The following is a 72,089-nucleotide window of genomic DNA, read 5'->3' as shown; positions in this document are numbered from 1 at the left end:
AAGCAGAGCATCGTGATCTGAGTGTAGGGAGAGCCGTGAATACCCAGTGCTGTTAACGGGAATGGGGTCCCAGGTATTGTACCAGTGCCTGTTCATTGAGCAGGTCTGCTGCTACACCTGTAATATCAGCACAGCACCCAACTGTGCATGTTTAAAAAGAGATGAATCCACCCATGTGTCAGTATTATTCTTATTATTATCATCATCGTTATTATTATTAATATTAGAGCAGTAACTAATAATGGACAATAACTAGTGGCTGTAAATTGTGTAGAACAAAAACATGGTATTGTATTGATCTTGTCCAACATTAATGCTAAGTGAGCAGAGTTTCTTTTTCATTTTGTCATTCTTCTGATCATGCATGCGGTGATTGTACGTGGAACCCTTACAGAGCTGGGTGGGGAAGGAGAGTGAAGCTCATTCTCCCACTGAAAGAGCTAAACCATGTGTTCACCAGCGCTCTCCTCTTCCACTAATAGAGTGTGGTGCACCCCTGTAAGCACACAGTGTAGAGGGCTAAGGAAACTCTGGACATTGTGTCAACGTCTTGAACACCATCGGGTGTTGGTTTTGTTTATGTATGACATGCAGTTATTTTATAATGAAGGCAATAAGGTGACTGCTAGTAGCAATTGCAATGTATCTGAGTGAATAGTTGGCAGGTAGCAGAAATAGCTCTAACAATGTTTGGTATTGCTGTACTCAGTTCAATTGGTCAGAACCATGAATTAATATTTTTTATTTTTTAATACGTTTCCCCGGTTTCAGGATGCAACAGCTGTGTGTTAATGCTAACCTAAATCTTTAATTTAAAAAGCACCTACAGTGAAAAGGATGTTGTAATGTTTCGCATGTTCGTTACTCATATGGAAGTATGGTTTTGGGTGCTGTTTGTTTCAGCATTGTATAAATGAGCCGTCACGTACCTATGCAGACAGGACCAGATCTCTTAGGGATTTTCTACACAAATTCCACTTTGTCTTGTTGCTTTTCATTTTTTAATCAGGCCTGCGTTCTACCCCAGGCCGGGGTTTAGATCAGTTAATCTCAATCTAAAATCAAATACAATTTAAAGGGGAGCATTTCATTACAGTTTGTCAGTTTGAGTTGTTGTCCTAGGGTTGGTTTTTAAAATGAAATGATCAGTCATCATAATTAACTGCGTAGTTTGGAGGTATGTTTAATAGAGCGAAGTAGAAAGAAGTGATTGCGGTTACCATGGCATCAGAAGCCTGTAAGTACCTCCCACTGTTTGTTTTCAAACACACTTTCCCCTACGGTATGTTAAACATCCTGAAAACCTGACCCTTTTGGTTTACATGTTTCATATCCTTAAATTTTCTATTTGAAAATGATCAATTTAAGCTCTTCCTAGCTCTGTGTGAAACTGTCACGATGAGTCCATGTCACTGCTGAGCCTCCAGCAGACAGAAGCCTTTTGTATTCCCCTTCCCCTTTTTGATACTCAGTTTCATTATTAGAGGTTCTAATAATATATTTCAATAATTCTGTGCATTATTACACTTTGAGGTGCACAAGAATGTGCATTGTGACATAACAATGCTAATCCTGTCCTCACATTACAGGTTTCATTTTAATGTCTTTATTTCATTTCACTACCGGCGATAGCATGATTTTTTTTTTTTTTTTCACATTAAATGTTTTGTCAAACCTACCGTGTGTGTGTGCATAGAAATTATGTGTAATATAGTTCTATATAAAAACAGATGGATAAGTAGAGTATTGGTATTTGAGTCTCGGAGAAGCACCCCTAGATTAACAGTGCCTCCCCTTTACGAAAGAGAGAGGCCCGTGGCTAAACAGGGTGTAGAAGCACAAACAGAAGGAAGTGTCTCCTGTGTGTGGATGTTGGCGATGGTGCTGCAGCATGCCTTCTAATGATCCTGGGGTAACTGAGTGAACAAGGGGGGTGCAGCACACCGCCCCGAGTCCTGACTCGGATTCTTGTGTGTTTGTTCTGGTTCGGCTGTCAAATCAAGTTGCCTCGTTTCTGTAATTCCAGTCGACAGCTTCAGGCTTCTTCACTTCAGGCTCTTTTTACAGCTTGTTTCATGAGATAAGCTTTTCTTTCATACGCCCAGCAGAGCTCCGATACCTTCTGTGTTTTTACCAGGGTTCGGGGAAGAAAGTTTTACACAACAGGAGCCTGTGGCTGGAAAAGGCTGGATTGTAAAGCTTGTAGTACTGGCTGGTTCTCTGTGATTTAGAAATCCACACTGCTGGTGCTGTGTGCTTTCTGAATGTACTAACAGGGGGTTAGGCCAGTAGAACCGTTACTTTCTCACAGCGAGGAAGCTTATTCACGGCGTATTGATGCAAGCGCAGTGTTCAGAGTATAATCCAGACGTGAGGATCAATGCATACTGTGTGCATTGATTATATACGCAAGACATTTGACAGGTAAACTTTCTAACTTGCCATATGTAACCAGTTGAGTTCTGGAAGTCCTCATATAAAAAGGGACAACAGGTTCTCTCTTTTTTTTTATTATTATTATTATTATTACAATACTGAAATTGAAATGTGTGTAAACTAAATGTTTTTAAAAGAGCTATATAAAGATTTTATTAATCCTTGGATTTTTGTTTTCTGGTGGCAAAAAAAAACAACAAAAAGAACCGAACAGCTTGACTTTGCAGGGCTCCGTGAAATCCGTGAAGGGTTGTGTTTGTTGTACTTCTAGATTTTTTTCTTTTTTTTTCTTTCTTCCACTCAAGATGTTTTAGTTATTCATGTAATAAAGCTGTGTTGTACCCAAGGTGTGGTTGCTGCTTCATTTTATTTCACACACACTCTCTCACGTGTCTTTGGTGTTCTGGGGTGTATTTTTTAGTGATCTGAAAGGTGTCTGGAGCAGGTAAAATGTCCCGCAATGCATTGAAAAGTCAAATTCGCTGGGACAGTTTAGAAGTCGTATGGTAATCTTAATCTTAGGCAGCTACACTTGTCAGAGCTGGTGGGGTGGTAGAAGCAACGTAAGCTGGACCGGTAAAGGACAGGTTTATTAAAAACACCTCTACTGCAACGTTTTAAAGTCTGCAGTACCTTCCATAATGGAGTTGCCCCTTCCGGAAGCTCTCAGCATGGGCTGTGATGCTATTGATCAAGGCTTGCTGGTTTTGCATTAGAAAGCAACGTTAACGCATGATAATAACGCTGTGGACTGCATCATTTTTTTTTTATTTATTTGTTACAGTAATTGTGTGCCCACTTTATCCAGTCTTTTTGTTAAATCTAGTGATCCACTTCTTTTATCTGTTGTTCTTGCCAGCTAATCGACAAACCGACGTGGTGTTAAACGAGTAACGGAGATATATATTTCTTAATCTTACAAGAATGGAATAGATTGACAATAATGAATTTCCCTTCACTTCACATGGAGTCGACGCTGCTGTTGTTTGTTTCTCTTGCAAGCCTGTCTGTTGAGCTGCAGCGCGGCCCTCGTTTCCGTTTCCAGTTCAAAGCTGATCGCAGGTTGTGTGTTTGAAGGACGCAGCTGCTTCCGAGACGACAGTAGAGTCGGGTTTCTATCAAACGAGGGAGCGCTGCCCCGGGACACTTAGAAATGGCAGGCAGCAGGCTGGAGAAATTCGGGACTGTATTTACAAGGTAGGTAGCATTGCAACGCGTGGGAAAGTTGTTGTTTTTTTTTATTTAAAGGCGTGCTGGAATTTTTTTTTTTTTAAACCTTCAAGTTTAGGATTTGTAGCAGAGGGGGGGTTAAAGGGTAACACCTAGTAAAACCTTCAAGAATGAATTGATGTCAAAATATATCTGAATGAACTTCGATTTGTGGTGTTCAGTCCTGGTTAGGAGGAGTTTTGACTGTGAAGGGGTTTGGTAACATCACTATTTTGAGAAGATATGACAATGCTCAGAATGTTATATATACGTATGTTTGACACACAGACGCATTCCTTTTCAAACAAACACACCAGGGTGCGATTTGCAAAATTATATATGTAATATAGCACAACTGTCCTGCTTGGAACAGAAAGTGACGGACCTTATGCAGATGATTTAAATAAAAAAGGTTTATCCCAACAACCCCGCTCTCTTTATCAACCTTACAGTGGTGTTGGTAAAGGCAGCTCTGTGCCAAGCAGGGTTGCATGCTATTCATTCAGCCCGTCTCATTGCTGTTAACGTGGCACGGGGCTTGCAGGAGTCCTTGTGCAACATGCCTTTATTACTGTGCCTTGTATCGGACAACCGTAAACTGTGGAGTGCAGCAAGGATAGAAATAAGACTCCTGTTGCACAGCAGTTTTACCCACTCCTGGTTTTACTATCAGCTGAGTAAGACGCGGCAGAGCTTGTTACCCGCAATGCACTGTAGCTAATCAAGCTGCTGTTAAACCCTAGAATGGATGAGACTGCTATTCAATAGGAGTCTTGTTTTTTGGATTGAGACCCACTGTACTAGCCCAGGCTCTCCAGTAGAATGGAACAATGCAGAGAAAAAAAGTAATGAACCAGGCACAGGATGGCAAGCTAATCATTTGGATGTGTGTGTTTTTTTTTTTTTTTTTGCTTTTTTTTAGTTCTTGTATTTCTTCTTTGTCGCTGTGTTACAGGGTGCGTGATTTGATGCGGGCTGGGGTTGTTAAGGATGCAGACAGGCCCATCTGGTATGACGTCTACGCCGCATTCCCACCAAAGAAAGAGCCCGTCTATCAGAAGCCGATCACAAGATTCGGGAAGGTAGTGGACAAGGTGCCTGAAATCCTGTACAAGGAGGACACAGTCAGAGCGTAAGAACCAGCACTGCTTCAGAACACAGTGTAGCCTTCACCATGTAATAAACACTGCTTCAGAGCACAGTGTAATAAACACTGCTTCAGAGCACAGTGTAGCCTGCACGAGTAATAAACACTGCTTCAGAGCACAGTGTAGCCTGCACCTTGTCATAAACACTGCTTCAGAGCGCAGTGTAGCCTGCACGAGTAATAAAGCTCACCATCGCTGACCTGATTTAATGTGAAATGTAGCGTGCCGTTCTTGTGATGCGTTGACCAGATTTAATGTGAAATGTAGCGTGCTGTTCTTGTGATGCATTGCACACTGATATCTCTCTCAGAATCATTATGACAGTGCTTCTCCTTTTGTGTAAATGCAGATGGTTTGGTCTGCAGCTGGTTGTGGTATGAGCACAAAGGCAGTGCCCCTCTTCAAACGATCAGGAGACTCTACAGGTTGTTGGGGTCTGTAATTCCCCCATACACCACAGGATGTCACTGTCGGGCTGTGGCTTTACAGCGCTGCAGTGGGAGAAAATAAAAATAAAACCTATGTGTGGAATGCACAAGAGAAAATGAATGAGTAAATAAATAAAACAACAAAGTTAGTTTATCGTTTTTTTCTGTCTTTTTCAGGAAATTTTATGAAGTTTATGGAAATGGCCCGAGAGCTTTCGATCTCACAAAAGTTAATTTTGTTTCCACAAGCCAAAGGTAAGACACGGGTAGGAAATTGCCTACAGTATTAAGACTTTAATTTTGTAGCAACTTTAAGACCACGGTAGCACACAGTATTGGCGATTTCTTTCCCCCACATTCCATTTTTTCTGCTCGGATCCTGGTGGGAGCTCCCTCCTCTCAAGGCTATTCTTGGCTCTCTGTGTGGTTCAGGACTCATTTCCCGGGAGAGCCCGGATCAGGCTGTGTTCGATCTGCTTGTGGGCAGGTTTAGCGAGAGCTGAAGGGAGGGTACAGCCTCCAGAGCAGTGGATTAGCTCCCATGCAGTACAGGAGAGGGCTTTTCATTACAGCACTATCCCTGTCTTTGCCTCTGTGGCTGCCACGCTACACTACGTTATTGATCAGTGTCCAGGGTCCGCAGCAGGACCTGTCTTGGATTCTGATCTCGCTGGCTTTCAGGAGCTTTAACCAGACCATGCAATACAACACAATGAAACGCAGTGCAATACAAAGCCAACTCCTCTAATACTGTGTTACAGTCTTTGCAGGGCTCTGCACTATAACGGTGACCAGCAGAGCAGGCAAAGTAATAAAAGACAGATAGAAAGACTTAAATAGAAAACCATGCCAGAGCCCTTTATATCCCTGGATAGAGAGCTGCATGTGGAAGGTACTCTGTCCAAGAGTGAAGCCTCTGGCTACTGGTAGGGTCAAAGCGCCAGCATCATAAGGAGTCAGAAGTTTAAGATATAATGTGGAGTAAGACTGTTGTTGTGAAGCAGTACAGAACACAAGCGCTGTGGTACCTAAAAGCTGCATCAAAGAAAGCATCATTTTTACATATATAATCTTTATCTGAATTTGTAATCTCAGCTCCACTGTATGCTTAAGTGCAGGGATGGGAATAAGACTCCCATTGCATAGCAATCCGATCCATTCTTGTTTTTACAGTGAGTTTTTAATAAGACACCACCTGAGCTTGTTATCTGTGCAGTGCAGCTGTGCAAGCTTGTAGGAAAAAACCTGGAATTGGTGAAACTGCTACAAACAGGGGTCTTATTTCCAACCCTGCAAGGTCGTAGGGAGCTTGATAAGTCAACCGCAAGTCTAGAAATGAATGCAATGTACCCCCACTACCCACGCCAATTCCAGGTTCATAGAGAAGCATCTGGAGCTGGAGAAGGCTGGGGACCTGGATGAGGAGAAGCTGTTTGAAGAGACGGCAAAGGCTCTGCTTGCTGAAGGGGTAATACTGCGAAGACGAGGAGGAGCTGGGGTTAGTATAACAGGTTATTTACACGGTGCAGAAACGCTAGGAATTGTTTCATGGTGCATCAGCCCTCCGTCAGGCCACATACACCAGGTTCTCAATAAGGACAATTAAAAAAAAAAAAACTAGTTGGTTAGCTAGTTAGGAGTGACCCAAGTCTCCACACGGACTGCATCCTCCTCTCCTTGATCTCGAGCGATGCCGAGGCAAAATGCACGTGAAGGCTGTCTGCGAGTCCAGGACTGCTTGTTTCATAAATATTCTTTTCTGCCAGCAGATGGCTCTGCAGTCACCCGGAGTTTCAGTTTCTCCTGAAGCAGAGAGCAGGGACCCTGTGCTGGAAATGAGACTGAAGGACATGCTGCAGGAGTTGCAGCAGGAACACCGAGAGAAGCAGCAGACAGAGACCCCCCGAGATCCTGCCGCGACTCAGTAATCCTCCCCCCAGCATCTCATACAGGGCGGGGAGCATAGTGGGTCTGTGGATGGTAACTGTGGCTGTGTTTCCATTAGGCTCTGTTCCATGCTTCTCCCTAAGAAAGGTACAGACCTCTCCGTTCGATCGATTCCACCTGGCACACTCGGATCAGCAGTTTCATTTCCCTCCGATCCCACACAACCACAGAGAGCTCCTGCCTTTCATTGAAGAGACTGTGTGATTGAGGACAGACAGTAGGACCGTTCTGGGAATCGGGTGGAAAGAGGCACCCCTGTACTGCACGGACTGAGTTCAGGCACATTAGCTAGATATGACCGCACTTGCAGCTTGACTTCCATTGAGACTGATCCCTAGACATTGTTTCGTGCAACTTATTGAATTTTGTTTTTTGCATCTGCCTTCACCCTCTCCACGGGCGTCTGAAAAAGCTGAACTAAATGTCAGTAATGCTGCAGCTAGTCTTCTTTGTTGTAAGTTGCATTGCATCTTGTCAAATAAATACAATCCTAAGCTCCTGCTCCAGTCTGCTTTTTGATCTGTTGCTCCCGAATACAGTACCTCCCCTGCAGGTCTGTGAGGGTGAGATTATTGGGTGTTGTGCTGTGTTTACACGTGTACTAGGACAATCTGTTGCTGTTAAAATCTTATGCATTCTTTTTGGTGTCAAGGTCTGGTAGATGAGCAGCTCTGATCCAGCATGACAAGGCTTAAGAAAATTGAGTTTTAAAAGCTTTTGCTTATCGCTCCTCTAAGACTGTCCTTTGAACCTCGGTAGACATGAAGGCTGATTCACAAGACCTGTCAGCATTCTCGAACAATGGGCTCATCGCGCGTCGGCCTTGTTTAATCATACAGTTTTATGACTCTCTGAAGAGTTGCCTGGTGAAATGTGTATTATTCAGGAATGACATTATCTCTTCAGCGCTGTGTTAGTTCTTACAGTTGCCAATTTCTGGTCCCTTTTGTGGTCAGAGGGAAGAGTGATGGCATCTCCCATTGTGTCAGCGATGGGGACTAAATGAGGACGAGATGCTCACAGACAGGGATGAGGATTGATGAGAACAGGAAGGGCTTTTGTTTTCAGCTGAGAACAGCTGCAGGTTTCCAGAACTGTGCGTGTGCAAAACGCTGCACATGTTGTAAGGGGAGTAATGCATGTGTTATCTTGTGCATTCTTTTTTTAAATATCTATTAAAGCTGCTGAAAATACAAAGAAGACTGCGCAATGTAAACGTAAAGTAAGGCAGCGAAGAGATGCCAAAATCCCTCCCCTTCCCAGGTGCAACCGGCAGTGTCTTTACTGTACTCTGCTGCGGCTCTCAAAGGGTTAAGTGTTTGTCGTGCTCATGCTGATGGGCTGAGGTCCTGTTTGTGGAGAGTATGGAATGGGCAAGTCTGATGTAGTCACGTTACGACACACCAAACAAAACACTTTTATAGAGGGCATGGAAATATAAAAGCATGAGCAATATCCTTCATAAGGACAGCCCGGGGCCACTTGATGTGACTTTGAAAAGACGCTGTTGATTCACTGAGCTCGCTGTAGCACCGGCACTCGACGCAGAGAGAGTGCTGCTATTTGTCATGTTTGAATAGCCTGTTGTGGCTTTAGCTTATTTCCCCCAACAAAAGGCAGATCTGAGCTCATGCCAGCCTCCTGTTCAAGACAGTGACCTTCTTGCAGTTTGCTTCTGGTTATTCATTATTTTTCTTTTAAATACGTTTCCAGCCTTGATGCCTTTTCAGCCCCAGTATTACCTGATGCAATGTCCCTCAATAACGGAGGCTGTGATTTGATAAAGTGGGAAGCACAATTGGCTGGAAAGCAATCTGGTCTGGGATAAAGCAGAATAATTTCTGTGAGCAGGCTGGTTATAAAAGCGCAGACAGACAATAATGATACTCTCTGCAAGCAGAGGAATACAACGGACCGCTCCATCGTGAAATAAAATGCCTCTTGCTTTTTCAAAGAGGCGATGGCGCTTATAAAGACACTGCTGGTGATGATGGTTAGCACATCAGTTCTGCGCTGTTGGAATCGTTTTCTCGTTTTGTGTGTTTGCTAAACGTTTCAAGGTGACAAGGACACAACACCAAAAAATAAAGAAAGAAATAAGCAGTCCTAGTACTTTATGGCAGAGTTTGCTCCAGGTAACTGAAGAGACTTGTCACAGCTACTTGCTTCTGTATAATATATCAAATCAATACAGTACTACACATTTAAAAAGCAATTTCTTTGAACAACTTAATTTACGATCCTCTGCAAGTGTTTTACTCTTTGCACATTTGTGGTGATAATAATAGTAATAAGAGTTGTGTAACTCGAGAGTGGCGGTGCAGTTGTCACGATGCCCCTGCTGGGATGAGGTCTATATTTAGGTTCTGCTGTTAACACCCCTCGTTCCTTTCAACCAAGCAGCCAGTGTGTATTCGCACCCTACCTGAGTAATGCAGTGACTAATCCTGCATCACACCTGTGCTTTCTCGATTTACCGTGAACGTGCTTGATGGCTGTGTCGTGTTTTTTGTTTTTGTGGTTATTTCTAAACCCTCCTAGTAGCCCCAGGGTTCATCCGCAGTGATGACGTCATGACTTTCTGACTTGTGCAGATGAAAATGACGTTCATTTCCGGGCCCTGAGTCTTGCTTTCTCAAATGGCACAGAGAGCCTGTGTCCGCTGCAGTGCGTTGATAAACGCTACCTAAAAAGAACTAACGGCGTCAATTAAAGAGCCAGGTATCGCCCCTCTGATTGTGCTCACTCTGCAGTCATTTTTAGTCACTTCTCACCCAGTTGGAAGCTTGGAAATGCGCAGCGGTGTGTGGTGATTCAGTGCGGCACAGCGGTGGGGTGTAGCTTTCAGAAGCTGTTGGTACAAGTTATATAATTGGGGGTAGTCCAGCCTGTCTCGTTTCAGCCCGGTTTGTATACCGCTGTGGCAGTGAGAAAGGTCCTGGGTTTCTGCTGCGGTACGAAGGAAATTCTCCTTGTCAGCTTTGGCGCGCTGCAGATTCATTTAACCACTTTAATCGAGTCTGATGCATGCTACATTTTGATTGAAAAAAAAAACTGAAGTGTCTTGTTAAGCTGTTGAGATCAATTGAGCAAACCGCCTGCTTCCCTTTGCTGGAATAGAGCAGCCATAAAAGCTGACCGTCTGTGGCTCTGCGTCCTCACAGACACTGCCAGCTGAGACCGTGTGAGCCAAAAACAGCCATTTAATATCACTGTGAGTGGCACGGTATTATCCCTTGAGCAGGGAGGGCCTTCGCCGTCTCTTCAAACAGGGTGCCTGTTAAAAAGAGAACGTTTTACAATGTCAACCTGTCTGAGTCCTTTCTTCTTGTTTTAAGTGTGTTTCTGTGATCATCAGATGGCAGAACAATGCAAAGCCCTTGCAGACTCGTCGCAGTCTTTGCTGCATGGTAGATCTTCTCTCATGGAGTTCTCCCCAAGCTTTTGCCACGGTTATTCTATGCATTTACAATACTGTACCATTGCATTATTTTTATATGGTTTACCGTAAGCCTCTGGGTATTACAATGCTTACCACTGCTTTACCATGCTTGCTCTGTGCTTTATTATACTTTGCTGTGCTTTCACTGTGCAAAGAAGAGTTTTGGTAACATGGTAAGTGAATTCTGAGTAAGTGTACAGTTTTTAAACATAATAGACGAAGCGCAACAAGATGTAAAGCTTGTGGATTATTGTGGAAGCCACAGGCAGAAGAGTTTGTATTAAAAGCCAAGACCAGAGCCAGCTTCAGAATGTTAAAACACTCTGCATGTAACTGGCTGTCTGGCTGTTTAATTTACTCTGTTTAGGGAGGTAAATGAACAGTTTGCATTGATTAGTTTTATTTGTATTGTTATCATTGTCTCAGTATTATTAATATGTCAGTCACTGGGATAGCTCCTCTCCTGAATGAAACACCTGAAATTTATAAAAATGCTTTAGAATTATATTGCCTGTGTAATATCTACGCAGTCGCTGATAAGGAGCTGCGCTGTCAATCATTTTGACTGACTGCTCTTGCATTCTGCAGTATAAGTGTGAACTAACGTGTTTGTTTGTCAGTGTTTTTGACAGGCTTCTTTTTATCTGCAGTCTCTGCGTTTCCATCCGGTTTTATAATGAACTTTATCAGGCTGCCCTGGCCTGGGTACTGTGCACAAGGGTTCGGTTTCAGCAGAGGGACTGACGTCGATGCCGGTCTTTGTTTTGTTATTATATCTTTTTTTTTTCTATTACTTTATTATTATTGTGATTCATTATTTGGTGCTAGATCAGAATAGGGCTGACTAGTATCCAGAGACCCTGAATGCTCAGAGGTTCAGACAGGTGCAGCGTGAAGCAGTTTAAGAGCTTCTTGAGGGTGAAATGGAAAATAAAGACTGGAGAGAGTACAGCGGTGTCTGCTGAGAGCCCCGAGAACGTGTCTTGGTAATGAAATCTAACGGGTCAGGTAAGGGTGTATGGACGAGGTCACGTTTTCTCTCTCATTATTCCTCTTTGTTTGTTAACCCTGGGTATTAATAATAATGATCTCATGCAGCTTGCGAGGCTTTCTGAGGGGAGGGGAGGTGGGGGGGGATTCTAGCTGTCCAAAGTGAACGCACTCGCAATTCGCAGGACCAGCAATCAGGTTCTGAGCGCTGCCAATGATGAGATATCGATTGTCACTGTTGAGTAATGCCCTGGAGCTCTGGGAGTTTCGACTGCATTTGGAGGTGACGCTCCTTGCCCCGGCCACTAGGTGGCAGTGCTATCTAATCTGTCTCCATTAAGTAGCACAGCCAGGTCACGCATGATAGCGTTGTGTACAGTATGTGTGGTAATGGAAATTAGCATCTGTGGCAGATTGATTGACAGACCGTGGAGGGAGGGAGGGGGGCTTTTATGGTATTTTTAAAACACAGAAAAAAAAAGTTTAGTTTCTGTATTATTCTTGGTTGGAGTAAAGAAAAAAATTGAGCTCATTTTCCATTATGAACAAAATAATAATTGTAATAGCAGTAAGAATGCCAGTGACAGTTGATGGAGTGCTTGTTGTCACATGGCGCTCCGGGTGACTGGCATCGAGGTCCCCTGGTTCTCTCCAAGGGCCGTCTGTTTTAAATGCCAGAAAATATAAAGTGTTTACAGTTACAAAAAATACTGAATTTTGTTATGTAAAATATAATTCATACATTCTTTTCACAGTTAACTTTTCAATGTCTGAACTGGTTCCAGTTTTCTGTAATATATTTTTAGATTGGTTTTCAGTTGTAGAATTAAGTGCATATTTGCTGTAACATCAAACACCAACATACAAGTTAAAGAGTTCATTTTAAATGCGATTTTTAGTATTGGTGAGGTGATTAATATTATAAAAAAGCAATTGTGTTTTTGGTTTGTACTTAATAACATTTCAATAACTGGCATAAAATGATAGTGACTTTATTGATTAGCCGATTAGCTAACACATGGGCTTTATTGGGGTCCACCACCCCCCCCCAGGTTTTTCTACATATTCGAAGTCCTCTTCAAACCCCATTCATGCATCAAGTGGAGATCAGTCTGTAGGAGTCTTTTCAGGGTGTTCTACACAGACCAGCTCCACTCCTTGAGTGAGCCACTCCCCCCATTCCAAACAGCCAATCGCCTCTCGAGAACGTGACATCATGTGGGCACCATTCTGTTGTGGAGCTGAAGCAGACACGATCTGATTATGGCCCAGACACTGGCACAGTTTGCCAAGGTATCTGCAATGCCAGCCCACGTTTGGGCGTGTTGGGTGCACTTAGCAAGCAGTGAAGAGTTTGCCTTTTCACTCTCCTTGTACGGAAAGGTTTTAAAACGAGCAGTTTTGTGTCGACTTCCAGTCGGTCGCTGTATAGTGCTGAGCTGATGTGCGGGTGTGGCCTCCGGGTCGTCATGGAGACAGAACTCTACCGTTTCAGGTTCACCCTATACCCTACAGTCCCCATGCTCTATATACATAAAACACATGTCTGTATATCCAGGGTGATTAGAAAGCACATTAATCACATCAACGATATGGTATGTTGAGGTGCTGAACCCTCTTCCTAATCACCCTGTATAGAACGAAGAAGAAAAGTCATTGATAAATTGAAAACTCACTGTTTTAATAGTTCGCTACAACTTTTAAACGTTGTCAGTCTACCTGGCTATTTCTCCTGTGCTACCTGAAGACGGAAGCTGAAACATTTGTCGATAATTAATGCAAATGGTGAGTTTTCAGTTTTTCCCTTCATTGGATCCTGATTCTCCTTGGACATAGAGCTGTTTGCTGTTTCTGAATTCTCTGTTCTCTCTGTCTGTCTAACGTGTGCTAAATAACCTCATTTTTATACTGCTTTTTAAACTTTATTCATTTGATATATTTAACACAGGCAAACAGCGTCTGACTCTGCTATCGTAAATGAAAACAGTTTCAATGTATATAGTGAGTGAGTATTTGGTTTCTAAGACGGTACTGCACTGCATGTTACAGTGCTGTTGTGGCATGCTTCTGTATAGACAGCTTTGTCATAATTGATAGCGGAAACAATTGAAAGAGCCTCCAGTTGTTTGCCTCGCTTGTGTCTGTTGGGGTCAATGTAATTTACACTCCCGGCTGGTTCATTCAAACAGTATTAAAATGCACGAGTCTGGTAATGCAGGCTGGATCCCCTCCGGTTTGTCACCTGCAGCTAACCTCTCATACGATAGTATTCCAAATAATTGCCCCATAATTAATCCTTGCGAAATAGCTTCATAATAAGCGCAAATTGCATGTAACAGGCTTTTGCTTAAGCTTGCTTTTTAAAAAATCTAATCAAGGCTGAAAATGAGCCTTTGACTAGATTGGCACCCACGGTGCTCCCGTGCCCAGATCAGCGTGTGAAACCCTGTCATTTCCCTGCCTTCCCAGATTAACTCCTGATCATGCATCTTTACAGACAAATAATCCATACGACAAGAAAATCAATAGGCATCATTTTTTAAAGCACGAAAGTGTTTTATTTTCCTATTGCTTATGCCAACTCATGTCAGCATTTATAATTAACCTCTTGTTGCATGCTCCTGAAAGCCTGATTGTGGTCCAGTGGTTAAAGAAACGGGCTTGTAACCAGGAGGTTCCCGGTTCAAATCCTAGCTCAGCTACTGACTTACTGTGTGACCTTGAGCAAGTCACTGAACCTCCTTGTGCTGCGTCTTTGGGGTGAGACGTTGTTGTAAGTGACTCTGCAGCTCACACTCCCTAATCTCGTATCTTGTAAAGCGCTTTGTGATGGTGGTCCACTATGAAAGGCGCTATATAAAAATAAAGAAAGAGCGATCCGAGCTCATCTTGCTGTTCTTTACCTGGTGCGTTCCCCTGTTACAAACTGAGAGTATCAAAGTGCTGCTGCTACTGCTGGTCTTGTTAAAACCCAGCCGTGAACCAATCCCAAGAACAAAGTGCCCGTGTCTGACAGGCAGTGCTTGTTTGCTGTTGATAGCACTCTGTGTGGGAAAACAAAGCGGAGAGCATTTTTTGTTGAAACCGCTAAACCTGGAAATTAAATGGCACCCAGCGAACCATTCCTCCTGTGTTTTTATTTCTGTGTGTTTTTGTAGAAAGGATTTCTCAGTAAACATGACCTCTACTGTTTCTGCTGTGCTCTAATGCTATTACCCTCCTGGAATCAGTCAGGCCCAAGCCTGTAATATTGTGCAGAGACAGGGAAACAGGGTTATACTTTTGGTGCCGAGCAGCTTGCTATTTCGGTCCTAGCGTTTAATTATGATTGGTATGTTATTGCTCACCAGAGCATAACAAATTGTCATTATGTTTTTCTGCTGAGTCTAATTTAATTGGCATGTTGTCACAAAAGCAATTATCTGTCATTTATGTTGTTGCCATAACCACGTCTTCGAGAGCACCTGCTGGTTGACAGCAAGGAAAGAAAAATAACGGGGTGAAAAGAACCACCCTTTTGTTTTGTTTTTGTTTCTCCCTCTAATTTTTGTGATTTTCATTCCCTCTTCTGGGCTGTGGTCTTGGTTTTGTTTTTTGTGTTCTCCCTGTTAATTGAAGTCCAGCTGCGGCCAGCACTCCTGCTTTTTAACCCTTTAGATCCCAGACACCCCTTATTGTTTCTTTATAAGGAGCAGTTCGACTCCTACATTGTCTGCTAGCTCCAGCTCTCTCCTCCTCCCACCATCGCAGTGCAGGCACTGGCTGCCTTTCTTGGATGGGCAGCCCAGCAGCTAAACAAAGCCGCTCAGTGCTAATCTCCAGCCGGTCATGCTGTGTGTTAATAAGAGGTGTGTCTTATGAGTGATGTCATCTTATAAGTGATGTCATCGTGTGCAGTCCTGCCTGCTCAAGCTGTGTGAAATGATTGAGCTTCTGTTTCTAATAAGAGACGCACACACAGTGTATTATTTATTAGAAACATGTACTCGGGAACCGCTGTTCAGTATATACAAGTGTTTTAAACGTTCTGTTATGTGAGCTATACACAAGATAACATATACTGGAATCATGACAAAATCTCAACAGTGATTGGTTGATTTCTCATTTGTGGTTTCTCGTGGTTCAGTACACTAGTTAGGCTTGCGTTTATAAAGCAGGAAATGTGGTTGTTGTCAGCATCCTTTAAATTAATCTACAGACCAGCTGGGTAACAAACTGGTAAAGGTGTGTGTGTGTGTGTGTGTGTGTGTGTGCGTTCAGTTTCCTGTTCTGGTCACCAGTTCACAAGCGGTCTGTGGAATTTTGGCAGGGTACAATTGAACTTTAATCCCCACAAAGATCACAAGAGGGTTAGTGTTAGTTTTCTCTCTCTAGAGCAGCCTGCCTGTGCTTCTGGTACCACGGATCATTGAGCTGTACTGCCCTTGAATACGGTGGGTTGGCGACAACTAATGACCATTTTGTTTGGACTCTGACAATTCATTCTTATTAACCGCAGCTTCATAGTTTTGAGAGGATTTATTATCACTGCTATTGCTGGAGAAGCACCGTATTAGCAAAGTGCATTTAAACATACAAGACTATTGAATAAGGCTGCCAGCCAAGTCAAAATGTATTTCACATAGCAAATAATAACTAACAAGACTGGAAATGTAGTAAATTTGTATTGGCTTATTATAATTACGCTAAGATTAAACTTAGTGTATTTACAGTGAGCTTCTGTTATTTATGTTGTAAAATAAACAAGAAACCCTCCTTTCCAAACTCCAGCCTCTTCTTTGTTGTCCAAGTCAGTCGCTGCCCTCTGGGTTCGAAGTGATGGGGCTGTTTTGTCTGGAGCTGTAGGATGGAAGCCATGCTTGCGACGCACTGAAAGAATGTGTTGTTTTTTTTGCTTGTGTAATTAAAAGGGCTTCCTCAGTTCAGCTGACCCGGTCCAGCCTGTCCTTTTGGGTTTCTAACGGGCAGCTTTGACGTGACCAGGCTGCAACCTGTCACAATGTGATGCAAGACTCGTGGCTCTGAACACAGCTGCCCCGAGGAGAAATTGCTCAGGTTCCTGCTCCCAGTAGATAAACAGCTGCCGGGTTTCTTCGTCATTTTCAGTCGTTGCTCTTCCACTTAAAAGAAACTAGGCTTTAGACGGGATGGTTCCTCTCGCCTTTTTTTTTTTTTTTTTTTTTTTTTTTTTTTAATCGCAGGGTTTTATTTGCAAAGCTTTTAACTCCTGAGTTATTTGAAGTCTGTTTTTATGAGTAAAATGCAGTGCTGTCTTTTTATTTAACTGGCTGTTGCTGGTTTTCTTAGTAGCAGCCAGAATTTCAGATTGTGTATTCAAATGACACATTGATAGCAATAGCTGCATGGATTGCCCTGGCGAATTTCCAAGATTTAATTCCAGGATAACATTTTCAACGAAATGTTGAAAAGTTTTGGGCACAAAATAAATCTTTTTTCATTGTATTTTTTTTTTTCATTGCTTTATATCGATATGAGGCTCTCATTCATTTGTTTCTTCCTTATAAAAACTATTTTTTTTTTTTTTTAAATCCATCCCCATATGAGGTTGCCATGCATGAAAGAGTTAATAGAATCCGCATTTGTATTTGTATTCACACTAGCTCCGTCCACAAACTTAAACAGGAATATCTCCTATGGATTAATAAATGAGATGCTAGTTACTTAATTACATTTGAATCGCCAGCGCAAACTCTTATTGAAAACCTGCAGCTGTTAAGATCCACATCGGCTACCAGGAAAGCTCGGCTTGTGTGCGTCAGGTTTTATTGGACTATATGCTGAGGAAGAATGGCAAGCCGCCCGGTTGCTGTCATTGCTTCAGTGCCCCCCGTAGGGTTGTGGAGTGTTTCTGATCTCTGGTTTAAAGGTTTTCATTAGCGACGGGTCTTTTTTGAGAACCGCCTGGCCAAATTAAGAGCAGAAATTCGTCTGTGCTGCCCCAGCGCCAGGCCAGGCTAGCGGGCATATTAATCCGACAGCAGCTTCACAGTTTGGGGTACCCCTGACAGCGCCGTGCCCCTGAGCAGCTGTAGTAATTGCCTGCAATAGCAGTCCAATACCTCTCCTGTCCACCTAGGTGTCGTTGCAGGGGATATTTCTCCTGCGATGTTCATTTTGTATGAATGTTGGTCCGGAATCGTTTTGCTGCTGTGCCCGCGGGGGGATCAGTAATGAGGATGTCTAATGCAGTCTGTCTCGCTCGACTGCTGCGGAGATCACCCCTGCTATCCAAACCCACAGAACTGTTTCTTTCCTAGGCTGTTCACTTCTCAACGCCTTGCAGTATTCATCTGATCATTTGTATACAGGAGGCTGTGGGGTCTGGCGTTTAAAGAAACGGGCTTGTAACCAGCGGGTCCCGGGTTCAAATCCCAGCTCAGCCACTGACTCACTGTGTGACCCTGAGCAAGTCACTGAACCTCCTTGTGCTCCGTCTTCCGGGTGAGACGTTGTAAGCGACTCTGCAGGTGATGCATAGTTCACACAACCAAGTCTGTGTAAGTCACCTTGGATAAAGGCATCTGCTAAATAAATATTTTGCATTGCAGTTGCATTGCAGTTAAGACACTTGCTTGCAGGATCCCTGGTTTGCGCCCAGCCTCTGCTCTGTTACACACCTAGGGTTTGTCTTTGAGGTAAAAACCTGTTTATTGGACAAACCCTTTGTATTGCACTTATCTGAGTGTAAAGTAAAGATGTTTGGGATGCTTTTCAATATTGTATTGACCTCGCTGTGACCAGCCTTGCCTTGTCGTGTCGTCTGCCTGCTCCGTGTCGGTTTTGCTGCATTCTGCAGACAGGACAGACTCCTCCAGTGAATATGCTGTTAGTCATCACGACTCTCACAAACCCCAGGAGCTGATTGAATGAATGAGCTTTTTTTTAATTGCACTCCAGATTTACTGCCCTGTGTCTCAGAAGGTTAATTGATGGAGGCTGCATATGTTTAACATGTTTCAACGGTATAGTTTTATTTATTTAATGACTTTATATATTTATTCTTTCCTCAGCCTAAGACTTGTTTTATATCCTTTGATTTATCTCTTGATAAAGATGCCAAGGCTTTCAATGCGCCTGTCATGGCATTTCGGAAGATCGTCTGCTTTGACAAATTGGTTTTTGAAAAGGCAATTCCTTCTAAAGAAAAGGGCAGGGCTTGACAAGACACGATGAGGCTAGTTTTCAAGACGGGGAATAAATAAAATATCTAAAAATAAATAAATAAATAAATAAAATAACCTGTTCTTTTCTTCGGCGGACTGTTTGCTGTTCAGTCTGTGTCAAGGTTGTCAGTGATAATCTTATCTCGCTGTGATGGGTGGAGGGATATGACAATGCAGGCTTGAGCAGCCGGGAGGTCTGATAGGCCACTGATTTATGGAAATGTCCAATAGAAACACAGTCGCCATGGCAATGATTAATGACATCCGGCCTACTCTGACCCTAGCCTCAAGAGATTGAGAACAGAAAGGCGCTGATAACAGCTGGAGAGTAGTTGGGTTGGTTTTCCATACAGCCGGGCCCTGACGCCCACGGTACTGATCCTGCACTGGAAGACACGTGCTGGGTTGCAATACAGACTCTGGGCTTCACTTCAACTTGCCTCTTCAAGAAGTGGCTTTCTGGGACAAGCTTGTCCTGCATTTCTTTTCGAATCGGAGAATCGGGTCATCTTCATTCATGGAATAACTATAGAACTGTGAATGTTCATGGTGTACCCTCTGTGTACACTGTATGATTGAATACATTGACAGAAAGATGTGTCTATAAATCTCCTTCATTACAGTTATTCTATACATGAAATACCTGTGAATCCTTGCAAAAAGGGGTCTAAAGTAACTGGTGACCTGCATTTCACAGACCAGCCCTGCAAATTAACAAGAAAACAAGCAGACCCACGACAGTCACTGTACAACCCGCATGTAAGATTGGGTTTGAGGTCAGTCTTGGCTGGTTCCTGGCCTCAGTGCGCAGCACAAGACTAGTCGGAATAGGCATACGAATGTAGAAACAGAGTTCAACTGTTTTGGATGACTTAAAAAACCGAAGCTTGTCATTATCAACATATGATTGTATGTACGCTCCGTTCCTTAAGGGTTCTTAATTCAAGTTGCAGATTTATATCATTGTAAATTAACTAATGTTGTTGTTTTGTTTTTCTCTCATTGATTCGAAATGTCATCTTAATAATTTTAGCTCAGATCAATCCTTGTCTCAAATTTTTTTCCAGGAAGGGGGATACCCCAAACCCCCCTCTCCTCCTTCGCTGATCCACAGCAAGTAGCCTGGACCAGTATTCCAGTTGATGACTTTGGGACCTATGAGTAATGATAACGTACCGCAAGCACTGTTGCTGTCTTTACAGGGGTCCAGACGTGCATTCCAGTTGTAAACCCATCAGCCTGTTTCGTTTTTGTTCCTTTGCTGCTGCTGCTGTTTGAGCACCTCCTGTAATTAATCTCAGTGTCTCACATTATCTGGAAGCATCGTCAGCTGTATCCGATTCCGTTATTGCTCCCTCCCGTAGTCTAGCCCCCGGGGTAACCTTATACAGACAGACAGGGGGAGCTCTGCAAGGCTAATTAAACGCTCCAGCATCCCAACGCTGTGGGGTACGTTTAGAAGAGACGCGGACTCCACGCGTCCAATGGGAAATTCAAACTGCTCCATAGCATGTCTTGTATCCTTTTGGGGCTTTTGAATTTACATCTGGGGGGGTGAGGGATCATTCAGTCTGCATGCCCCCTTGCATCCGTGTCCCTCTGTCTTTTGAGACTGCTTTAAAAGTGTGCCAGAGCCAAATGGAAGTACATTAAAAGTAGAAATCTCTGTTTTGGGTAAAGAGTATGGTAAGTATTTTATGATGATTTTGATCTCGAGAGGACTTAATGCAAGAGAAAGACTAATGTATATTAAAAAACAAGTGAAGGAAGAAGATAATCTAAGTAATTTGCTTTGATACGCATGTGTTCACTGCAATATAGAAACATCAGAGCTGCAAGCTTTTTATTAAGGTCTGCTTATGATAAATGACACTGGAAAAGCACACCTCTGCAGAAAGCGCTGTCACAGCTGCACCACATTGGGGATAATGCAGGTATTTTTAGAACAGTACCTTCGGGTTTCTCATTCTCTGAAGACAATTAATCATAGACAAATCCAACCCTTTTTTTACTTTCTTCAGAAACTAGATTTTTTTTGCAAGGCATGCATTGTTTTATTAGAGAGAGTAGGTGTTTTCTTAGTTTTGCATTGCTTTAGAATGCTCATCTGATAAATCTAGTTAAAGGATAACACTTGGATAAGAGTGGAGTGTGTTTCTAATGATATCTGCAGGCATTCATTGTACATGTGCGCTGATCACGCCTTCTCTTCCTCGGGCACTCCTGTAGATTTTTTTTTTTTTTTTTTTTTTTTTATTTTGTATTTAATCATACACAGTTCTCTGGGACGCTGTAGTCTCCCAGTAAACACATGGACATGTAGGTCCCTAGGAAGGCTTGACCCAAAAAGCTCTATGCACAGTGATGCCCTCGAGGTAATTGTAGGGGTGTTCCTTGAGTTTATCTGAATGCTTAGACACTGGGCTGGAAACCTCAAGGTTGTAGGTCTTTAGCTCGGACCATATCCAGGTCTGACTCAAATGAAGCATGGCTGGACTGAGTTGAATGTGGTGACAAAGACTTCAAGTATTGAGAGGCTGAAAGACACATCCCCTGACTTGTGTAAACATCTGGTACCGTACCGGGGTCTTCCTCCAACTGACTCTTTATATTTACTCTTATACACTGATCATGTCTGTCTGTCTGCCTCCCTGTCACACTGGACTTGGTAAACACAACAACTCGCTTGAATCTTCTCCAAACCTTTATCATACGCTACCAGTCTCGGACAGACCGTTCGCATTGCATGTGGGTATACTTCGATGTACTGCTGACTTTAGACACGTTTCTAACTTCTCGATGTTATAGGAGATTCGGAGCGCTGTGTATATGGATGCACTGGATTTTATTAATTTTTATATATTCTTTCTTTGTCTCCCTTGGCTTGTGCTGACGTTGCTACAGAGAAGAAGCATGCCATTTTGTTTGAAATCTGGACTCTGTTATTCTATGTGTGTATTTATAACCAGGTTGAACAGCTTGGATATACCTCACGCTCGAGTTGGGCTGGATGTGGAGCACATTATATAAAGCTGCACAGATCTGGAAAACGTTGCTGGCAGCCCTCTTCCAGCCTGCTGTGACTTCCCATGGGAGAAATCAAGCCTTCTAACTGATTGCAGTCCTGATGCTTTCATTCATTGAGGTGTATCTGCATGACGTAGCAATCAGTTTCCTTCATTGCACCGTTTATTTCAAAGTTTGGGGAATCAAAGCCAAGCTCTGTGTGTGTGTGTCTGTGTGTGTGTGTGTGAGTGAGTGTGAGAGAAGTCCTGGCTCCTCATTCTGCACCAGCATTCATGCAAAGCTGCAATTCAGCACATTCCTACTGGCCTGTCTAGATAATAAGGTGACAGCACCAGCCGCAAAAATAAGAAATCGTAAGGTGTTTAAAATATCAATTAAGACGCTGTTCACCGGTTTCAGATTGTCGGGCATTAGCTTGGGATAATTGTGCAATTGAATTTATATGATGCCAGAATATTATGCTCTCTAATCAGGATTGTATTGCTTATTTAATTTAGCAAAAAAAAAAAAAAAAAAAAAAAATTGTATTGAAAGTAATTATTCTTTTTCAGACGGGGAAATGCATTCATTCAGCGTTAATCCAAGCTGTTTTGCTTTCCCTGCGATGCGTATTGGAAGTTAACAGAATCCTTTTGGCATCGGCTTTTGAAACCAGTTTGAATGCAGCAGCGACGAAAGCAATCTTGAGAGCACGCAATTGGAATCGAAAGCATTTTGACTTGGTGGCAGGCGGCTTGAATGTTGAATGTGATGATACAGGAGTCATCGTGTGTCTTTGTTACACATTGATCTATAACAAGACCTGCTAGGCAGCAGCAGTGGTGTACTCTAAGTGAGGATCATTTTCCATTATGATTTATGCAGCAGTGGGCCGTGGCTTAAAGGCAGTCAGTGTGTGCCTGAACTGGAGGTTATTAAAAGTATTTCCCAGACTGATCAATATTTGATGCAGCCTTTAACAAGATCAAATCTAGGATGTGTTTTAAAACCGCTGCGCTAGCCTCGGGTAAAGATCTCTGAAACATCTTGAAAAAACAAAGCAGAAGTGTTGGGTATTATTTATTAATGTGTATCCTTGATATGCGGTTATTACCTGCCTGTTTCTAATCGTCCTCAAGGCATCATTTTTATTTTATTTTTTTTTGCATGGTTTTGCATCTGTGCAGATTTTTTTTATTTATTTTTTTTTTTTTTTTTTTTTTTCCAATCTGATTTCCGCTTTTTAAAATTGTTCTAATATGTTCGCGTGCATCATTTGTCTCCTTGCAAAAACAGAACAAAACACACTAGTGTGGTCTAGTCATCTGAAAAAGGTCAGACAGCTCTCAGTTATACAATCATGACTGTAATTATGATAAAAGCTGACTGGAATTCCATGGTAAAAGCATGGACAATCAGGTAAATATGGACAGTCAGAGGTAAGCCTGGTAAAGCATGGGCAGTCAGAGGTAAGCCTGGTAAAGCATGGTAAAGCATGGGCAATCAGAGGTAAGCCTGGTAAAGCATGGACAGTCAGAGGTAAGCACGGTAAAGCACGGGCAATTAGAGGTAAGCCTGGTAAAGCATGGACAGTCAGAGGTAAGCCTGGTAAAGCATGGGCAATCAGAGGTAAGCCTGGTAAAGCATGGACAGTCAGAGGTAAGCACAGTAAAGCACGGGCAATTAGAGGTAAGCCTGGTAAAGCATGGACAGTCAGAGGTAAGCCTGGTAAAGCATGGACAGTCAGAGGTAAGCCTGGTAAAGCATGGACAGTCAGAGGTAAGCCTGGTAAAGCATGGACAGTCAGAGGTAAGCCTGGTAAAGCACGGACAGTCAGAGGTAAGCCTGGTAAAGCATGGACAGTCAGAGGTAAGCCTGGTAAAGCATGGACAGTCAGAGGTAAGCCTGGTAAAGCACGGACAGTCAGAGGTAAGCCTGGTAAAGCATGGACAGTCAGAGGTAAGCCTGGTAAAGCATGGACAGTCAGAGGTAAGCCTGGTAAAGCATGGACAGTCAGAGGTAAGCCTGGTAAAGCACGGACAGTCAGAGGTAAGCCTGGTAAAGCATGGACAGTCAGAGGTAAGCATGATACAAAGTGCATATTTCCCATGGATACAAAAGCAGAACAACAGCTGCTTGCCATTGAAGATTGTTCCCTTCCAGTGTGTAAAATTCACCCTAAAACAGTTTTCAATCTGTCCAAAACAGTGGTAATGTACTGTGGGGCTTATTATCAATATATATTATCTCAAAGGCTCAGAAGAGCTAGTTTGATCTCATATTACAGTTCCATATCGATCAGACTGTAACACAGGTAAAACATCCATCACTTTGCCTTTTTATTTTTTTATTTATTTATTTAGTTTCTGATCTTTTATCTTCCCATAAGTCCAATAATATAAGTGCTAATGCGAAGAGAGAACTTGCATTTGTCACCTCAGTGGTGAGGAGCTGTCATTGACAGAAAACAGAAGGGTAATTTGTTTTGATACCTGAAGCAGAATCTTTAAAACCCATCTGATCAAGAGAACCCGTTTGTGATGTCATGACAGCGCTGCAGAAACATCGATAGGTTTAGGGGGAGGATAAAAGAAAGGAGACGGGAGGGGGAGCTGAGACAATGTTACTAAGGGTTCGCTCCAGTGCACACCAGCCAAATGTTCGTTTGCAAACATTAATACAAAACCGGCGACGTGTTCCACAGATCTGTACGGCATCCTTCAAGCAGCCCTCTGATAGCAGGGGACCCTGATCTGCAAGAGCCCTGGGATGATATACTACAGAGGCTGTGAAACATGAAGCCTGCTTTCAGAGAGCTAGGGGCGAGGCTGCAGGAAACTGGGCTGGTTTTGGGTGATGAAACTCTGGGTGGTCCTGCCACTCAGTCAAGGTGCCTGCATGACATCCTGCCATTCGCTGCATAACTGATGGTATGTCTCCCTTAGGGTAGCCCTGGTGCCAGCAGCAAGCCTACATCTGTCACATCAACCCACTGCAGCCTGCTTCCAGACTCTCTTTGTAGTGAAGGTAATCTGGCAATGCAATTTGTTTGTGTTAAATGAATACTTTAGACAGGATCCATTTTCACAGTATTTGATTTCCTAGCCTGTATCTTGTGAAGAGTGTTTTTTTGGGTCACTGCCTGCATAGGTTCCCTATCTATCTATTTTATAATGGATGTATGTTTTTTCAAAGTTGTGGCAGGGCAGTTTCACAATACCACCCAGAGTTCACGCAAACTGTTGTAAAAAAATATTCTCTCCATATGGTGACGGTAACTACTCTTGTACACTTCATAGGAGGGTCTTTTAAATCACAAGCAGCGATTTCAGGATGCCAGCCTGTGCAGCTCTCCCTTCTTTGCCAAGAAAGCGCTGGCCAGGTATAAAGGCGAGGAGGGTCCCTGCATTACAATCGCTTGGTGCTGGAGTTGATACATCCAGCGAAGGACAGACCCATCTGGAGTAAAGGCTTGGCTGAGCAGCTGCTGCTTTGTGCTGTAGATTTGGTTAAAAAGTGCAATGTGACATCTATTGGAGCACTGCACCAAGCAAGCAAACACACACACACACACACACACACACACACACACACACACACACGCGCTGTAGATTTGGTTAGTGTTCAGTGTGACCTACTGGAGCACTGCACCAAGCACACACACCTACAAATGCACAGTGAAATCCTGTATTAAATACTCACTGCTCAGGACCAACTGTCTAGAGGTGGTATTCTGATTAAGTATTGTATTGCAGTATTTCCCAATATATCACCTGTCTAAAATGACAGCTTTCAGATTGACTCTGAAGCAGCCATTTCATGCAGGTTTGACAGATTACTGTACTAGAGGATAACTTAATGCCTTCTTGCTAATGCAAAATTTGGTGCAGAATTGAGTTGAGATTGGGGGGGCACCTGTGCTAATGCGGGTTTGGATTTTGACTTGCTCTCCGTGATCAGTAATGTATTTTTTATTTTTTGCAGAGATTAGCCGCTCCTTCCCAAAACTCATTTAGATTTTTTTTTTATTTATTAAAAAAAAAAGTTTATTATGTTTTATTTCCATTTTCCCCACTTGATGGATGATGCAAGCACGCATGCTCGACCAACATCCCACCCAGTCCTTCTCCGCTGGTAGTAAATGGATATTCGAGCTACTGCTTTACTTTGAGGGTTGAAACGGGCACAACAAAAAGCCCTCGCCACCACGCTAGAAACCACAAACCATCACAGCTTGGCAGGCAGCACCATGTTTCAACAACGACTTGACTGGAATTCGGTGTGAAGTTCTAGAAATATAAGGATAGCACTGCTGCCAGCCCCTGTGAGTCTTAGACAGTCTTCACCACTCAGGTGTTCTGTGAAGAAGAAGAAGAAGAACAAACCCCCCCCCCCCCTCACTCTTTGACACTTGGGAAGAGTTAATAAGCGAGCATGTGGTGTGAAGTGCTGTTTCTTTGGCCTTTCCTGAGAAGTCACTGATTGATTTTTCTCACTTGTGCTTTCCAGGCTCTGTGCAGCCACGCAGCGACCTCGCCTGGGAGAACGGGGCGCAGATGTCTGGAGCACGGGTGCCAGTACCTGTCAACACCTCATCCAGATGGAAGTGATCTCCTCGACGTGATTAAGAGGGCCTGGGACTCTCGCCACCAGCACAGACTCTCCAGATTCTGGGAGAATTGCATTTTCAGATCATACGAGTTTGGGTTAACCCCATATAGTCTTCAGGCAGCTCTCACTCTTTGTATTGCTTGATATTTTAATTATTTTTCTTACTGAAATTTTCCCTTGCTTACCAGTGGAGTCACAAACCAACATATGGGTTATATTACAGATTAAATATATGTGTATGCTACTCTCGTCTCTCTAACTACGTTTGCGTGTGCAATCAGCATGTTTTTATTACCAACACCGTATCTAGCTTCAATACATTTCTCTTGTGCTTGTGTCCCATATTTACTGCAGTAACCTTGTGTAAAAACAGTGAAGATATGGGAGTAGAATTATGTAGCTGACAACAACAAACAACAACAGCGTTTGCGTACATGGCTAATTACCATCCCCCTCAGAGAGATTATTATTAATAAATTAAAGAAGTCACCTGGACGCGAGTGTGAGAGCAAGTGTTTTAGTTGGGTTTCGTTTTTTCTCTGGAGATTTACACTCCAGTATATATAAATATCGTTGGTAAGAAGCGAAGACTGGATTAGTTCAAACACCGTTTAATTAACTGTGACATCGAGCAAAAACCGTTCCAAAACGAGTTGAATACCAAATACTGAACTCCCTGGACCTTGTTATTCAATAAACACATGGCATTCACTGCAGCAGAGCCTCGGCGCTGAGTGGGTCAGCAACAAGAGCATTAATGGCATTATCCTTTTTCACACTCGCAGTATAGCAAGAACGGACGATGCTTTCGACTGTCTGAAATTTAAACAAACGTGATGGTCCTAAAAAAAACTATCAACCCATATTCTGAGGCACAGGCTTTGATGCAGATGCACAGTAATCCACAGCATTGCTGGAGCTGTTTGCACAACATAAGAGTACATTACCCTAATTAATATTAAAAATAATGTAATGTGTTTTTTTTTTTTTTTTTTAATATGGTTTATTCTCCACTGTTTTAGATTCCTGGCCCAGAATTGTGCCTTGTTCTGTTTCCATCTGGAGAAGTGGACCGCTTCAGGGCCCTAGACCAGCAGGATTGGATCAGTTCTGGAACGGGCAGTCCATCCGTGGAAATGATGTCATCAAAGAGGTACTGTACATTTTTCCTGTACGTTTGCTCAATCACAGCCCTGTGTAGTAGCAGAGACAGCACTTGTAGTTCTTTTACAGTGCGTGCCGATTTGAGCAACACTTTACATTGTGTCTCTAATCCCTGTGTATTTACATGATAGTTACTAAGCTAATACATGTGCACATACACATAATGACAATGTTAGAATTGCATAGTTACAATGTACTTCATGTGTAGATCTTTTTGCACCATATATGTAAGTACACAATTGTATCAGAAAAAGGTCTGATTTAGGGTTAGAGTTAGGGTTATATAGTGCGAAAAGATTTACGCATTAAGTACATTATAGCTATGCAATAGTGACATTGTAATAGTGTGATAGTACACATGTATTTAAGTAACTACTATGTAAATACACAGTAATTAGAGACACTTAATGTGAAGTGTTACTCAGATTTTCATAGGTTGACTGGCCGCTTCCTAATAGTGAGGTGACCTTTCGCGCGCAATCATTAGTTAATAAGGCGAAAAAAGTTCCTAATGTGAGGACCCACCCCCGAGGGAGCCCTTCACATCATGCAGCCATGTGCCCTGACCTTTATTAGCGCATTAATAATGATCTCATGATTCTCAGTCAGACACACTCTGCGGGGCGGGGGGGTTAAAATCTTTACACAGCAGTCCCCGGGTTGTGCTGTGAACTGTCAGCCCGCTGTGATTGATGTGTGAAATTCAATGCAGCCGCTGTTTGGGGAGCTGTTGCATTGAAAAAGAATACAATAAATAAAATTGCAGATCCAGTAGCAATAATTACAGCTTGGATCGTTCTTGTGAGGAACCCACGTTGAAGCAAAGCGGTTTCTTACGCGGGCTGGTATACGCAAGAAGGCATTGCGCGGAGTCTTACTGCATGATGAGACTCGCTGCTTAAACAAACCTTGCTCCAGTTGTCTTGTAATCTGTGTTTCTGTATTGCACTGGAGGAGCTTTGAGGTATGTTTTCCCAAGAGATCCAGCGGTGTATTTAAATATAATGCAAAGATATTGCAAGAGCCCTTTTAATTATATTTCATATCCGGATAATTTCAGTTTTAATGTTTGGGGACACCTGGAGCGATGGTTCCATCATTACTTCAGTCCGCTTGCTTGCTTGTTTCGTCTGAAAGGTCGTTCTGTTAATGCATGATTCAGTCTTCATCGGCTCTTAACTAGTTTTTAATCTGGGGTTGTTAGGGAGCTGGAATGGCGTGCCGTCTCCAGCCATGCCTTCCCCAGAAGAGTGCCAGTCAATATGTCACGTCAATTAGGATTTCACTGTGTGGGCTGCTAGGAGTGACAGCTCTGGAGCCAGGAGAGGGCAGCTGGATGGCTGGGCTGTCTGGCTGCTTGATCAGCCCTGCAAACCTGCAGCATCTTATTAGACTGGCTTGCAGTGCAGGGAGCAGAGAGACACTGCCTTTAATAGGTGTGAAATGGAAAAGCAGAACAAATCGAGACACTGGCAAATAACAATAATAAAAAGGTACTTTGCAAATAACTTGACAATGTAACATGCATTCTTTTCTATATATAGGGGGGAGTAGGTGGGCTTCATGCAAGGCATTGTTCAAATCTAGCAGTGAAGTGGTATGAGTTCAGCGGTCCACACTGGGCAGCTGGGTAATCCACATCACAAGTGGCACTGATTACCTTTGCAGGTCCTGTATTCAGTAAGGATATGGCTGCACGTCTATGACGTCAAAGCAGAGCAGAGATGTGAAACGCACAGTGTGTGCTGTGTCAAGGTAATAGCTGCGTACAGCAAGGGAAATCGAACTAACTTCTAGCTCTGATTTTCACTACGTGATGCTGACCAGGAAATAAAGTTTTGTGTTCATTGCTGTAGCTGGGACTTCTCTCTCTCTTTTTTTTTTCTTGTAAAGTTCATAGAAATTGAAATTCTGACACATGCAAACGTCGGAGGAATATAGTACATGTATATAAAATGTATAAAAGCCTGCAGGCAATCTGCAGAACAGGCAGCATCCACAGAACCCACCCGTAACTCGCTTAGCTTTCAATGACAGGCTTGTAGTAGCTGTTCCCACACAGCTCTGCTATAATAATGTATGTTATAATAATGTAGAAAGATCTGCCAAAAGGACCTCTTGCACTGCTGGGATGGAAATACCACTCCTGTAGCATAGCAGTTTCTCCCGTTCCAGGTTTTACTGTGATCTTGAGTATACCCAGTATGTACAGGGAACAAGCTCAGGTGTGCCTTACTGAACTCGTAGTAAAACCAGGAATGGATCAAACTGCTGAGCAGTGGGAGTCTTATTCCCATCCCTGCGCTACCTTTAGTTCTTTCATTAGTCTTTTTGTTAATGTAGAATTCTGAGGGAAGAGGGTGATTTTAGATCAAGGTGATTATCTTGGAAGAGCAGGGACAGGTTTGGTGGGAGCGTTTCCACTCCCTCCTGGGGAACGAGAATGACCAGCCTCCCATTGTGATGCGTTGTGGCACTGAGGAGGCGAGGAAGCCTGCATCAGCCACCCTCCTCCTGTGCAAGGAGTCTGTACCTCCTGGAAATTTCTGATCAGACGAAATCTAACAAGACAAAGTGGACAGGTGGCATTGCGTCGCATGTTTATTTATTAAAGCGCGAGAGAAGGAAAGCAGAGGCCGAGAGGGAGATGGGTAGGATAGAAGTAGACAGGTTTATAATAGCTGTCACGTCTTTAAGCCTCTAACACAATCTAGAATATGAAAATAGGACAGCCACTCCAAATTAAAAATGACATTAATTTTTGCTGACAACGTGCATCACATTTTTCATTTCAGGTAAAATAGTACCCAATTAGGTTCTGCCAATTAGTCGTGGAAATAACCAATCATGTCAAGAGTGACGGGCTCCTGGAAAGAGCTGTGCATGTTTTCACAAGAATATAAAGCGAACACACCACTGCAGCACAACCAAGATTCCTCGGGTCATAATTTACAACTTGTGATACAGTGTGTGTGACAGGGTACAGCACGATGTGAGTCACTCCATTTACAACTTGTGATACAGCGTGTGTGACAGGGTACAGCACGATGTGAGTCACTCCATTTACAACTTGTGATACAGTGTGTGTGACAGGGTACAGCACGATGTGAGTCAATCCATTTACAACTTGTGATACAGCGTGTGTGACAGGGTACAGCACGATGTGAGTCACTCCATTTACAACTTGTGATACAGCGTGTGTGACAGGGTACAGCACGATGTGAGTCACTCCATTCTCAGCAGTAGCTACATTCCAAGGACTGCGTGCCTTTTATGTGATTATTTCAATTGCTGTTAATAATATTAACAGACAATAAAATTTAGATTTTATTTATTTTTTAACCATATCCCGTGTGACCCTTGGCCAGTTCAGTTGGCCCAATTTGCTTTTTTTTTTTTTTTTTTTTTTACAATGCAACACGCACGCTGCTAACTTGCATTACATCCCTTGTATGATGCATCAGTCATGGATTACCTTGCATGCATTTCCATTGGGCAGTGCAAGACCAGTAGTAGACCAGTCAGCCGTGTGTTTGTATACTCTGTTGCTGTAGGTCGGTGGATGTAGTTTGGATCTCCGATTCTTTTGTCAGTGTGTCAAGATCTGGAAGCTCACTCTAAATTCTTCAGTGTTGTCCTTCCAAGCTCTTGACCTTTGATATACTGACCCTCTCTGTCACAATGGGGTGTTTACAGTGAGCTTCTACTGCAAAAATCAGCTTCAGTGTCTTTCTTTTAAAGCTGGGGTGTGTCCTGGTTTTTTTTTTTGTTTTCCTTGTGCTCTGGTTGGTTTATAACTTCAGCCTCTGCATATTGTAGTGTGGTGGATTACTGTATCCAACACAAACGCATGTCTTTCTGGTAGCAGGTATTCAGGGAATCGTGTCGTTCTGCAGTTATGTTGCCTAATCCACTTGTAACAGTTTGGATGGTAATTATGGTATCAGCAAATAGCACTGGGCCTGAGCCAAAATACTGAAGTAGAAAATTGAATACAAAGGTATGTTTTAATGACAAGATAATGAATTCAGTGGTAATTGCAGGTAATAAATGCTGGCTTGTGGGTTTAGCAATTACTAATGCAGCAGGCATTCGCGGTGACAAAGATATGTGTAATATATATTGTAATTGCTTGAATCCGGGCCAAACCAGCGGACTACGCCTGCACTTCAACGCCGTGCGGAATATCAATAAAACGACGACGTGGGGGAGCTGTGAAAACGTCCGCGGCTTCAAGGGCCATCGCTGCTGATCTTAGTGTGGAGGCATGTAGGAAGCGTTTTATTACGGGACACTAACGCTCCACCGTTTCAATGTCAAGCGGCTGCTGGATTGCAAGGAGGCTATTCAGAGAAAGCTCACACATTTGTAAAAGTAAGTTCGAACAGAACACCGCTGTCAGTGTACACTGTGCATTGAAGGACTTGTATTGCACTCGCAGTTTTGCACTGCCGGTACGTTTATTAGCTGTGTAATTGCATTGATTCTGTGTCTGTTTTACAACCTCCTTCCATAGTGTAGCTATAAATGAGACCTTCGGTACTTACTGTAGGTCAGGCTGTTGGCTGTTTCCAATACTGCAGAGAGTCAAACCCTAACCGTACCCTGACCCGAATCAGAACCCCAACACTGGAGAAAGAGGTGAGCAGGTGAGTGTCCTTATCTCTGCTGGTAAAAAACTTGTACTTGTTATTTATGTGTGTGTGTGTGTGTGTGTGTGTGATCTCTTATCTCTCAGTTGAGAAATGCAGTACTTGGAGTCCAAGTCAAATTGAAAAAACACTGTGTCAGAAATAAATGCGCTTGCTGTGGAACCAGTTAGTAAAGTTAATGCAGTAAACGTGCAGGGTCAATTTAAGCATGATGCACGCTGAGTGAGTGTACGTGCGTCACGCTGGGTTTGCAGCAGCTCCACTGCACTATGTGATGTGCAAGGCTTGTGCCTCCTGGCAGGAGGAGTGTTGATGGGTAAACCGGTGAAGTCACTCTCAATTTCTGTAACCCAGCTGCAGCTGGAAATCAAATGTCAAAATGTGTCAATTGGAGACGTCTGAAACATTTTGAATTCAGGGTTAGAAAGAATTCCTTTCAGCCGGCTTGCCCTGGCGGTTCTGCGCCATACAGGTGTGCCCAGGACTCGGGAATGAACCCATAAATAAAGAGTAAGATCCACTGAGACACGGCTTTGATAAAAATACACACGAGAGCGAGAGAGAGAATTGATTCGGAGGAGAAATGCTCCTGCCGGTGAAGTTTAGCTCTTTAATCCTGTCCCTTTTTTATCATAATATCTAAGTTTATAGTAAACCAAGAGATGAACGTATGCCTGTATCTTATAACTGTACAGTAACAATTTTGTTCAAACTCGTCAGTGTTTGATATTGTAAGCTATAGTCTAAACTCTGTTAACTGTGGGGGGTGGGTGACAACATTTTATTTAAAAAAATAAAATAAAAGGAAAGAAACAGGCATGAAATGGTTCAAAACAGTTTATTTTATTGAATTTTTTATTTTTTTTTTCCCCAGACAAACACATTGACTTCTGGACCACAGTAGAGGATGGAAACCTTTCACAAACGTTATTTTATTATTATTATTTTTTGAAAATACAAATATAAAATTATACTTTCCACATCTGCGATGTGAGAGACCCCCATCCACATAGTTTATTTTACAACAGGGCTTCAGCAAGCCGCACACGAAAGACCTGAAAAGATGCGTTCAGACGTCAGCTCAGTTAAAAAGTCCTTCAACGTTAAAAAACGGGCAAGTGCTAAGAATGGGCAATAAAACTTCAAAATACAGTGTAAGAGTTTCACTGATTTCACGATGGCTCGAGGTACCCCCTGCAACCACATTCAAACCAGCAGCTCTGCAAGTAACAGTCTCTCCTGTTTTTAAATGTGCTATTTTTACACTGCTATAGAACGTTGCATCACATTACAGAGTCTTCATAAAAGAACGTTCTTTAATGTGGGAGCTGGAATGGGAATTACCTCAAGCAGTACTCGATATTGTGCAGGACAGCATGTAGTGTTCAGGCGCGTGAGAAACCGTTTGAACCATTTCAAAAACAAAGCGGTTACTTAAAGCCTTTCCTGTTGTCAGTATGTGGCAATGATCAGCGCAAGCAGAGCAGTTATTCACACTGTCACAGAGAAGTGAGGAAGGACTTTGGCTTGGCTGTGAATTCAGGAGCGCGTGCCGCATGTTTCAGCCCCGTGTTAAACAGCCCCACTCGCTGACAGAAGCCCACGGGTAATTAGCATCTGCAGTATATATGTTAGTTCCCATAAAGACAGTCTCCAAGCTTCTGTTTATTGTCTTGCAGAGCGGTAGACTGGCCACAGCCTAGCACTTGCCTCAAGATTCAAGTTTCTATGTATGCCGCAGTTGCATTGCGCAATGCAACAGAACACCTTTCAGGTCGTTATTTTACCAACAATTACCCAATGAATTAACTAGTCTAGCAAGATGTGCAACATTCATCAGCTGTAAACTGCTGTACAGTGAAAAATAAAATTACACCACAGATCCATGCTACCTTAAAGACCAAGCTACACGCTCAAATAAAAACAACTATTACAAATAATAATAATTACTATTAAATACCAATAAATAAAGGGCATGGACTATTTAAAAGACAAGCTGGTCTTGATTTTAATCAAACCAGAGAGGAGAGAGGAGAGATCTGAAGGCACTTCATTTCCTAAATCTGATCACATTTACCACGGTTTTACAGTGTTCAGGAAACAGGACTCTTCTTACCGCTCTGGGAAGAATATTTGAGGAACGACGGGGAAGCGACTTGGAGGTCTCGAGACTGAATGAACAAACAGTGCACTGAAAAGGGTAAGCAGACAATATTTTAACAACGAGAACCACTTGTGATCACAAAACGTGCTGTCCTGATAAGCTAACTGAAATGCCCCAGCGTGCTCGGTTATAAAAAAGGGACTGAGAGTCAGAAAGCAAGTCAAGCAGAGACTTTACTTGAATTAGTGTGAGGGAAGTGGTCGGGGATAAGGTAGTAACATACTGCTGTTGCGTGTTGGCTCGAACTCTCTCGGGAGTTTGAAAAAACTTTTAATAACAGTAGTGCCTGCAAAAACATCCTCTCCACCCCTCGCCCCTCCAACCACAGATGCATCTGAAAGAGCAAGAAGCCTGTTTGATATAAAATGAAGATCCTGGCGTCAAGTACAAAAACCAGTCACAAAATCTTTAAAATGACGTTTTCAGATGAGTGGGGAATAAATTAATCTAGGCAGACATTTAAAAAAAAAAACATATCGTTAGCAAAACTAGTCGTTGCATGGGCCACTGGGTTTTTATTTTTGTTGTACAAACATCAAAACATAAAACACAATTATTATTTTAAATTATTATTATTCAACGTTGTTAAACTTTCTAAAAAAATATGATTTTTTTTTTTTTTAATGTAATAAAATCTTTTTTTTTTTTTTTTTTTCATAATTATAGCTTGTGTCCCCGTTTTAAAAAATAATTGAAAATAAAACAAGGTTTTGTTTCAAATCTAGCGTTAGCATTTAAGGTAGAATGGCACATCCCCTTTGTAACATTCAGGGGAAGGGATCCAGTTAATGCCTTTTTGTGTTTTTACTTCAGTGTTACAGCATTTATATATTTTCATCTGTCAGAGCTTTGGTTAGTTGAAACCATGTGAGATCAGCAAAGAAAACTAATAAAAAAAATAATAATTAATTGCTATTAAAATAATTAGTTAGCATTTTTTTTTTTTTTTTTTTTTATAATTTTAATAAGAGAAAGTTCTGTCCTTACTGGTCCTAAATCTGCTATGACTACATCTAGTTCTTAAATCTTAATGTACATAACACCTACCACTAATTACTAGAGAGAGAGAGAGAGGAGAGAGAGGAGGGTGGGAGAGAGGCACGACCACGACATCAGCATCAAGACACCACTCTTTTACAATAATATTTTGTTTTGTTTTACACACTATTGAAATACATTGATGAGCAACAAAAGATTATTGGATGAGGCGACAGGGAATGGAAAGAGAGAATTCGATGGATGTACAGTACAGTATTATTAATGATAATAATATTTATCAACAACCACAAAAATATTAATAAAAATCCCCTGATTATAGAAAGTGAAATCTCACAAGGGAATATTTTCTTTTTTTTTTTTTTTTTTTTTTTTTTAATCAGAATGAACAGTTATTATTATTATTACAACAATAATAATAATAATATCCTTATTATTTAACTTTATTATTACTTGATCAAGTCTCCACGTTCATCATTTAAAAAGCGTCCAGCATTTTGCTTAACCTGGTTGTTCCAAAAGAAAAAAGAAAGCAAACAAACCCAGCAGGAAAGTAATCTGCGTCTGCACCCATCTAGCATTCCGTTATCTTCTCTAAAAAAATCTGGCCGTAGTTTATAAACCCTTTAAGATGCCTTTGCTCTACCAGCAACTAAGATAGCACACTATTTAAAACAAACCCAGCAGCTGATTATTTATTAACATTGCAGTCAGTGTCTTGTATGGGCTGTACCAAAATACCAACATTTATAAAACAATTAAAAAAAATATTAAAACTAGCCATATTATATCCAAAAACCAAGACGTCAGCACTATATATATCTCGTTTAACGTCCCCTAGTGAGACGTATATTCTTCTGCAGGTGTATTTAGTTATAATAATAAAAAAGACAAGTTGAATGAAGTCCTTCATAGTTCACCCCGTAGCGAAGACTAAAACAGCTGACGTTTAGCCAATAGGAAACGATCAGCTCTTTCCAGCAGTCACAGTGCAATGATGTTTGTTATCTTTGCTAACTCTGTTTACTATTGTCATGTCTATAATAAGTGAATCTTTCCACGCTTCCTTGGTGAAACTAACAGCACAGAGGTATTTGTATGAAAAGGTTTGCGTTCCTCCTAATTCTTCAAAGAGGATTCATACTGGATTAAGGTTAAACAACCTTTAAATATTGCCTTTATAAAGACGCTGAAAACAGGCATTGGCTTTTTTTGTAGTTTTTTCTTTAAAGGAAACCAAACTGGCAAAAAACAACAGTTTAAATATTTGAGGATGCACTCAACGGCGAGAGAAAGAGCGCGAGCGTTTGAAATGTGTGAACAGCAACCGTGGAAAAAGAACTGCTTTATTTCTTAATTCCGGGTTTTTACGTACATAAAACAAGTGTGCTTTGGACTTTATATTATTAATAATGTTACATTGAAGTTCTAGCTTCTTGCAGTTTTCAGTCTGGGAAATAAAAAAACGACTTGTTTAATAATAATAATAATAATAATAATAATAATAATAATAATAATAACAATAAATAAAAAAACAACCGCCAACAAACACAGTTAGTTCTGGCGTATAACTTCGCTGTAACCTCTCGTATCAGTTCACGTCTGAACTTATAAACCGGTTCATATGCTGGTATGACGCTAGTACAGTTATTAGGCCTTGCGTATATACAAAGCAAGCTAACTGTGTGTTTTTTTCTTTTTTTCTAATTCTTTATGCGGCAGTCCAGGCCTCTGTGCTAACAACGAATTTGATTAACTGTTCAGAGCGTTCAAAAAACCGGTTTTTGTTTTCTTCCCCGCTCTGAGCACAGCCTTTGACGTACAGCATCACAAAAATATGGTGCATCTCTTTTTTTTTTTCTTAATAGTTTATATGCAGTTAACTGGAATATTTACAGTATATATATATTTATATATATATATTTTTTTTTCACAAATATCACTTTTTTTTTAAACAACCAAAACACTTATAGAAAAAAAAGGACCATGAAAATATTGTAGTCCTCTCCTTATTGCCGAAAATAGATCATTATGGTTAACAACGAGACGTCACATTAAAAAAAAACCAAACAGAACTACGTAGGTGTGTTAGTCAGCAACCCTCTCACTTTTTCACTTGAATATAACAGCCTACTTGTTTCCACGCCCCATTGATCTACGTCTCTGTCAGTGTGTTTAATGTGTGCAAAGACAACACCTGAAAGTTTAAGAATCAGTACCAAAGTTCAAATAATAAATGTAACCGTTTCAAAACACATTAAGCCCCAAAACAATATATAAAGAAAATAGCGCAAGTCGTTAAACAGATATGCTCTAACATCTATATAAGCTTAAAGTAAGATACACCAAAAAATATATATATAAAAAAAATAAAACTTAACCAAAACTATGATGCTACTCCCATCACTAGCACTACTTAAATTACTGCAAGGAACAGCAATGGTAATATGATTCATCTGAGAGTTCGAGAAATAAAAAGCCAGCTTTATAATATACTACAGCAGATTTGATGAGATGATTTTGACGTCGTTCCCGCTGCCTGCCACCTCCAGTTTCCCATTTCCATTGGTCTGCTGTAGTGCTTGGAGTTTGATGACATCATCTGTATGCAGAACCAACTAGAAACTTCTCCCCGCCTTGCCTGGGCCTCCTGATATACTCTGCTGAACCAAAAAAACAGAACGAAAAGTTAAAACTAAACCTAAGTTATTCATTTATTGACTTCATTCCTTTGAAACCGAGACACGTCAGCAGTTATTAATGCAAGCGGGACACGTCGTGGTAAATTTGCTAGTGAGGTGTGTGTGTGTGTGTGTGTGTGTGTGTGTGTGTGTGTGTGTGTGTGTGTGTGTGTGTGTTTTTTTTTCAGGGGCGTCTGTTTTAAAGGCACAGCTGTTTTGTGGGGCAACCATCTAGAGGCGCTAGAGACCCATCATTTTGAAACCCAGAGTGCAGCGTGAGTGAACGGGTTTGCATCCTGCCAGAACGGCAAACACTGTTGCTCTCGTACCTCGGAGATCAATAAGTAACCAAAGACAAGAGACAACAATCAAATAAAAGCTGATGAGAGGAAGTGGTGGCGACCCTGATAACACGTAAACAAAGTACGGCTATTGCGTGCGTGACCCAACGCAGCGCCCTTCTGAACTCTCACTGAGCCAAACAGAGAGAGGACACATCTTCCCAATACTGCACTAAAGAAACGGACCCCTGTTTTACAACTAGCCTTATTTTAGCATTACTAGCACATTCCCAACTTTATACCCGTTTCAATTAACGTCTTTCAAGTAACAGTTGTAGCACTTAACTCAAAGTGTGACTGATGAATTTACATGCTGTTAAACTGCTCACATTAACTATGAACTAATGGGGTCAACGCCAACCAAACAAACACACACACAGAGAGAAACCCAGACTCTTCAGAGTGTACAGAGTGCAGAGAATAATGAAAAACAAATGAGACTCTTAAATGGGTCATTAACATCCTTAAATTCCAGCTCGAAAATCCCATTTTCCAATATGCAGAGTTTAGAAGGATACCCTATGGGTTTATATATCGTGTATACTGAAGGATAGGGCTGGATTTCATGAGACAGATTGCAAATCATACTCTTAATCCCCCTCTGCAATGAGAAATGAAGGACTTCTGATTAGTTTACAGGGAATTTCCATTAAAAATGAGGGGGGGAAGAAAAAAGTATGACATAAAACCAGATAGCCACACCTGCCTCTGTATATTCACTGGGGCTCCACTCACTTCATTAGCACAGCTGCTACTGGCAAAAAGAACTAAAACCGACTGGAAACTTTCTTTTATATACAAGCTAACACAATAATGTGGAGGGAGGGAAGGAGGAGTTGAGTGCCTTGACATGACACAGAGCGAGACCCTAAAGAACTCCAACCAAGACTAGTGAAGTGCTTGTGAGGAGCAGCTGATCTACACAGGAACGTGGTGAATGCCTCCTGAGCCCTTCCAACCCCTTTAGAGGGACGGGCGTACAGAGAACTTATCCTATTGCGTTAAAACAACTTTACAGCAGAGGTGCAGCATTGGCTTAATACGAATTGATCCTGCTTCAGAGAAAACAGTTAACTCCAGGAGGGACAGGACAGACAAAGGCACACTGAACAGACGAATGATGCGACGCGTGTAATCCCAACGAGGGTTAAAATGGCACACTGAAGGAACAAACTGAACTGAAAATACAAACGCTTATTCCAGGCAGTATCAGAAGGCTTTTCACAATAAGATGCACTGAAAGAAGTCCAGCTGAAACGCTTGTCTGATATTGTAGTACCATGTATTATGAACACTTGATTATGCATTATTATGAATAATCAAATGTTAGCAGGTTGTGTAACTCCATTAGTGCAGCGTGGTGTGCACAGGTGCAGGACACCACGCGCAGGGTTTAAAATAGAATCGTACCTAGCAGTGGGGCTCGGGGACCATTTACAAAACTATTTCATTAGACTAACATTCAGAAATAACCTTTTTTTAATTGCTTGGAAAAGTGAAGTTTTTATAATGGGAATACTGAAAAGGTACAAGAGACGCGACTGCTTCCATGTTTCGATTCGGTTTGATAGAGCCAGCATTTTTTCTGCCTTGCAAAAAAAATTCTTAACATGTGACTGAAAAAATGGAAAGTTCATAAAAAGGACCCTACAACTCAAACCCTATTATTGTGAAGGCGTGGGGGAAGGGGGAACAGAAGAGATGAGATCTACATACACAGTACAGACAGCTTTGCAATAAAAAAAACAAACAAGGAAGCAATATCAGAAAGAAAGGATTTGATGCTGCAAGCGTAGGTGGAGAAAGTGTGCTTAAAAAAAAATCATCATCATCAAAGAAGAACAGAAACATTGAGAGAAAGAATAAATGATTCTACATAAAACGAAAGAAACAAACAGAAATGACTTGTATAATATAAAAGGCACATAATACCTCAAAGCGAGATGGCAACCAACCACTTGTTAGGTTTCAGTGGTATCCGTTTGTAAAAGCTGTGGCAATCAACGGACCCTAAAATTGTACAGTTAGTACCTGTGTCAGTATACATTTCATGGAAAAGACAATACATCATTGGTGAGTATGTGTGCAGGCAATGCTCTGCCAGCATGAATGTGCATGTACACCGCTAGTGCCCAAGCTGAGCAACTGGAAGCCAAGAAAGTTATTTGAGAGAGACTGGTTAGCCGGCTTTTCTGCAGCACTGAAATGTATTGCATTTACTTGTCATTAACCATTGCTGTAACCCAGTAACCCACCCACCCACCTCGCCGTGTAAAGGACGTTGCTCTCCATGCCGCGAAGCCTCGGGGGTAAGCAGCAGCAGCAGGCTTGTGACATTTCTTACGTCACACGCATGCACGCACCGTACGAGGTGTTAAATATTCATGTTCTCGTATTTTCCTTCGCTCAAGTTTTTTCTTTGGGGTTTTTTTTTTTTTTGTGCCCAAAGGGTTAGTCTGGAAACTTTAAAGGCTGCCAATCTCTGTATCTAGATTCAATTCTGCTGTAAAAGAACAGGTGTGGCCCGTTTTTAAATGATTTTACTGGACATCTCAGAGAGATAATATAATATTGTCTAATACATGGCTGTTTATTCCCCCCATTCTCTTCGGTGCAGGTGCTCTAACGCTGCGCTGTTTAAAACAGTTCCTTGTTAATTCAATCCCTCTGTGTGTGTGTCCAGGCATTGCTGCTAATGCATTGCCATTTATTTTGCCGGAATTATCGGTGAGATTGAGAGCCTTTCCTTGGTGGCAGACACATTCATGCTAGCGTTAACACTATTAATACAATTTCAAACACCACAGGGCATGCAAAAAGCTCTCCAGCAATAACAGCTAGCGAGATGCACTTGCTGGATGAATTCAGCAAACAGGACACTAGGAATTCAGCACAACCACTTTCAGTTTCAAACAGGTGGTTACTTTGTATCTGCACCAGGAAGACAAAATCAAAAATTCTTTTTTAAATGGTGTGTTGTGTGTTTTTTTCAGATGTCACATTTTGAATCTTGATTTGCACAATGTGTTTGTCAGTTGTGTCAGTAATGCCTTCATTAAATTAAAACCTTTCACCCAACACTTAGAGCTGCTTTACTGAAATACAACACTGTGTGTGTGTGTGTGTGCGTTACATATTTGCAGCAGCTATGCATACATTTAAAAACAAACAGGCTGGGTTTAAAATTAACTGTTCAAAAGAAACCATAACCCTCCCTGTGTAAAATCCACACGAGAAAAAATGCTTTGACGTGGACTTTGGCATAAAGCTGAAAAGCGAATGTTGTTTGCCAGTCTACGAAAAAATAAAATAAATAAAAATCTGCCTTGTTCAGAATCAGGCTTTGGTTTGAATTAAACTTCGTTCCGAGTAAATTGAAAAAGACACCAGCCAATTGAAACCAATGTATATATATATAATCTATCTATATGTGAGTGGAAGTGTTTAAGATGTTGTCGTCCTGGTTACCAATTAAATAAATACAAATTAGTTCTAATAAATCAAAATGTAATGGACTGTAGGCATTGCACGCTCAATACAGAAAGTTTCAAAAACATTCACACCCAGCTCATTTAATTCATTCAAATAACTGTGTCACGTGACTAGGTGCACCTGTGCCCCACTGCCTCCCAGTAAGAGCAAACGAGGGAGCATTGCCTTGATTTAAAAAAAAGAATGCAAAAATGCAAAAAGGAAAAGGAAAAGCTGACGAGTGTACTTACTGCAATGCTGTGCCCGAAGCCGGATCCTGGCTGGGGGCTAGCAGCACTCATGTAGTTACCGACGCCCGAGTCCTGGCTGGCGGTGCCATAGAGGTCAGCGACAGGCCCTGGGCTGTTGGCGCCGGGGAATCCGCCTGGCCGGACGTGGTTGGTGCCTGCCGGGGAAGCAGGGGCGCCAAAATTCGGATGAGCAGTGTAGCTATTCAGGACTGGTGTGCAGAGATAAAAGCTGGGTATGAGCCTCGCATGCACTGTACATAACAGAACACAAGCCAAAGCACTAAACATGAAATAAAAACATACTCATGTACAGCCCAGGCCCGACTGTCTAAAAAAAACAAAATAAAACACTCAAACCAAGGCCATGCGCAATAAATGACGAGAGCAAGTTCAATGATATTCAGCCCATACTACCAACTAAGAAGCTTGGGAGCCCCATATATATATACACATACATATATATTTAAATATATATACAACAATCATTCAACACGCTATTTAAAATCAGAGGCTGCAAGGTGCTCATTTTCACCAAATTGTCACAAAAAATATTCAATTTTCTGACATCTGAATCGATGCTCATGCAGTATTAACAAGTTTCCAGATCTGGACACGTTTAGACAGCATTCACATCCCATGCAAACTACACAGGAACTAGTGTTAAGACTACACAGTGTGCTGTTTCATTGAGGTTAGAAATGGAGATTATTACAATCAAACTGCAGAAAATTCATTCCGGGTCCCTGCGGATCGTCAAGCGCTTGCAAGTACGTCAAAGGGATATTTAATTTCCCATTAATATACCGTACGCTTTTAAAATTATTTTCTATAAAAAAATCAAAAAAAAAGGTTTAGGAGTTTGTACATCTTCAATATAAATTCAGGTTCATAATTCAAAATGCATAGGGAGATTCCTGTGCAAACCCTGTATCTAATCAACACCTGTCCCCCCTTATATATATATATATATATATATATATATATATATATATATATATATATATATAATATATATATATATATATATATATATACACACATATATAAATAAACGATGGTGATTATGCACCACACATCGTCTGGGTTTTCAAGCCTGATTGGTAACTGGCAGGAGTGAAATTACTGGCAGTGCCCTGGGTAATGGTCTCTGAAAGCCTTCTTTACACAGTCATGTTTACTCTGTAAACCACAACCGTTCATAGTGCATATAATCCTTTTCAAGATTAGCAGCAGCCGTAGAAAGAAGCGACTGGGTGGCGGCGGCAGACAGACGAGCCGAGAGATTCTGGCTTTGAATCCCAGCTTAGCCAATGACCTCAGACTGCGACCTTGTCAGCCTGCCCTGAGAAACACTGGGGCAAGCAGGGCCCCAGTGGAAAAAGAGATGCTGCATCCCAAATGCTCTGGGAGTCCATTAGATCTGAACAGATGCCTTAAAGCTCTTCATACAGTGACCTTAGGATGATATATATAAAAAAACAGATGTATGTTCCAGCGGGTTGGTCATTAAGTCCCAGGATTTCGTTTTATGTGATCCACCATAAAAACAACAAACCAATACTTGAAATGTATTGATGCTGGAACCTGCAAACCCACGTCTAATGCTTTAATCTAAATCTGAAAGAAAACTGTACGTCTCCCACCTTTTGGAGGTGTACTTAGGAAAACAAACCACTGTTCCAACCAGCTTTGCCAAATGCAGTTCGCCCTAGCCAACGCTGAACAAAGCACCTTGCAGCTAGCTTGCTTTCACAGAAGGTTCTGGTGTAAGGAAAGGCATTCAAATCAGTATTGGAACATACAGCAGCATGGCACACGATGTACAGTATGCACAGCAGCATGGCACACGATGTACAGTATGCACAGCAGCATGGCACACGATGTACAGTATGCACAGCAGCATGGCACACGATGTACAGTATGCACAACCCAATAGAAAAGGGAGCACCAGCATACCGGGCTGATCACAAAGCTGCTGGCAATCAAGCATTTAATTGAAAAAAGTGTGCCTCAGACACTATTGATCTTAGTGTTTCAGTGGAGCTGTTTTCAGGAGATGTTAAAAAGTGATAACGGGGGCGGGGGCTGACGAACTGAACAGGCAAGCAGGATGTTCTGCTCACAAGCCAATCCCCTCCATCGGACTGGTCTGTCTTATCAGAGCGGCACAGTCTGATTTCAGCCGTACATTAAGCACTTATTGCTATTTTTAACTTGCACAGTAATCGTTGCCTCTTAATTGGCAGATTCATTTGAACAGCACAAAGCTCAATTTCCCACGGAAAACAGGATTTAAGATGCATACAGCCCTGCGGCGACAACACTACTGTCATTAGCTTGAACAGCAAACATGAATTCCAATGATTAAGACTGGCTTGTGGAGCTCCATTACTGGCTTAGTTTTTAGCAGGGATTCAGAGCGAGTGTATTAATTACAAGGCATAGCTTCCCTGGGCGGATATTAAAAGCAACTTTAAATAAATGACAAAAGTCAAAAACAAATTCACCCACCAAACCCCCCAAAGAGTGATGATTTAAAAGGTAATTCCATCTGTCAGCAGGAATACTTCATTGAAGATGCTGTAAACCTACATACTTATAAACACACATACAGACTTCACAGCACAGCGGTAGAACAAGCTGCCAGGCCAGAGGTAGCAACGTTGGATTATAGCTGCAGGGACTGTAACAGAATGGGCTATTTAAATCTTCGCTCTGTGACTGAACAGAATGCACAATGCACTGTACAATGTGATGCACTGCCAAGGGGTTAGAACTGGTATAGGCAGATACAGCAGCTGTATCAAGCATTGACCGTGAGGCTGTGTCACAGCAATGCATTCATTATACCAGTACAGTAACACCATTTTGCACAGTGCTCAGAATGCTGGATGCTTAAGTAGGCAATCCATAAAGAGCAGGGTTTTAACCTCACAACTGAAATGAAAGAGTTTATAATAAATCATCCTAGGAAGAAACTCGTACGCTGTGCAATACAGGCTTACTACTGATCTTATCAAAACACCAACACTTCTAAAGTCTCAGAATAGTCACAATCGAGTGCAGTTCTGTGCCACAGCTGTGAGGGCTGGTGAAGTTAATTAGAACAGAGAGAGTGATCCACAAGCAGGACCGCTGAGGTGGCCTGTCTTCCTCCAGCCTGTCTGTCACGGCTGCTTACCGTGAAGAGAGGAGCACCGAGATGCCAGGTCTGTGTGTGCGTGCTTGTGTGTGTGTGTGTGTGTGTGTGTGTGTGTGTGTGTGTGTGTGTGTGTGTGTGTGTGTGTGTGTGTGTGTGTGTGTGTGTGTGTGTGTGTGTGTGTGTGTGTGTGTGTGTGTGTGTGTGTGTGTGTGTGTGTGTGCGTGTGTGTGTGTGTGTGTGCGTGTGTGTGTGTGTGTGTGTGTGTGTGTGTGCGTGCGTGTGTGTGCGTGTGTGTGTGTGTGTGTGTGTGTGTGTGTGTGTGTGTGTGTGTGTGCGTGTGTGTGTGCTTGTGTGTCTTTTCTATTTATTTGTGCACCTGCAGAATTAACAAAAACATGTTGCAGTCTAAAAGATATTCCAGTGTTTTTTTGGGACTAGTGAATTGGTCATTTTGGCTTGTGCAAGATGGTCACTGTGTTGTGTCCCCATCCACTCTTAAAATGTGATTGCAGAACATCGCACATTAGTAAAGGCCTGACCTTTGTGCGGAAAGCAATACTAATTCATGCTACTGTTACTAGGAATAAAAAACTAAATACATACAAAAAAAAAAAAAAAAAAAAAAGCTGTTCATTGTGGTTTAAATTCATCTCCTTATTAACAGAGCCTTCCAGAGAAGCCGATATGCTAAACCTCCCGGGTGATGTCAAAGCCTGCAGCTTCACAGAGGCACAGGGACCTCTCTTGGACTTTCAGAATCGTGTTTGGAAAGACCCGCCCTGAAAGATCAGTCACATTTACACACCACATCTTTCCTGCTCTACGGTGCGGCTTGGGCTGAACAGCGCTCTTATTGGTTGAGTCACAACTCTGTACATACTGTGTCGACCAATCACTAGCCAACAAGAAGGCCTACAGTACTCACACAACATTGTATGTCAAAAAAATAATTCAAAAGCATACAGGGTACCTTTGTCACATTTGCAGTTCTCCCCCTAAATTAAAATTAAATTTCAAGACTGGGTTGTCAAACATACACGTTATCTGATAACCTCACAAATATATAAAAATAAAAACACACTCCATCTAAACAAATAAGCAATTTCAGCAGATTACTCTAATCTCCGTTATATATAAAAGAAAATGACAAAGAACGGTCTTGGCAACTGAAGGACGTGCTGTATGGAGTTCAGGAGAAATGAAACACATACATACAGCACACAGCTTAGGAGAAACAGTAAATAACAACATGTGTGTGTGTGTGTGTGTGTGTGTGTGTGTGTGTGTGTGTGTGCGTGCGTGCACTCTGTTCCACACCCATCGACCTGCACAGCTGGAGTACCCTTACAAAACACTCCCGCGCGAATATAAACTGTTTTCCATAATCAAAAGGAAATGTTAAAAATAAATAAATTAATAAATTCACAACTAGCGGAGGTCATTGTGTTTTATATATCCCATGGAAGGGCATTGTGTATTACATTTACACAACAGGGTGACTTTGTAAATTTAAACTGTGCGGAGAACACAATGCAGTCTAGATCCTCTGACAGGAACAGCCAATTGAAATCCAGGGGTCTGAAAGCTAGGCTTGGGGTGTCGTACTCACTGTTATATATATATATAAAAAAATTAGTAGCAACAGTGCTGAAAAAAAATGTTTCCAAGAGTATGACATCACAGAAGCCTGGCATCAGCAGATAGCTCTGTCCACACTTGCTGTATAAATAAGAATGCACACACACACACACACACGCGTACAAAATACATATACAAAACACACTGCTTTATATATATACCTCGAGTGTCGACGGTATAAATATAAAAGTGTAAGGTGACATGCAGTGCAGACGGCCCCCTCTCCAAATAAAGTGCTTGTTATTATCACAGCTGGAAATGGATTGTCTGAAGAGATTAATTAAAACGCAGTACAAACCTGGGTTCTTAAACTGATCCGGGCTGGGCAGGTGGTGGAGGGGAGAGTTGCTGGAGGAGGCGGCATGCTCACTTTGTAGCATCTGAGCAGCCTGGGGCCCCAGGGAGGCATAGTCCGCGAACGAGAAGGGGGCCCCCCGGTGATCGCTGGGCGAGGAATAGAAACCATAATCGGGGAACCCTGGGAGATACAGTATAGGGGGGACTCCATCATTGTGGAAAAACCTGCACAACACTTCAAAACTTCCTGGCATGTCATGCAAGCTGAGCTACCCAGCTACTGTACATGTTGTGTGTCAACCCATGTACGCTGTGGGATTGCACACCCCTCACGTTATTCTCCTGAAAGTGATTATGCATCCATGTGTTTGTGCTTGCATGGAACTGCATGGCTCTGAACACTGAATAACAGATCTAACATGCATATATATTTTTGGTACCCGCAGTGATCACAGTACAAGGGTTTTCCTAATCTGGCTTTCAGATGTGGTTTTAATGTGCTTGCTCATTTACTTGTCCAAATACTATATGAATATGTAACTGTGTGACTAATGACACAAGAAGCCCCAATAAGTTATCAGTTATGGAACAGAATGTACATCCAAGGCCGATCTAGAAAGCAACAGTAGAGTAGAAAGTCAGCTCAACATTTTTACAGGTCTAATATGACAAGCATTATTGGCATGTTTCAAAAACAGGGAGAATGCGATCCTTCTCTTCTGGAGCAGAAATTTAACTTTCCTTCATACGCATAAGAATCAATAAGTAATTTGAGCCCAGCCTGTATTAATCCATTCAATTCAGCACGACAAATGCCTGCCTTTCTTTCTTTCTTTCATTTCAAGGCACACTGACTGGAAATGGAACTGACATGAAAAGGCAGGTCGTTTTTGGTTTCTTTTATTAGCTGTAACAGTAGGGTTAGCTCTGCTGCAGCGTTCTCTTTAATTACTTAACCTGCAATCATTCTGTCCAGAACCAACAACAATGTAAAGTCAAATCTGATAACCGCAGCTTTGTACAGATCAAGAAAACTGTAGAAATCAGATTACAGGTTTTTTTTTTTTTTTTCACAGACAGGTCCTGATTTCCGAAGCCGGGGAGGGTAGTGGGAGGGACTGGAAAGGGAAGATTTCAGAGGTAAAGGTGATCTCCCGGGTGTTGCATGAGGAACTAGAGCGGCTCTCATTAAGAATCCCCCTGCTGTGATTCACGAAGCCGCTCTCGCCCTGTACACAATGCAGAGCCCTGCCTTTCTAACTGCACTGTCAGAGGAACCACTCCATGACCTTTGGACCGCCAGCTGTTTTAATAGGAGTATTTTACACTGTGCTAAAAAGCATACATTTTATTACTTTTACAAGATTGATCATCAAAAGATTCCTACACACAGCTTTTAATAACAACCCAGCCAGAGGGAGATAGAGAGTACATATATACACACACACACACACACTAAAAACAGTGAATGACCAGTGCATTCACCACTACACTGCTTCGCTTCCTCCAGTCACATTGCATGCTATATTAAACTACTTGTATCCTTCAAAACCCTGCAAAGTTACTAGTTGGTAAGTAGCTTTGAAGATTCAGTTTCACACGAATATACACAAGAAAAAAACAACACGCTGTAGCTGAAACATCAGCCTTGTGACCTTGTCTGTAAGATGCATGAGCACAGAGATACAGAAACCTTGGTCTGTGATCCATCTATCTCCAACTCTAATACCCTTCACACATTGCAAGCCTTAATCTGACTTGAGTGTTTTCTTAACCCCTTTACATCCACCTTTTAAATCACAGCACTGCTTCCAGCTTTGGCTCCAGCCCTGTCATCTACAATGATCTTAAATCACTTGCTTTGTAACCTCATTCCACACATACTCTTCATTCAACTTACAGACTTGCACAGCAGAGTATGTAATTCACAAACCACAGCAAGTGTACTCGACCTTTAATTCATTTATCCAAAAATAATTAGGAAGGGTGCAGGTGATTTTCCCTGAGCCCGGAGGACACCTCTAAAACACTGGCATGAACAGACTGTGAGCACCATGGAACCAGGCTGCAAATCCACCAATCAGACTGACAGCCACCGCCCAGCATAGTGCCCGTCGAGGACCTCCCGCCCTGACAGCCACCGCCCAGCATAGTGCCCGTCGAGGACCTCCCGCCCTGACAGCCACCGCCCAGCATAGTGCCCGTCGAGGACCTCCCGCCCTGACAGCCACCGCCCAGCATAGTGCCCGTCGAGGACCTCCCGCCCTGACAGCCACCGCCCAGCATAGTGCCCGTCGAGGACCTCCCGCCCTGACAGCCACCGCCCAGCATAGTGCCCGTCGAGGACCTCCCGCCCTGACAGCCACCGCCCAGCATAGTGCCCGTCGAGGACCTCCCGCCCTGACAGCCACCGCCCAGCATAGTGCCCGTCGAGGACCTCCCGCCCTGACAGCCACCGCCCAGCATAGTGCCCGTCGAGGAAAAAAAAAATAACTTTAAAAATAATTAATAATAATAATAATAGTAGTAATAATAGTAATAATCTGGAGCGATGCGGTACTGAAGAAGCATGGCTAGAAAGTTCTGATTTTGGGCTCTGACTGGAAGACTGCTCTGCTGTACCCAACTCCTCCTCCTAGTCCTCTTTTTCTAGTTGGAAGACAGCAGCTACTGTAGCCAGCGGTTACAGCACCACTAGCAGCCTCTCACAATGGATATCCACTCAAGCAGCTCATGTTTAATCATTATGAATAAAAAGCACTTGGATTTAATCCATTTCTGATGTAAGCGCTAACAGCTCAGTGTCCTTGAAGTTCAAAGCGGGCTCCGTGCATGGCTCTAATTAGCCGAGCAAGCAGCCATTCAGCTTCCTCTCATGTTTCTAATTAGATCCTTAACAACAAACAAATGCTGCCCTTTACAGAGGCTCAGCTACACCCCTCCCACCTCCCCGTTAGTTAAATAGTTGAGAAGGGCTGTGGTTACCAGTTCCCTTTGGTTTATGTCTTGTATATGCATAATCCACAGCGCACCTGACTGCATAATGCAGCTTCCTTTTTCATTATTCCATCTAATAGCAAGAATAACAGCAACAACGGGAAAAAAAAAGGCACAAAGACTTCATTGTCTGTCACGATTTTGCCAATTAGTTTTTAATCTGTGCACATCCAGTGCTGCTGATAAGGAGGTATTATCCACTAAAGCCTCCTCTGTGAAAGGTTCGGACAGCTTTCACTGCTCGGTTTACTAGCCATGGTGTTATTGCTGCATATTTAAAAGACATGCAGAGCACCACCCCGGATCCTTGTGATAGAATAGAAATGATTTCTCCTGCCAGGACCCCTCTGGAAATGAGCTCGGGGGTTATATTTTGATTAAATAAATACAATGGTTTTAAAAAGGTAGCGGTCTTCAAGCAACCGCAGAAATCTGTTATAGACACTTCGAGGTTTGCACAAACAAAAAAAAAAAACCTTGACCCTCCTCCATTAACAGCAGCATCTGTTTACAGCTGGACAACATACATCTTTAGGAGCAGCTGGGCACAGCTGACAGATTCAGAGCAGCAGAGCAGACTGGAAGGCAAGCAAAGCCACTGTTACGGGTTGCATATGAACAGCAGAAGCACTGAAGCATGCATGTTCACGATATTAATAGCAACAATAATAATAATAATAATAATAATAATAATAATAATAATAATAATAGATGTGCAATACAATAACCACAAACAGATCAGCCCCTTTCATCAGCTGTCTGTTTATCACACACACACACACGACTACTCTGCTTAAGTGCAGAAGCCCTTTTTGCTATTTAAAAATACAATCTGCACTGTGGCCAAGGTCATCCAGACTGTCTGACTTTCCCTATGGGAATTACTGAAAGTGTGCCTGCCTCTGCTGTCAGTGCATCACATGCTGAAAGGTGTAAATGGCAGCTATTGATTACATTATGACATCACCTGTCGTCTGCACTGCATGGCGTTCTAATCCAATGCTCAGACTGGAGCTGCATCAGGCTTCTTTCTGCCAGCATGCAGTGTCACAGGGACATGAGATGAAATCCAAAACGAGATATTGTTTTTCCACACGGTTCACTCATTATACAGATCAGGCTGTCTGAGCAGTGATCAAGCTGGATCACCAGGGCTGGAGCTAATTACAGTCCTGTGAATGCACTGTTAAAGCACTATCGGTTCAAGTCAGCCAGGACGCCCATGAACTGCACGTTGTAACTGTAGAGGTGTTGCTAACAGTTTTCAGGGCTGGTCAGGGGTGAAGGTGACTAACCTGATTCTGTATCACAGTCACTGGGGTGTTTGTTTCTAACACACTGTAATTAATTCCCTGCTCCCACTTCTTTGAACCTGCATCGAGTGTTTACCATCGTTCGGACAGGTCTTTTTATTAATAATAATGAGTAAGCAGGCAGAAAGGTACTCTTCATTTACATCCTGCCCTAATTGGGTGGTAATTACTCCGCTACAAAGCCAATGAGCTGGTCCGTGTCGCCATGGCAACAGGCTCTGGGAATCATTCTCAGACCAGCACTTGTGTTAATGATAATTCATACATTTCTTCTTGTTACTCAGAACGAGATTGGAAGGAAGCGACACCTGGTATAGAGAATCTTTGCCACTACGTTCTACAAATCACACCTTTCCACAGAGACACCAGCAGCTTCATAGTCTTTACTGTACAGCTAAGGGTTTTGCATCACCTAGAATATATGAAAAACCTTTTTCCATTTTTTTTTATTTAACATCATGTAAAAATCAAAGAAACTACAAAACCATATCGCAAGTCTAGTAATGTATGTCAGTTTTATAACTACAAAGCGGGGTGTAATTCAGTATGTAACTTTATTCCTCAAGGTTTCACTCGGCTTTGTGAAGCACAGCGAGTTAATCATCGAGGCTGAACAAAACGTTCGGTCACAGCCGTGCCTGCTAGATCATTGACAGCGATCACTCCTGAAAGGTGAGGGGCACTGTGGAACTCTGGGATACTGTTGCTCAGATTAGTTAACCCTTTCCATTCCTCTTCTGTGATGCGTTAATCGAATCAAAATAATAATAAAAAAAAAACCCACATCTGTTTCGTTTACTGCTTTGCTTATTTTCCTAAACTGCTTCAGCAGTTACAAACCAGGTCCCTAGGCGGTTCCTGAATCATCATCCTCATCTCCAGCAGCCTGTCCTGTACTACTTTAAATTTAAATACACAAATCAATACAAATCAAAAAGCTGCCAACACACACCTTTACCAGCAGGACCCCTGCACCAGACACAACGAGAAGAACCCGAAACCAGGAAAAAACATCAACACGCCTCTGCTTCCCGCCTGTCACAAACCCCCAGGGTCTCTACTACTTCTAAATCCACAACATCCCTAAAAACATGAAAACGAACAATCCAAGAGAGGACTGGATTTATTCATGACGTTAAATCAGACTTCAAGAGAGAGAGACGTCTGCTACTAAATCAGCAGGCCTGCGTAACACTGAATGAAAAGCACAGGAAGGAATGAAGGGCTTTGGGTCGGTCAGTGACAGTGTGAAGCAGACCAAGCCTTCAGCTACAATCTGCTGCTTTTCTAAAACAGCTGCTCAGTTTTGTCTGACACTTGATATGTTCATTATTGTATATTTTGTTTCATTTCTTCGGCTCCAGCTAAGGGACTGGTTTTTAGATCCAAAACAAAAGAGAAAATGAAGTGGAACTGAATATATATATATGTATATATATATTGCACAAGTCATACAGCAAAAATAAAGCAGCACTGTACTAGGTATGCACAGTACAGAAGACTGTTAAAGGTGTCACTCAATCAATTGAAGACACTAGTCCTGGAGAAGTCCTGCTTTTTTTGATCCCTGCACTGCAGGGGGGTGCTCTGTAGCATACACTGTGCTCTTGTGCCTAGATGATCTCGAGACTGTAGGACAGCATGCTCTTGCACAGATGGATTCAATTAGTCCCTCTTTTTTTTTTTGGAGGGATCAGCTATCTGTTATTAAAACAGAGCCAGAGCTCACAAATGTTTATTTGAACTCAAATTTGCCCAATTTAGCCCCTCATCTACTCTGCACGCCTGCAGCGGGAGAGAGTGCGTTTCCAAATGAGCGTCTGAATTTCAGAACAGCTGTAATTAGCTACTCCATTTCCACCTATGTACTTTTTCTTTTTTTACAAGCACTCTTAACCTCAAATAGCTTTCACTTTTTCATTTAAAACAGTCTTTCTAACTGAATAGGTGACTAATTAACAGTACTAGACCTGCTTTTCACAGAGCGTCGACATTTCATAAATAATCCATATTAAATGTCTTGTCATTTTCTGCTCCGAGAGCCTTAGCTAATGAATTTTAACACATGATTTATCCCCACTGTCATTTTTGTTCTCTCTCTCTCTCTCATACGATAGATCGCATCACGCATCACACAACGCCGGCAATTCTAAGCTGAAAACCGCGCACCCCAGGATTCGCACCTGTGTCCACGCAACGCTCATTATTAAAAACTCAAAGGGCTTGTTGCCGAGATTCCAGCTGATCAACACTAAAATGATCCGTGTCACTTTCTCTGTGATCCAGGGAGAACTGAAAAACTCGGGGCACGTAACAGAAGGGATGTAAAAAGCCAGCTCACCAGAGTACGAGGGTTTGGTGTAGGTGGATGCGTTGACCATTTAAAACCCCCAGTTCTATTCTGCATTTCGTCTCCTCTGAGTAGTGCAGCACGCTTTCCTTTTCCAACTCCGAGAAACAGGTTCTGAACGCGAGACGGACTGCTACAAAACATTCATCACTGGCAATGCAATCTCATCAATCCACATCTACTCGCTACCACTGCAGCTACCACAGTGCATGCAATTAGTTCAGTCCCACAGAGACATACAGTCGAACAACAGGCAAAACAAGGGGAGATGTGAAATCACAGGACAAGTGTATTGTTTTTTTAAAACAAAAAAAAGGAAAAAATGAAATAAAATAAATGATACAAAATAAAAGTATATATATATATATATATATATATATATATATATATATATATATATATATATATATATATATATATATATATATATATATATTTTTAATGAATGTTAGTGTTCAGAAAATTAAATAAATGATAAGATATACTTCAATAAAAAGAAATTGAGTATGAGTGTTTTAAAACAAAACAAAAAAACAAACAAACTTATCTGATACAAGCATAAAAACATGCAACCAGCTGTGGACAGGAAGCTGGACAGAGAGAGAGGTAAACGGTGTGCACAAACCTTCCCGCTGAGCGCGCTCAGTAGCGTGTGTGAGAGGAGGTACACAGGGCCGAGAGTAAGACACTCAGAGACACTCTCACAGCAGCCCCAACCAAGCAAGAGAAAAACAACAAAAACACAAGGGCTCGCACTCCCCATCAGAGGGCAGGAAGCAGGCAGGCTGGCTGGCTCACCTCACAACTACCTAGCTGTTCTCTTTTTTTTTTTTATTTCGATTAGACCAGCTTGTTTAAGAGAACCCTGCTGTGCTGAATATTGCAGTTATTTATTATTAATGTTTTTAAATGATTTTAGTGCAGTGCTTTCTTCGGTTCTCCTCTCTTGTTGTTGTAAATACAGTGTATTTTACTGCACTTGATCAGCTTGACCTCAGATTGGATTTCTGCACCATTGCCCTGGGTCTACCCTGAACCGTGTGACCAGTAACTTCATCACTGAGCCAGTCAAATCAGCAGCTTCCCCTTGCCCTACATCTTGTTAGGTCCTTCATGCATGCGCAAACATATTTTAACAGGACAGGGTCTTGCGCTTATTGCTATTAGAATATATATATATTTTTCTATTAAATGTTTCTAGAAAAATTTAAAAATAGAAAAACTTACTGCATAAATAATGCATGCAGTTCCAATCCTCAAAACACTTTGCAGGCTGAAATATTTACATTAATAAATTAACTCATCGTTAAGAGTTCCAAAAAATATATATCTCTTTAAGCATTTTTCTTTTGATATATAAAAAAAAAGGGGAAGCAACATTACGATCTAAATGATATTTGCAATGATTTGTAATATAAATGATATTTGCAATGATTTGCAATATAAATGATATTTGCAATGATTTGTAATATAAATGATATTTGCAATGATTTGCAATATAAATGATATTTGTAATTTTTAAAACAAGTGCAACGGGACCCAGGGATTCTACGTGACTTTACTGGCTGGTGTTAAAGGGTTAAGTTTAATTGCAAACTCATAACAATCAGACACTGTTAATGACATTTCGCACTGGAAACTGGCTGACTGCACAATGGCACCCAAAACCCTCCCATTAAATACCAGCACTAGAAGCAAGGTTCACCTACAGCACTGTCTGTGTGTCCAGAGACAATGAGCCAGACCTGACAGCCAAAGCCATCCTCCAATCAAAGAATGGCACTGAGACAGCCTGGCTAGCCGTCCCGGGGCGTTTCTACCTGCCTAAAATAAACTATTACAAGCTGCTCTGGGAAACGGGTCCTTTGTACCCCTGCAAGCAGTGTCAGTTTGCATGGAACGGATATTGAAACGGTTTCCTTCTTTTACATTTTGTTTTATTTTTATTAATATAAAAGTTGGAAAGAAAACCACAAAACCTGTTTGCCACATGTGTACCTTGACAATGCTAAATCTGACCAAAAAAACAAAACAACCCCCCCCCCCAAAAAAAAAAAAACAAGATTTCTTTCTTTTTTTTTTCGTCTACACCTTTTCCAATCACGCGTGAGTGAATGGATCACTGTTGTTGGTCTTCCCTCATATTTTAAAGGCTTTTGCATTTTTTTTAGGCGATTTATTTCAGTAAACAAGCACCACGATGGTTTCATGTGCTCGATTAAGATAAGGAAATCATATTTTCTGTGAAAAAAAAACATATTACATTTTTACATACATATATACACACACACACACACATATATATATGTGTGTGTGTTTAAATTCGTGCTGGGAAGTGTCACTGAATCACCATGAATATGTGTACAAGGCTGCATCACATTACTCTCAACAGCAGCACAACCACCCCCATTTCTAATGCAAATTGTGGAACCATCAGCTGAGGAAAATGCAAATGCAATCAGGTCCAGACAGCTCACTCGTGATTGTAAAGCACATCTCCAATGCTTGCTGACTTACCCCTTTTGCATAATAACAATAATAATAATAAATCACATTTTTCATCTACCTTGTTCTAGATTCGGAAGATCAGACACTTCCCTTGCCTACCTGTCGCCAGTAAGTTTATTCTGTTAGCTTCGTGATGGGTAGGGGTGTCTGACATTATGTCAGCCAAATTACATTGATGTAATTTGCAAATATAAAAAACAACTAACAAGATTAACACTACAATAGAAGTCTGGTTTTCTATCGTCTGCAGCAGTTGCTTTGAGATCACTGGGCAGTGCCACCAAATTGGATTGTGCATGTGATTTAAACGTGTGTGTGCGCGTCCGTGCGTGTCGAGTGTTCCAGGCCTCCGCTTGTAGTTTTCTCAGGTTCCCCCGGTGGGTGTGTGTGTGCGTGCGTGCGTGCGTGTCGAGTGTTCCAGGCCTCTGCTTGTAGTTTTCTCAGGTTCCCCCGGTGGGTGCGTGTGTGCGTGCGTGTGTGCGTGTCGAGTGTTCCAGGCCTCTGCTTGTAGTTTTCTCAGGTTCCTCCGGTGCAGACATGTAACAGACCATAGTAAACGATGGAGAGCTGCAGCCACACAGAATACCGACAGAGCGTTTACCTGGGCCTGCGTTCTGCAGGTATGCCGTGCAGCCGCCTCTTCCACAGAGCCCCTTACCTGAGCCTCGTGCTGCTGCCACCGCTGCCGCTGCCACCGGTCCGTAAGCCGTTGCCGGGAAACCTGCAGCAAAACACAACAATTAGATCAGCGCATACCACACAGAACCATTACCCACAACATAATAGATCAGCGCATACCACACAGAACCATTACCCACGACATAATAGATCAGCGCATACCACACAGAACCATTACCCACGACATAATAGATCAGCGCATACCACACAGAACCATTACCCACGACATAATAGATCAGCGCATACTACACAGAACCATTACCCACGACAAGGGCTTTCACATCAACCCCAATTCCCCTCCCTTAATGAAGGCTTGTATTCAGCAGCGAAACAACGCTTTTGCAACAACTAACTTCTTACATCTAGCGACACCACACAAAAGCAGCTAACAACGTGCTTGCTTTTGCAGCAAATGAACGCTATGACACAACACAAAAGCATTAACCACGACTCTTTTAATGAAGGCATGTGCTCAGCAGCGAACAACGTTGTTGCCAGTGCAGTGCTCCCATAACCACAGCAGGCTGGGTTTGTTCTTCTAATATCCAATAAACCCTAAACTGACAACATGAAATACAGTACTGCGTGGTTTCACACAGTACCTATGTTTTGTTTTGGTTTTTTTAAATGGTTATTTATTATAATGTTTAAGCACTTCTGGTTTGCTTAAATAAGAAAGTACTGAATATCCAATGAAATAAAATATCCATACAGCGAGTGAGTACTGTATGCATGACTGGAGCGGCTTGAACATGTTTAATTATAGGCGGGCTCCGTCTCCCAATTAGAATGCAATGCACACATACAGAGTTCCTAGCCCGAGGGGGCTATGCAGACGTCTTGCATGTGACACAGAGCTGGAGCGCTCATTTAGTAAGTGGAGTAATTAGGATTTCTTTAAACACTCCCTATCATTGTGATCTGCGCGGCGGAAGGGCTTGCACTGGTTAATTGTGTTCGCAGCTTTGCTTTGTGGGCGAGTTGGAGCAAGCTTGTGCATGACGGCACTTGCACCAGGAGGGTTCTTGGGTGGGGTTACAGAAACTGTATTCCACGCTGCTTCGCCAAGAAGAGAAGGGGAGGGGTGTGATGGGGAGGACACTCAGGAGTCCTGTATAAACTCCCTGCTGCATTTATTTCAATGTAAGAGAGGGAGATCAAGCACGGGAGCACTGCACAGGGGACGAGGACAGTTGCAGCTTTGCTATGGTGCAGTCGGATCCACTTGAGAGAAATCGCTGGTTATCACTCCATTCACACGCACAGATCATAAAGCCAAGAAGCCGAATCAGCCAGTGCGATGGAAATGATTCCCCCCTAAATACCGGCTGCTGACTGACAGTGTTCCGGGGATGATGATGTGCGAGGCAGCACTGTTCAGGGCTGGGCGCATCAGCGTGTCGCTGAGAGCCTAGCAAACACTTCAAATCAAAGATCAATTCGTGATAATGAAGTTGCTGGGTTGTTTTTTTTTTTTTTTTTTTTTTTTTGATGGATGTGAAAGATGCTTAATTGAGAGCACTGGGACCTATTGTTTCCATTGTGAGGGAGCTGGATTCAAACCCAGGCCTCTGAAAGGGACAGGCTGGTGAATTCAGTGTGGCAGCTAGATTCAGTATTAACTCTTCACTGCCCACAGCGATCCGGCCTCACCACTTTACACAGTAGAATTGAGATTCCCCAGTCCTGAGCGCACATTGGCCGAGTCTCAGCGTAGGATCCCTGAAGCTGGTAATGCACAAAATGCTGCTTCTACTAAAACAACTAGAAGTGTGCCCAAAACCTGCAGGAGGCAGAAATGTGTATTTGTTTTTTTAAACAAGGCCATCATCATAAATGTAAACAATAATTTGTTCTTAAGTGCCTCATCTAGATGCATTAAAATAAAATCTGCTAAATAATTTTTGCCACAAACTGCTAATTAAAGAATCCAAATTAAAATGTATTGAGGCAAGGTCAGGATCTTCCTCATCGCGTTATTTATAAAAGCAATGCCTGCAACCTCCCCGAAGTGGACTGGGCTGCGGTTCTCTTTAAATGCACTATTATTAGTGAAATAGTTTGTTTCGGCGATGGACACAGCTGAGAAATCTCTGATCCGTTCTCAAAGGTCTGGAGTTCTTCCAGCAGTAATTGCTCAATGTCTCCCATGGGACGGGTGACAGAAAGAATCACAGAGTGAGTCTCAGTAATTAAAACACTTCCATGATCTACAGGCAGACTTATTACACGACTTGGCAGAAGAGACCAAAGGGACCCACAGCAAACAAATACTACAGCCAACGCCACCATCATTCATTCTTTCCATTGCTTTGTTTCTACATCAGAAAGGCATTAACAGTTTAAAGGGGTCTGTTTTAATGACAGTGGCAGGTGTAAATACAGCCACCCTAAAACCTTTTCCATTGAAGCCTGAATTATGGGAAGTGAAGAAGGGGGGCAGTCAATCAATCCTGTAGGTGAACACCAGCCAGATAATATTACATCCGACAGGGTTCAGACCATTTCAGTATAGCCCATAGTGGAGGTTCGGCACAGTTTAACCCACTGCTCCTGTACAGGCCTGCTCTCTCAACAGTGGATTATTCTGCTCATGTTTAGTCTTGTACTTCAGCAGACTTCCTTACTAGTCTCTGATCACAAGAGCGGATCCTACAATGGTTCAAAAGTCTGGAAAGAGGCCAAATTAGGTGGATTAACGCTGCAAACAGAAAAACTACAAGCCAGCTACATCTAGCGTCCAAACTACCTGCTTGAAATCTAACAGACACACAAAGCCACAGACCCGCTAAACTAGGTACAAAAAAAGTAAGTAGAAGGAATGACATACTTGCATTTAAATATGGGAATAGTGCTGCTTGAGGGGGAAAACAGGTCCTTATTAATAGCAAGTTATTAAGAGTTAAGAGAATCCTGGGTTTTTTTCCCTCTTAAATAATATACATATATATTTAATTTATATAGTAAAATAAATCAATTGTGTGCATTAAATGGGCATTAAAAAAATAGTTCAAACAAGAGTAACAAAATAGTAAGAAAAAACAAATAGAATAAAACAAACAAAAAAAACACAAACCCTATACAATAAATAAATAACCCGTGTTTAAACAGGGTCAAGACAGAGAATCGATCCGTTTTCTTATATACATAGAAAACAGATATAAATACAAACTTAGGGGTAAGAGTTCTGATTCACAGAAACTGCAGTTACAACATTTGACCATGGGGTGGCAATGTAAGCTAAAGAAAAACTGTTAGAAAAAAAAAAATTCTAATCATATTCAGATTAGAATTTGTGCTCAAAGGCAACAACAGAATTACAACTTAGTTTGAAGCGTGGAAAGCAACTTTCTTCTAAAGCTCCCCCCGGCTCTGTTTTTGTTTCCCTTGTTATTGCGTTTAATAAAACGTTCAGAGTCGGGTATCCTACTCTGCTCCCAGGCTGTTTAAATCGTTTCCTCTCTCTGTTGACATGTTAATACAGCAGCTGGCAGTGCTTCAGCTCCACGAGCAGGCTAAGCAGTGTGGCTCTCGTGAAAAAACTAAATGACCAGTTATTGTTTCAGAATGTTAAAGCAGTAATCTCACAACACCAAACGGAGTGCACGATCAACTGGAGAACTCAAGAGCTGGCTCCGCACCTGCAGGCAGTGCTGTTACAAAGCGATCACTCAAACAGCACAAAGACGCACTGCATGGGCACATTGTTTTAATACATGGGATTACGAGCACAAGCCGCTCCAGGAGGACACAATTGTTGCTTGTGTAACAGAGCGCTTCGTGCCGTCGACTGGAGTGATATTTAGTGCTCCTGACTCAGTGCTGTGGTGTGCGCAGTCATTCGGGGTGGTTCTGGGGTCTCTCTCCAGTCCTGAGGTATTGCCATTCGCCTCTACATCCGGCTTGCTCCGAGCTACCCTGCCTCCTGGGTCACTGAACCACTGAAGCTCTTTGTAGCAGACAACCTTCTCTAAAAGCCAGCCAAGCAAACTGTCGCTGGGATCAAACAGTTAAAACTGTAATGCAATCTACTGAGCATTTTCATGCTGCATGCACGCTCGGACTTGCAACCAGAGTTAATACATTTCAACAACGACTCTGGCAGCTGAACACTTTTCCAAGTCTAATGTTGAATCTATTTTTTTTTTTTTTTTTAAATATTCATGCATTTATTAATTTGTTGTCATTTACTCGTTTTGTTTGAATTGTGCCACTCTCCCCGATGGCCAAATATTGCAACTCATGTTTGTCTAAATGGGATTTCTGTATAGCACACAGCGCCTCCAAGTGTTCTGGCTGTGGTAAGGCTCTTGAAAGGAATGTCAAAACTCGCATTCTGTGCACACAGCTACCATTTCTGCGATTTGCAGAGAGATTAAATTAAAGTAAACAAAAACAAGACTGCTCTGTTTTTTTTTTAAAGCCTCACAATGACTGATTCGCACTAAAGGTTCTTCAAGTTCTCAAAGAGCTCTCACGGAACCCTGCCAGAGAATTCTGAAGCAAAGAACAAAAGGGTGTTTCCATGGCGATGCAAGAACTAACAAAAAGAGTTGGCGCTGATGAAAGGACCCAGAACAATGGGCCTTTCTCTCACGGCAGAGCGATCTTTGGCTCGAGGTGCGGGACACATTTTAAAAGAACGAGGAAGACGCAGCTAAACTTCCTGCCAAAGCAGACTGTGGGCAGAGCAGAAGCTGGTGATCAGACTCATGCCCTTGCCTCAAACACACCTCTGTGTCAACGCTGTTTGCAGCTGGGTAGAATGTGGCCCTGTCCTGCCTTCGCTGATCGCTGTCAGCATTCTTCATCGGACACCCTTACATACTGGAGGATGATAAAATGGTTGCAATGTTTCCGATATCAGTGCACGTAGGAAACCTTCCAGCATACAGCAGATAGTTTGCTTGTTGAGCAAGTCCTGCCCCACTCGTAATGAGCTCTCATCCTTTAACTGTTCGCAGCTGGAATGCAGCTACTCTGGTGTCCGCTATGGTAAGCCCTATACTTGCCATTTGGTTTCTCCTGTTCCGTACTGATCCGTGAGTTCCCACTATTTAGTTTCTCATTTATTTTAGCACAAAAACTTTGCAGTATTGTCAATCCCTGACTAGCCACTACCCAACCTCCATCCCTTAATAAACAGCTGCCACTGCTGCTTTGCAGAAATGCCATTTAGCATATTAATCAGGAAACGATTCCTCAGAACTCAAAACCACTTTGCGCTGAATGACTGACTGACTGGCAAAGTTCTTCAAACAGATTAACTTCATGGGATTAGGCGACTTAATTAATAGACCGTCCTGTTTAATTGTTTTGTATTCGCCTCATAAGAATCTGTCCAAGAGAGAAGCGCTCCAGCATTAAATCAATTTCATGGCCCTTTATTACTGCAGAGATAAAGCCAATATTTTGCTTTCAATTTTTCACAATTATTTCCACCTCCTAGTTTTGCTTTATTACTTTGCGCAAGCCCTCGGAGGGAACAGGGGCACATCTGTCTCCGGCTGCAATGCCCCGAGGACCGCATTTACAGACTCACTCCACTGCCTGTAAATAAAAAAACAAGCCACTTCCTGAACCCGTGCAAAGAAAGGCAAAGCAGCTCATTCCTGAACTAGACACTTTGACGCTTTCTTCAGACACACGCACACGGGGAAGTGGAGAGACAGGGCACCACTCTCCCAGCCCTGCAGAGCAGTCAGCATAGAAGCTTAGGAAAGAGAACCACCATCACTGTAACACAGCGGTGGCCCAAGCTGGTCCTTCCACTCCTGATCACTGTTCCAACCCTCTTCAAAACTGTTTAGTTAAACCAATTAAACCTGCATCCGGATCCTAGTTAGGTCCTGGAGGTGAATGGCTCTTGTGTTGAAAGGGTTAAATACAGTACAGTCATCCTCATAAATACATCACTGTATATAGGCTGTACAGTAAATCCCCTAGTTGAGCTACCCTATATAACAAATCTATGAAGAGGAGAGTACAGTGCTGCATCTTTACTGTGACGCCCCCTCCCCTTTGTATAACTGTGCACAATCTCTGCAGGATGACCCTCTCTGAAGCATGAAAGGGACAGTCCGAGACATGCAGCAGGATCGTTTTCAAGCACTCTCTCTGTGCATCTGCTACGTGGCTATTTTTACATCGTCCCTCCAGGATGTTTGTGTCATCATTCCTGTGCGCTATCTCTGGTCCCCCGCTGTATACAAGCTGGGCTGAAGAGGCTTAAAATGTTCCACCACGCTTCCAAAAACAAGGTCACCCCAAGACCGAAATCCTAACAAACAAAACTAATGGAAAAAATTTGCATGGAGGTACCAGGGGGCCAGGGGTGATGGAGGATGTCTGTTATACAGTGCAAGCTCTATATTTTGCATTCCAAATGCTCCACACTGCAAGCAGTAGCTTTACTCAGCAGTAAACCACAGGCTTTAGTTAGTTAGGATATGAATATAGAACCCAGAATTAGAACACTGCAGTGTTCTGTTCCAGTAGTTCTGATGGAGCTGTACACACGGTGTGAACAAGCCAACTGCAAACTAAATAAAGAAATACATTAATAACAAGCCTCACCAATAGAATGTATTTATTTTCCCCCCAGCTGTACGACTATCAGAAGATAATAAGCTGTTCCAGTTTCATGTCATGTGCTTATGTAATGGTTCTATTAGCTCATTTTTCAAGCCAATGTTTATATATATATATATATATATATATATATATATATATATATATATATATATATATATATATATATATATATATAATAGATGGGCTTCAGTGAATTACAGGAAAATATTTCCATCTAGGGTTTTTGTTGATCATTAATGAGCGTGTCTGTACTGTGGGTGTTGTCGAGTGATTGAGACATGTTGTGTTTGAATTGAAAGTGATGGACTCGAGGAGTCACAGTTCAAGTATATTTTCCTCTAGAGGAATTATACCACTTTTTGACATCACTACTGTGGTATTATGCCTTTTTTCCCCGAATGGCTCAGAATGCAAATATATATATAACAGGATGCAAGGGACACTGCGCGGGCTCCGTCCCGCGAGCAAGGGACACTGCGCGGGCTCCGTCCCGCGAGCAAGGGACACTGCGCGGGCTCCGTCCCGCGAGCAAGGGACACTGCGCGGGCTCCGTCCCGCGAGCAAGGGACACTGCGCGGGCTCCGTCCCGCGAGCAAGGGACACTGCGCGGGCTCCGTCCCGCGAGCAAGGGACACTGCGCGGGCTCCGTTCCTGCTTCTCACCACCCCTGAAACCATTCACCAGACACAGACACAACAAAGCCTTACGATGAAAGTGATACAACACTTCACCTGCTAACAGAAAAAAGAACAAAAAGAAAAAAAGAGAGCAACAAAACGGTGTCATTGTCTCTCGCTGTTCCCTTGTGCTTTAAAAAAAAAAAAAAAAAAAAAATGAAAGTGCTCAAACAAACCGAGAACATCTCCATAGCTACCTTTTCATCTGCGGACTGACAAGTGCCTCAATACGGTCCTCCTTCAGCGGAAACACTACTCGACTGCTGCTTTCAGAAGGCTTTTCAGAGAAAGCTATCAAAGCCACGCGCAACAATAGCATGAAACGCACACTAGCGATCACAGAGAAATCTGTATTCAACCAGCCGGCTCAAGTGTTTCTCTTTGGACTCTGGGATATATCCGATCCCCTCTTTATGCTGTAGTTAAATGTGAACGTGTCACAGCTCATTAAAAATGAAGAAAGACCAAACAGGTCCGCTGGCCTGGGCTGTGTCTGGCAGCAGAGTAGAAGGTGTTCAAAGAGGATTTAGCTGTGGTTGTAGATTTGTGCATTTAAAAAAATAATGAGGACAGACGACTTCACAGGTTTGATTGCACATGTTTTATAGCTCATGTCACTTCACAGTGCTGGACCGCAGTGGGCTCAGTGTCATAAAGTCATACAGCACGCTTCTTCTTGACTAACCCGTTAATGTGTGTGTGTTTGGTTTTTGGACACTTTACAGAACAGTAAAAGGGAGCTCAAAAGCAGTGGGATCTGATTTTGCAATGCTTAGACATGTTCCCTCTACTCAAACTAGTCGAGATTTCCCAGCTGAAATCATGACAGTTAAGAGAGTTTCAGCCTGGGTAGTTTATCACTGCAAGGCCAGGGATCCTTGAGGGATACTGCGGCACAAAGGGTGTGTTTAACCCTTTCAGTCCTGGATGCTTACGTCGAGCTGAAGAACGCGACATTAAGTTACAGAGTATACACGAGAACAGGACAAAATCTCAATAAACCTACAGGAAACAAATTACAACAGATTACCACATCATAAGGCTCTGGTTTGAGACTCCCATTGCATAGCAGTTTGCTTAACTGGACGCATCATGCACCTACTACTGTACGGGTAACTTGCAATGAATTCTCAAATGAATGGATCAAAACCGAGAATTGGACCTAGTGGGAAACTAGAATCGGGTATTATAGATTTCAATGTTATGCTTTTCAGTTTTATTTTAGGGCAATGTTTGTTAGGGCTGCTTTATAAATACAAAAAAACAACTACTTTCCATGTTATTTAAATAATACTGTATACTGTGCAGTGTGATTGAATTGGACAAGAGCAGGAAATAAATACATAAATAAATAAAGTGACCAGTGTTTGGCAACCGACTAAGAAGTGAAAGAGATGAATCAGTTTACTGATGAACAATACCACTGGCAGACAGAGTAATTGAACGACCAGCCGAAAAGCTTGTTCATTAGAGGAGGACAGAAATTAAGATAGTCATGTCAACAAGTATTAATGCTGTTCCGATTACAAGGCACGGAATTAGGAAGGTACCCTCCTGCTTTTACATCCAACACATTCACTGCTGGTCTAGCACAGCCTTCTGCAAATAATGGAGTGAGTTTTAATAGAAGAGATCCAGAACCATTCTGCTGTGTGCAATTATACATCTCAGTGCTGTACAGGAAGACTAAGGTCACATGAACAGTCAGGCACGCACAGTCCGACCTCACAGGAGAAAGCAAAACTAACCAAAAACAAAACAACAAAGTTGCAAGCGTCAGAGGAGACTGTGAAAGGTTAATGCAATGATCCCTCTTCAACGCACTGTCATGGAAGCAGTCTGTTACAGAAAGCAGGGATAGTAATTAAACCAGGCCACCTCGGTCCTCTAAACACTGCAGTAAACAACTTGCATTGGTTATGCATTTTAATGAGTGGCTGAGGAAAAACCAACAACAACAGAAAACACACAGGTGTCTGGTGAAATCGGGACTTAAGCCTGGAAAGTGAAAACACGAAAAATAATTAATAGATTAAAAAAAAAGATTTCAATAAAATACAATTTAAAATAACAGTTATAGATCAATAAAGTAAGCATTTCAAATAAAAGGCCATTTCGCTGGAGTGAAGGAAGACGTGGCACACCAGTTCAAGGACTGGCCTCTCTCTCTCTCTCTCTGTCACGTAGGTGAGACTACTGTGGATCAGAGTTCAAGAAGCCTGAAAAGTGGACACTTCAAAAAGGCTTGTATTTGTATTTTTTAAATCAGTAATCTGGCTTGTTCTTATTGGCAGGTGGACGGCACCATATAAAAGATCCCTTTGCTGAAATGCTCTGTTATTTCAGGGCTGCTGTACACTGGTGGCGCGGGTGAAGAGCTGCTTCCATATTGAGCCCCATTTCATTTGCTCAATGCTCTCTGCAACAGTATTGATCCCTCTTGCGAAGTGCGGCGATGAACTGGTTTAATGATCAGATACTAATTAGTTAGCTTGAATTAAATCCTGGCTGAGAATCACATGCAGAGTAAACCCAGGCAAATGAAGTGCTAATATAACAATAATAATAATTAAAACTATTTTTATATAGCGCCTTTCATGGTGGACCACCATCACAAAGCGCTTTAAAAGACACTAGACTAGGGTGTGTGAACTATGCATCAGCTGCAGAGTCACTTACAACAACATCTCACCTGACAGACAGAGCAGAGGTTCAGTGACTTGCTCAGGGTCACACAGTGAGTCAGTGGCTGAGCTGGGATTTGAACCCGGGACCTGCTGGTTCCAAGCCCGTTTCTTTAAACGCCAGACCCCACAGCCTCCAGGTAGACCGCCCCGTACACACTGATATTCAGACAGGGCACAGTATTATGATGCCTAACCCTGACTGTCCTTTACTCCACATCGTTAAGTCTTACTGAATGTGACAGATCTGCTGTGTCTGCTCGCTGTGATCTGTGCAAAAATGTGTTTTACAACAAGGCAGCAGAGACTGAAGTCGCATCAGAAAAGACACTTTTATTAAGAAAGGCTGTCAAACAAAAAAGGGGAAAAAAAAGCAATGCATAATGATGCGATAAATTAGTGCAGCAGCCCTTGAAGCTTCTGTTTATAATGGGACATTCCGATGTGACTTTTCCTTTCGATACCGCACCACATTTCCAACATCCAGGCACCAATCAGAGAGTACAGAATTCCAAAACAATCCAAGGTAAAAAATAGCACCTTAAAATGGGGCAGTAATGTTTAGTCAAAATTGGTTTGATTATTGTATATAACTTTTTTGGGATTCTCCACTTACAGTATATAAAAAAACACAACAGCACCCCCACCCCCCCATGGTTTTTAACTAAATATCCAGAAACAAACATTCCACTTTATAACAAGCAAGTTCCAATTCATCGGTCCAGTGGTTTAGTAAACGGGGCACCGCTTGCATTTGTTGTGTCTGTTTTCTAATGCGAGATTACTTCAACAGCAAGTCGTTTATTCAATCGTCCAACAATAAAATTGGAAAGCAGTGAGGTTTAAGTTCAAAAGAACCTGCAGGAGCACGCCGGCTGACCTCTGAACACACAGCTTACTGTACTTAACCCAATACCAGACAGACCGCACACTTGCATTTCAAGGTGAAGTTGGAGTTTGATGGCAACTCCCTTCCGGTGTCATGAAAACATGACCAAACCATCTGAAAGCCACCTGCTTGCTTCTGCAAGGCAGTAAGCAAAGGTAACGAAGATACTGCCGTGTGAGCGTGTGCGTGCGTGCGAGTGTGTGCGTGTGCGAGTGCGTGTGCGAGTGCGTGCGTGAGTGTGCGTGTGCGAGCGTGCGAGTGCGTGTGCGAGCGTGCGAGTGCGTGTGCGAGCGCGCGTGCGTGTGAGCGTGTCTAGTACAACAGCTCCAGTAAAGCCTGAAACACCAGGCTGAATATCCTAGACGGATGGGCTCCCCAGCTAGTGATTCTTAACCATCCCAGCCCCCTGGAGGCTCGTTCTGCTTGTTTATGGCACTTCGGGTGATGATTGCTACTGGATTCGGGGCTACAGAAATGTCAATTTCTGTCACACAAACATGATGTAAAGGGATGTGTGCTGGCAATAGTTCTCAGAGGACGATGCAAAAGAGGAAAGTCAGGATGTGCTGATCTACAAACCAGATTAGCTTTTTACACTTGATGTAGGACCTTGACAGGTCTTCCAAGACTGAAAAGGCAGCTGTTCGATAAACATTCCCACGCTCATGTCTCTCTGTCCCCTGGCAAGGAACGTGGAAAGTTCTGGAACACACAGCGAGTCATTTATTTGTTTTCCTGCGCGGATTACACAAAGTGCTTCATAATAAATTAGCTCGACTCTTTGCACCAAAGTCAATTTTTAACCTGCCGAGACTCGAAGATTAAGGCAAATCCCTGGAAGCCAGGAGCACTCAGAAAACGCCTTTTCACCTTGTACTACAGCAAGGTCACTGACAGTATCTGACAATCCGTGGCAAGCTGGAAAAGCCCAGGGATTTACAGGGAGGGAGTGAATGTTAGCTCTGCTCAAACCATGCACTTGCTTCAGCTCATTCAACTTCTTTCCAGGAATGCACATGAGAGTTTTCTTCTGAGCCGCATTCACTGCTCATCTCCCATTGGCTGAGAAGCAGTCACAAATTGCTGTGCTTGTGCCAATGAACACGACATATGGTATTTCTGTGATATTAATCAAACACGCTGCTGTCCCTTCTGTAGCTACCTGAGTAAGTGTGCCAACACGTTCCATGATGTTTAAAACATTTATTTGCTTTAGAAGAAATGCAAGCAACCCAGGCAGTTCAGTCCTGCGCTCTGCTCTACTGCAATATGTTTTGTGTACCAAATTAAAAGAGCGATATGTTGCATTTAAATGGTTTATGCATTTTCATTCACTTTGATTACAATGTTTGCAATTACGGCCCTTTTATTAGTTCGCGGTTTTATAATGCCAATAATTATGTAGCGGGGCAAATGTTTCTTTTTGAAATGTTAATTGCCAACACTTTTTTTATGCAGATTTCAAAACGTGATAAACAATAATTAATAGGCATATAACTCCTCCCCTTTTTCTACATTGCAGGCTACTTAAATACAGAATTCACAGGGTTCATTTGTCAAACAAATAAGCAAGGCACAGGCTGTGTGCTTCCCTTTGCATAAAAGTAGGGTTTCCTACAAAGCAAAAATGACCGATCTTGTAATCCTACAATGAAATGATCTGGATTTGATCCCGTGGTGCTGTACGTTTTGTATTCCTACATTTGCAATAAATGTAGCGAATGTGGAGCAATACCAGTTCAAACTGAATCAATGTATTCCATTCTTTTTAGCCACTGTGTATTTATTAAGATGGAGAAGGAAAGTGGGACTCACCAGGGAACTGGTAGCTGTAGCTTGGGGCGAATCCAGTGTATCCACGACCGTATGTTGCAACAATGTTTGGGTAACCTTGGGGAGACAGGACAGGACCGTTAGATTAGACATGCAAAGCACAGCACCTGATCACATTCCCTGTACATCACAGCGCAGAGAGCCTTCTCCCTGCCAGCACCACGCTGCAGGAATGCCACACCAGCACAATCAAAGCGTTCTATACACAGACATGCAGGGGTTCCAGGTGTATGCACACACAGTGAGTGCTGACCAGCCACGTGGTCTTCAGCTCTGACTGGACTGCAATTGCACGCTGCTGTCACCAGGCGACCCATTAAAAAAACTGCCACTGCCGTGCAGGAAATTCAACTGGTGGTTTGGGAATTTCACTACAATCTGTTACCTGCTTTTTAATTTGCTGATGCAGAAAGTTTTAATGACGACTAGATATTTGCTTCAATGCCCCCCCCCCACCACACCCCCTCAAACCTGTATTTGCAAGGTGATTAGTAAAGCAAAGCTACTTCACATGGAGGTGTGTCCTGTAGAACAAGCACAAGCGCTGCCAAGCGTTTGCAAAGGCACTCGAGAAAGCGCTTTCAACAACTGTAGTTTTTTTTTGTTTTTTTTCTGTAGTTAAAGTGACAAGTAAAGCAATGGGAATATTTTAGTTGGAACACCTAACCTGTCTTGCTATACTTGAAATGACAAGACAACGAAGACAGACTGTCAAGTACAGAACACATGCATTACACACAACACGCAGTGTGTAGGAAGAACAACAACCACCATCATGATAAAAAAAAAATAAAAAAAGATTGTGCAAATTGAGCACTTAAACACAAGCTTAGTGAATCTAACCACATGGCTGAAAACTACTGAAAAGTGACATTAACTGTGTAGCATCATGCCCTTCAAAATGACACTGTACATACTCGGACACTTCTTCTAAACCCGATTCGAGCAGCTTCTATCACTGTGAGGGAGGAATACAGCCTGCCTCCAGCACACTACAGCCATTAACTGACTGCAGAGAGAAAATGCAACACAGACACCTCCCCGGGAACTGGGCAAAGGGTCTGACGCTGTTCTGCTTGCTCACTTTGTGAAGCAGTCTCGTTATGCAATTCAGAAACCTTTTTCTTTTTTTTTTTTAATAGGTTGAAGAGCAAATGCCTGATGCTTGAGCTAAATATACAGGGCATAGGTTTTGCTTTGACATTTAAAGGGCTTACGATGAATGTACTTTGGTTCGGTGCTGTTGACTGTGGAGGGTCAGCGCCAGCAGCCCCAGGGAGATGGGGGGGCACAGAGAACAGCCTGAGCCCAACACTGGCTTCAGAGCGGCACAGCGAGGACTGCAGAGTACACTGAGGAGGGAGGTGCAGTGGAGTGATGGGCAGCAAAGAGGATAGTGTGCACGGAGTAGGGGAGTGAAGCACCGGGGTAAGGAATGCACTGCATTGTCCCAGTTTGCCCTGCCCTGCCCGGAGCAGACTTGGCTGCTTTGTAGGCTTCAGACCCAGTAAAGGGGGCTTCCTTGAGCTCTGGTGACATGGACCAGACCGTGTTGAGAGAGACCAACTGGCCAGCAGTGCTGGAGCTCCTGAAACAATGGGACTGTGCTGAGGAAAGAGACGACCTCCTGTATCACAGAGCTTATAACACTGCAAGGATCAGGTGGGGAGGGTACGGCTTTCAGACGTTTAAATAGTCTACGGATTGGTTTATAATGTTGTTCTGAGAACTACTGATTAATTAAATCAATTAATGAATGTAATTAAGCCTTGTGACAATGCAGAATCAGAATACTAACAGCCTGCACCACCCTCCCCCTCGCTGGTAAGTTTGCACAGGTTGGCACACACAACTCTACTCATATTTCCTAGACAGCTACCTCTTCAGGTGTTGGAGAGGAAGGCTGACAGCAACAGCACACGGTTCAACTCGCTGTGCGTCTTGCTTACTAAGAGAAGTCAGTGAAGGCACTGCACTTTGTCACTTATCAGTAGAATTATGCTTCAATAGTTAATTTTTGTAGCAACTTTTTTAAATTCACAGAACAAGTAAATCCACTTTATAAACAAGGGTATTTGCACCGTAAATAATGCCTGCAGCTTTATCTTGGGGCTTGAGCTGCTGCTTCTGCATATTTACTTTATTAATATGCATGCTAATGCACCTATTGTATGGCTCACCAGTTCAGATTCACTTCAAAATCAATTATCCGTTTGATAAGCCCATTTTTTTTTTTTTTTTTTTTTTTGCAGAGACTTAAATGCGTATCCATTTCAGCAAACATACATGCAGCACAACACAATAAAGATAAACGGTGTGATTACGCGCTGTAAACAATGGAAAGGAGAAGGGTTTTTAATGAGATTTG

At 42.4% G+C, this 72,089-nt stretch overlaps 3 protein-coding genes and 1 long non-coding RNA gene across 9 annotated transcripts in view; 3 read left to right on the top strand and 1 right to left on the bottom strand.

Moving 5' to 3' along the window:
* The window catches only part of LOC121308783 (CUE domain-containing protein 1-like), a 20,914-nt gene extending 18,344 nt beyond the window's left edge, over positions 1-2,570 (top strand). For all 4 annotated transcript variants that reach the window (XM_041241401.1, XM_041241402.1, XM_041241404.1 and 1 more), the window contains one exon: positions 1-2,570. This exon is cut by the window's left edge and continues 588 nt beyond it. The gene's annotated coding sequence lies outside the window, so the exon portion shown is untranslated.
* On the top strand, positions 2,567-7,667 carry mrps23 (mitochondrial ribosomal protein S23). Of its 3 annotated transcripts, none has more exons than XM_041241407.1 (5): positions 2,567-3,633; positions 4,601-4,777; positions 5,399-5,476; positions 6,596-6,719; positions 6,988-7,667. In XM_041241407.1, exons 1-5 carry the CDS (start codon positions 3,590-3,592, stop codon positions 7,147-7,149), a joined length of 585 nt encoding a protein of 194 aa, XP_041097341.1. In that variant the 5' UTR covers positions 2,567-3,589; the 3' UTR covers positions 7,150-7,667. The 3 variants fall into 3 exon arrangements, with proteins under 3 accessions (XP_041097341.1, XP_041097340.1, XP_041097339.1); XM_041241406.1 differs by having other exon boundaries at positions 4,568-4,777; positions 6,991-7,667; XM_041241405.1 differs by having other exon boundaries at positions 4,568-4,777.
* A 20,170-nt stretch (positions 7,668-27,837) lies between these two features.
* On the top strand, positions 27,838-34,847 carry LOC121308790. The gene is made up of 2 exons (XR_005948561.1): positions 27,838-31,939; positions 32,118-34,847. It is a non-coding gene; the product is annotated as an uncharacterized LOC121308790 (long non-coding RNA).
* A 197-nt stretch (positions 34,848-35,044) lies between these two features.
* Positions 35,045-69,803, bottom strand: LOC121308786 (RNA-binding protein Musashi homolog 2-like; the record flags this gene model as incomplete). The annotated part of the gene is made up of 5 exons (XM_041241408.1): positions 35,045-38,040; positions 42,122-42,276; positions 47,200-47,379; positions 57,025-57,087; positions 69,704-69,803. Coding segments are annotated over 5 exons (543 nt in total), but the record flags the coding sequence as incomplete, so codon positions are not given.
* Between the last annotated feature and the right edge of the window lie 2,286 nt (positions 69,804-72,089).

Source organism: Polyodon spathula, unplaced genomic scaffold (genome assembly GCF_017654505.1).
Source record: "Polyodon spathula isolate WHYD16114869_AA unplaced genomic scaffold, ASM1765450v1 scaffolds_769, whole genome shotgun sequence".
Lineage (NCBI taxonomy): Eukaryota > Metazoa > Chordata > Actinopteri > Acipenseriformes > Polyodontidae > Polyodon > Polyodon spathula.
Note: the sequence above shows the minus strand (reverse complement) of the source record. Positions and strands in the feature narration are given on the sequence as shown.

Coding starts and splice junctions, on each gene's coding strand:
- mrps23 (XM_041241405.1), top strand. CDS start 3,590: ATGGCAGGCAGCAGGCTGGAGAAATTCGGGACTGTATTTACAAG. Junction 3,634..4,567: donor TTCGGGACTGTATTTACAAG/GTAGGTAGCATT, acceptor GCTTTTTTTTAG/TTCTTGTATTTCTTCTTTGT. Junction 6,720..6,987: donor GAAGACGAGGAGGAGCTGGG/GTTAGTATAACA, acceptor CTTTTCTGCCAG/CAGATGGCTCTGCAGTCACC.